We start from the raw sequence: 72,089 nt of genomic DNA on the forward strand, positions 1-72,089 counted from the left end.
TTGGCCTTGTTACAGACACACAAGGTGACACACAGGTTTAAATGGCAATTAAAGGTTAATTTCCCACACCTGTGGCTTTTTAAATTGCAATTAGTGTCTGTGTATAAATAGTCAATGAGTTTGTTAGCTCTCACGTGGATGCACTGAGCAGGCTAGATACTGAGCCATGGGGAGCACAAAAGAACTGTCAAAAGACCTGTGTAACAAGGTAATGGAACTTTATAAAGATGGAAAAGGATATAAAAAGATATCCAAAGCCTTGAAAATGCCAGTCAGTACTGTTCAATTACTTATTAAGAAGTGGAAAATTCGGGGATCTCTTGATACCAAGATTTCAGCCACAACTGCTAGAAGAATTGTTCGGGATCCAAAGAAAAACCCACAGGTAACCTCAGGAGAAATACAGGCTGCTCTGGAAAAAGACGGTGTGGTTGTTTCAAGGAGCACAATAATTGTTGACCCCTCTCCAAACATAGCGCTTATGGTTGTGACTATAAAGCTCTATTTTGGTCTCGTCACTCCAAATTACAGTGTACCTGAAGCTGTGAGGCGTGTCAAGGTGTTGTCGGGCATATTGTAACCGGGCTTTATTGTGGCATTGGCGCAGTAAAAGCTTTTTTCTGGCAACTCGACCATGCAGCTCATTTTTGTTCAAGTATCATCATATTGTGCTCCTTGAAACAACCACACCGTCTTTTTCCAGAGCAGCCTGTATTTCTCCTGAGGTTACCTGTGGGCTTTTCTTTGTATCCTGAACAATTCTTCTGGCAGTTTTGGCTGAAATCTTTCTTGGTCTACCTGACCTTGGCTTGGTATCAAGAGATCCCCGAATTTTCCACTTCTTAATAAGTGACTGAACAGTACTGTCTCTGGAATTTTCAAGGCTTTGGATATCTTTTTATATCCTTTTCCATCTTTATAAAGTTCCATTACCTTATTACGCAGGTCTTTTGACAGTTCTTTTCTGCTCCTCATGGGTCAGTATCTAGCCTGCTCAGTGCATCCACGTGAAAGCTAACAAACTCATTAACTATTTATACACAGACACTAATTGCAATTTAAAAAGCCACAGGTGTGGGAAATTAACCTTTAATTGCCATTTAAACCTGTGTGTGTCACCTTGCGTGTCTGTAACAAGGCCAAACATTCAAGGATATGTAAAATTTTGATCAGGGCCATTTGGATGATTTCTGTTACCATTATGATTTATAAAGGAGCCAAACAACTATGTGATAATAAATGGCTTCATATGATCACTGTCTTTGCATGATCAGTCATATTTTCAAAATCAATGCCAAAATTTCACAATTTCTGCCAGGGTATGCAAACTTTTGACCACAACTGTACATACACAGCAATGCTCTTATAACTACCAAATATCAGTTTATTACAAAAATCAGACATCGCATGAAAACCGCATTTACATGAGACTTGAAATAATCGGATTATTCTCTGCTTTTGACTTCAAAACGTAAAGAGATATGCACACAACACTGTGCACATTAAAAATAAGCCAGTAAGAGCGCCGATAAAGGTGTTTACATGCGATGCAAAATCAGAGAAATATGCAAAAATCTACATGTGCAAATTGGTTTTTGCTTTAACCGTTCATGACCTTACCACATTTAAGATGTTTACTTGACAACACATTGAGCATGTACATAACATGCACATTCTTACACCAATTATGCTTAATAAGCCGACAACGCGTGTGGTCATGTAAACGCATTAAACGGTGTTCCTTCATCGATGTAAGAATAAACCAATTGACGCCGGTAGATTTTTGCCCATTTCGTGTAGCATGTAAACACCTTTACTGCTATTTTCGTTTCTCACGACCCAGTGTTTACACCCGCATTGGCGTATGTTTTTAGCGGATAATGGGATGTTTAGCGTATTAAATTTGGTAAAAAACTGTACTAGAAAACTCTCAAGTGGTAATCATAATCATCATGGTGCCACCCAGTGGTTGGTCAGGAAAACTGTGTGGCTTAAGCATAATCAGTGTAAGATGTAAACACGTTCAGTGAGTACAATTCTGTCATGTCTAACCTTAAACAGTTACAAAAAGACACCACAACCCAAAATGTACAATGATGAACCTAAAACAAAGTCTTTGAAATTAGCACATGGCATGGCAGGGACATTAATACTTCCTTTAAACTGAGGCATTACACACTTGCCACACACAATATTCCTCTGCACCTCATGTAATAAATGGTCCTTTGCCACAATAGTTTAAAGCGTGGACCACTGAGCTATTGTGCCTGGCCACTATTGAGGATATTCATTTGTCTGTGTGCTTGTCAGAGCTGAGGGGTGTCTGTATGGCTGAATGCATCAGACTAGCACCTTGCTTGGCCCCGCACTCACTGTGAACAATACCTCCATCTGGACAGGCAACTCAGGATGTGCCAATGTGAGAGCACTCAATTGATTTGCTCCCATTCAGGGACTAAGGGTCACATTTAACAAGCTTTCAGGGGTTGATTGAGGTAGAAGGTTGTTGGTGTGTACTTGTCCTGCTTGGGGAATGTGTCGTGTTGAGCTTGAGCCCAGGTCTTAATGTGACTTTTCCTTAACCAGTCAGACTTTAGGGTAAAGGTTAGGCTTAGGGCTGGGGTATGCCCTCTGATATCAGGGGGTAGGTGAAGGATGGGGTGGGGTTTGACCTATGATATTTTTAAAAGAACATTGGTCCAGGACCAGCACAAGATGTTGAACCTAGGACATTACTTGGCTAATTCACATTGTGTGAAAACCTGTAATACCAGCCTGAGACCTGGGATTCTGTAGATCAGTCATCTATCCTCATCCTCCTTGGCTCTTAACTAAAGCAGATGATACATTGAGTCCTCCCCCAGAACCCTGCATCTTTTCAATCCATTACAATAGCCTTCAGCTGCAGCTGTTGAAAGCAGCATCTGATCAGGCTTTAGAGATAAGCTCTGCTGGATGAGATCTTTATCTGGGCCAGCTCCCCACAAGGGAGGGAGGACAGTTCAAAGGTGAGATGTCAGTAAATTAACAGACGGTATAAGCTGCCAGTCCTCTCCATGATGAAATCCAGAAGACATCTTGCTTTAGCACACTGGTAACACGATAATGACAGCTTCTCTCAGGAAAGCAAGAGCGCGCAAACACTGTGGATTTTTTTCCACACTTCGCCGCACATCTGGGCCTCCTTTTCACCACATGACGTTTGTCTGAGGCTGAGAAATGCCTCTCTTTGTAAGACCTAATTATTCCATGACTAGTAAGAGCCTAATTACTAAAGGAATTAGCGCGGTGTTCATTGTGAGTGGAAGACGTTGTAGGGCTTCAGAGCTATTGACATGGTGGATGGTTGTGATGTGGAATGAGCATTCAAATTTTGAGCAATCTCTGGTTACACTCTAGCAGACACACCTGTTGAAACAGCTTTCGTTCCAACACGGAGTGTGTGCGTGTCTGTGGCATGTCTGGGACAGATTAATGCATCTGTCTCAGACAATGTGATATGAGTCACTTGTGGTGCACATGTGGACATGCCTGTATGTGTATGTGTTTCAGAGCAACTGGGAATATTCAGTACATAAAGCCCACACACTGTAGAAGCCACTGGCATTAGATGAGTATCTTTCCGTCTAGTCAGTGTCTTCAATTCACAAAATCAAATGGGATACCATATGAAACACCAAATACATCAACTGTTGCTTATATACATCTATTGACAAACAGATGCAATTTTTATTAATTTAAAATAATTGTTATTCGAGCAATATTTTAACCCTCAACCTATCACACGTAATATTCCTCAAAGGCACATTAGCAATCACAGAACATTAACCTGACGTTGGCATATGGTTTCCGTTTGGTTATTTTTTGGGAACTAATTCCTAACGTTCTAGAAACGCTCTGTTTAGGTTTTATTTTTTAGAACCATAAAATAATATTCCCAGAAGAACCTGCACTTAAGGCTAGAAATATTCTTTAAAGCCCCATTAGCTCTTGCATCAGCAAATACAGAGCATTCCCCCAACATTAACATATGGTTCCCGTTTGGTTATTTTTGTGGGAACCAATTTCTAACGTTCTCTTGAGGTTTTATATTTTATAAATAAACTGATGTTCCCAGAATGTTGCAGGGAGGCTTTTATCTGCCAATCTAATGAGAGCTTACACAGAACGTTCTCTAATGGTTATTTTTAGGTTTTATTTTCTACAGTATAACCAAAAACTAACATTCCCAGGCTGTTGTAGGGAGGTTTTTGTGTGCCAACCTAACAAGACCTTATACAGAACATTATCTAATGGTTATTTTTTTTCTATAACCATAAACTTCCCCGAATGTTCCTGATAGGGGGACTCCCAGAACATTGCGGATAGGGCTCCCTCCCTTTGAAATTCTGAAATCGCAGGTGGGTGGGTGGGCGTACATGTGTAATGTGATTTTTTGGGCTTGGTTGATGTTGGTGTAATTTGAGTGTGATATTATTCCTGGCTCTACTGTGATAGCAGGTGTCTTTTTCTGTTTAGCGCATCTGATAGATTATCATCTACCCCCCCCCACCCCCAAAGAGCTGCAGTCTCCCAAATTGTGACAGACACCTGAACTCACAGCACAACAAAATGTTATTCCATGAAAAAAACTTTCAAATCAAGCCTGATTTTGCATCCTTGCAGACAACCCTCAATCTTCCCTGTTTTTTCTGGCCGACTTCCTAACAGAAGTCAGACGGATAAGGACTGATCTATACCTTCTCCTCTACCAGTCACATCAGTAATCATTCTCCGCAGTTTCATTTAGCAGTATAATGAAAGCAATCCCAGAACGCTTCGCTTCGGCAGAACAGAGATAATGAGGACGCACAAACATGAACACACAAACTCTGCTGCTTAATTTAAGACGACGGTCTACCAAGGGCCTGGATATGAAAAGCATGAGCGTTCACATGGATGTTCAACGTTCAGTCTTTGTGAACTTTTCTTGCATGGCATGTGCTGCCAGGATGAACTGCAAATTGCAACCAATAACATGTCATTCTGTCAATCTCTTACACATCTCCTCTGCCTCTTGATAATAGACATTGTAAAGCTTTAGAGTAATATGCATGTCAAGATAAAGCAATTAAAATTGATTAGTCGTGCTTGCTAAGGCAAGCATCATTATTACTGTTGCTCAAACATTGGGTTAGGGATTTGAACTAGGGTATACTTTGCTTTTCCACATGCTGTTCTGTCTCATGCATGGTCCAGCAGTCAGCTTTCAAAGTGTGCTGTTTTGACAGGGAGCCCATACAAATGCATTTGACGCATTTACACTGTGACTGCTTTGTAATACTCTTTTAGCACAGTCAATGATGAAGACCAAAGAAGTGAACTGTCTGCGTGTTTATAAAAACTAGGCTGCATGTGGACAGTCTGCACGTACTGTACTGTGCTAATGACGAAATGTACGTCACCCACACTGTGCATCTCTGGGACTCAGAAAACTCATCCTACACCATTTGTGCTATAGATATAAATGAGCAGAAAGACTTTATTGGTATATTAACCATTCACACCATGCCTGAATTTTAGGTGGGAACGTTCATTGCGAACAAGCTTTTGAATAGGAACAATGGATTCCTATAGCACTATTCAAACCTGGTACGACAAATTGTCCGTTGACAATCCAAATGTTTTTTTTTTTGTTTTTTTTTACAGAAAACAGTCAATTTTTTTATTCTGACTGTGAAAAAACTGACCACCAATGAGATAAGTGCTTTTAGTCGCATGTACCGAGCCGCTGCAGCTGTGTTGGTGGCGCCAGTGCACCAAAAGTTACTCATCAAGCAAACATTGAACACCTAAAGTATAACCAGGAACGGACATTGAAGATGGATGTGTGGCTGCTCTTGTCTTTGGTATCTGAGCATAAAGAATTATTTGATAAATGCTACAGCAGCTACAAAAGGAACTATGACAAAAGGAATTGCAGAAATAATAAATCAGAATCAAAGGTGAGTTTAATAAAATGTATTTTTAGTAATCTTGCGATTATGAAATTGCTAGCAGGCTTTTTACTAACATTTTTATTAACGCTTGTATCTTGTGCAGTGGAGGACATGAAATTAAAATGGAGAAACTTGTACTGTACTGGAATAAAATTGCTTTTCATTAAGCACCACCTTTGTTCGGGAGTTTATTTGCTTTTCATTTAGCGACATTGGTGTAAACAGACCTTTCGTCAGCAGTTCGTCTCTGATTTGTTGTGAACAGGCCTTTAGACACTGAAGGAGGGACTTGCTCCATACCTATGGACCAGAATATCATTGACACTTGGGGGTTGGCTTTTTGTGACTTGAGCCAGTAATCAACCACCCAGGAATCCCTTACCATACCACTCAGGACACCTTAGCAACTGCTAAACTCTTTAGCATTGTGGTTGGGACCTGCGAATGGACAAGCACCAAATCCAGTTATATCGCAAACTGTCAGCAATCGACATCCAAGCTTTTCAAATCCAACTTGAAGAATCAAGGGAGTTACCAATGAAAGCATTGAAGGCAAAGTCTGATTCACTCCTTAGAAAGTTTATTATATAACACATATAAATCAGTTTAAAACACAGCAGCTAAGAAACACATTTACAACATTTTACTGTGTTGGTGTCCTAATATTAATATAAATAACAGGAACATCTCTGCGATATAGATCATGGTTGGTATCCATTACTGTTAAAGACTCCGCAAGCAAACATTACCAACATGCACCAATCTAAGTTGAAGTCTTAAAATGACACAAACAAAATGGATTCCTAGGGACTAATTTGAGTGGACCAGACAGTTTTTTTGTGTCTCAAGGGTCTTACAAGAACCAAAGGACTTCACAACATATAAAGAGTGGAGAGTTATAAACTGTCATGTTGGAATGTCTTTTACAGCAGCTATAAAGAGGAGAGTCCTGTCTGCTCGAAATAAAAGGCTGCTAATTGATCAATAAACATTTGCAACGGTGAATCCAAAGTCCCAATTGAGAATAACTAAGGCCACACAACAGGTCTCTTTGCTGCCAGTCTGACCATAGAAGAGTCAATCAAGTGAGTTTGAAAAGTGTTATCAACAATAATCTGAAATGGCATGTTAACAGATCTAGCAGTAAATTAATCGGACATGACAGAAGTTCAATTCTGAAGGTTGCCGTCTTCAACCAGATGTTCTTCTAATCAGAGGAATTAATCTAATCCAAGACACTCTGCATTCCCAATGGTATATCCCATAGTCAATAAAGTCTTCTGTCGTACGTTTCGCCCATAGCACTGAGACCTGCAGTGCTCCAACCAATCAGAGAGTCTGAACCAACACAGGGAAGAGCAGGGACAAGTGTTCAGCTCCTTTGATGGGGAGTTTGTGTGTGGTGTAATAGTGAATCACTTCTGGGATGGTTTCGAACGGCGGGCTGTTCTGGCCCAAAATGTAGCGACCGTCTTTGGACTTGCAGAACTTCATGTGCATGAAACCCTGGCAGCTCCTGAAAGAGAATACACAAAAAACACGCATTAATATTCAGCCACATAATAATCCACTGCAAGTAGAAATTTATTACATTTAATAAAAGAGCTACTGTGGCTCCAACTTCCATTTTTGTTTCTATTTTGTGGCTATTTCCCCAGAAGTAAAGATATTGTTCTCTTAAGCGCGTGGGTTGGAAACACTGCTTTATTCGCAAATTATTTTATTGTACTGTATTGCAATATTCAGATTTTTCCCATAAATTAAATTGGCAACTTGGATGGAAACATAACTAATAACACCATTTTGGCATTAGTTCTCTCGCGTCTTGTTGTAACCAACTGCACCATGGTGACTTTGAATATGTGGAAGTGCGAATGAAATTTGGAAGACTTGGAATATAGAGCATAAATAGATTGAATTACATTACAATACGTTTATGGCTCTTTTTTTTGTCCTGTATGGAGCTTCACCACCCCCGGTCACTATATACTTTCTTTGTATAAAAAAATCAGCAGCAAGAACATTTAAAAAAAAAAAAAAAAAAAACAAATCTCCATTTAGCAGTTTAGAACAACGTGAGGGTCAATTTAAATTTTGGGGTGAACTATCCCTTTAACATAACACCATTCCAAGGTGGGGTTTTCAATTTCGTATTTGGGTCACCGTTGAACAAAAGATGATCCACATGTGTAAAAGTATATCATACAGTAGTTTCACCATGTCCTAGTGTGAACATTATTCCAGACCTCCCCTTTAAGATAGCTCAGTCCAAATGGCTGGATTTCCAAGTATAGAAACAGGAAGAGATGTGTTCTGTAATTGGCTAGTTTGAAGCTGTTACAACAGTATTGTACAATTAAAAATGTTAAGTGTGAACAAAAACAAGGACTGACCATCTTTCTTTCACGATAAACAATGTCCTTTTCAAAATCAGGCACAAGAGCACTGCACATTTAATGGGATGGACATTCCTTTGTCTTCCACATAAATAAAGTAATATGGGTTTGAAACAATTTAAGGCTGAGTAAATGATGACATCATTTTATTTTTGTCTGAATTTTGAAATTCAGGACTTATAAGGATAGTTCACCCAAAAATTAAAATTCTCTCATTATTTACTCACCCTCTTGGTATCCCAGATATTTATGACTTTCTTTCATCTGCAGAACACAAATGAAGATTTTTAAAAGAATATCTCTTCTCTGTTGGTCCAGACAATGCAAGTGAATGGGTGCCAACATTTTGAAGCTCCAAAATCCACATAAAGGCAGCATAAAAGTAATCCATAAGACTCCAGTGGTTTAATCAATGTCTTCAGAAGTGATATGATAGGTGTGGGTGAGAAACAGATCAATATTTCAGTCATTTTTTATCATAAATTCTCCTCCCTGCCCAGTAGGGGGCGATATGCATGAAGAATTTGAATTATTATTTATAGTAAAAAAGGACTTAACTATTGATCTGTTTCTCACCCACACCTATCGCTTCTGAAGTCATGGATTTAACCACCAGAGTCATCTGGAGTACTTTTATGTTGCCCTTATGTGGACTTTGGAGCTTCAAAATGTTGGCACCCATTCACTTGCATTGTATGGACCTACAGAGCTGAGAAATTCTTCTAAAAATCTTCACTTGTGTTCAGCACAAGAAAGAAAGTCATACACATCTGGGATGGCATGAGGGAGAGTAAACGAAGAGATAATTTACATTTTTGGATGAACTATTCCTTTAGGTATCATATACCTGGTAGGTGACAAACAGTGTTACTATAAGAAAGATCTTGGGGCTTGAAGTAAAGCCCTGTGAATCTCAATGCCGGCTCGATCAAAGCTCTAAATGTTGGTCCGCTGTCACTTTGATTTCACTCAGACTTCTATGGCCGTTGGCGTACCTCCATTATGACATCAGACAGTGCCGTTCAGTCATTCCCACACTTGTCAAGCTGTCATAGCATGTAATAAATCACAGGCTACATCAGCATTTGTGTACGGTCAAATATATGAAAATGTACATATACTGTAGGCCTTGTTAATATGTCACACAAATCTAAATTGGTTTTCAAGTAAGATCTTTAGGATCTTTTGGATTTCAAATCTATGAATGTGCCGAAAACATTGGATTTTCACTGCCTGTTTGAACAAAGCCTTAGTGTGTTTTTGCAACATGATCACACGGGAAGTCAGTATGTTGTCTGCGTGAGTTCCAGTACCCTAGGTTCGGCAACATTATGTCGACTCACAGACAAGCGATAGGACATCTCCTATCAAGACATTTTTGCATCGGCTTATGTGTGTTTATCTACCCTTGTGGGCTTGTGTGTTTTTCTATCCTTGTGGCGCGATCAGAAACGTGTTGCGTCAGCAGCGTTGTAGACCAGAGTTTGGATCCCATGTTGAAACTAGGAAGTTATCACGTTCGCATAATCAGACAAGCGATTCGGAGGTTGCATGTTTCCCTCTAAAATTACATTTTTACTCCACTGATGGTTAAGTTTGGGTTGGGGGGTTCTGTTTCTAAAATATGCATTCCTCTACACTGATTAACAGCCTGTACAACTGAAAACAACTTACTTTTGGTGCCCCTCTGTAGACATTTCACCGGGAAAATGGAGCTCACACGTGCCCATATGCCCAAAAACAGTTACCACTGTGGCCACTAGGAGCAGTGCTTCAAATTTCGGTAAGCACAGACCGTTATTACCTAAAGAAAAGTCAACCTACTGTTTCAGATTTCACTGTGAGATCAGTCTGTTGAAAGTGTTCTGTGCAGTGTATTTGTGTCCGTGAAATTTGCAATACAAGGCTTGTGTGATTACTGAATGTGTGGCTCTCGTTTTTGTGTGTGCGAGTGCATGTGTGCGTGGACTGCTGCAGGTCATTCATATTCATTAACACCGCCAGGAGGAGCTTTGTGAACTGAAGAGCCGTTCACCTGCCTGATTACAGCTCAGGGAGAATAAAAGAGAAGGAGAAAGAGAGAGAAAAACGGGGGGGCGGCAGGATGAGGTCTGGATCAAGACTTAAAGAAGGGCCAATTTGACCAGATAAGCACTATTGCTCTGGCTGATAGCATATCAAAAAGCACATCAGTGTGCAAATGAAGGGTGCGAGACACTAGGGAGAGAAAAAAAGATGAAAAAGGGGAAAAAAACAGCTGAGAATGAAGAACAAAAATAACAAAACTAGACACAAATGAAGCAAAATAAGAGACAGTTAGTTCAAATGGGGTAATGGGGATAAGATTTGCTCACTTCATTTCCTGGTTATGGAGGGAATAGAATTGTGCAATGGTGGATGGACGGATGAAAAGAAAAGAGGTGCAGTGCTGTACCTTGGAGTAGGGATAGGTTAGGATGGTTGACTAGTCGTCCAAAAACTAAATGGTCAATTAGGGCTGGGTCTCGATACAGATATACTGATTTTATTAGATTTCGATGCAATTTGATTCAGTCCTCATTTATTAGGGTGTATTTCAGTTATAGTGTCCATTTTGCTCACACATGAATTAAATTCTCTCTCAGCTGTTGCTATAAATTATACAGGGACACTTAGAGTCACATGGGGTAACCTCCTCGTGGTCGCTATAATGTGGTTCTCGCTCTCAGTGGGGCACGTGGCGAGTTGTGCGTGGATGCTGCAGAGAATAGCGTGAGCCTACACACGCGCTACATTTCTGCGGTAACGCGCTCAACAAGCCACGTGATAAGATGCGCGGATTGACGGTCTCAGACGCGGAGGCAACTGAGGTTCTTCCTCCGCCACCCGGATTGAGGCGAGCCGCTACACCACCACGAGGACCTAGAGCGCATTGGGAATTAGGCATTCCAAACTGGGGAGAAAATCCCCCCCCCCCCATAAAAAACATCTGTGTTTTTACCCAGCCCTTTTGATTTTATGGAGGTCAATTAGTGAATTTATCTAGATTTAAAAAAATATTTTTAGCAGCAGTGCTTTGAAAGGGGATGAATTTAGAAACGCAACTTCTCTGAAAGCTTTAAATAAAAGTATATTTGAAAATATGTAGTTTGCACATCTGCACCTCAGAGAAAGAGAGTAGTCCGAGCGACTGGTCTCACTGTTTCGCACCAGATAGCTGCACTCCTTACACAGGGTTAGCAGTGACTCCGCCTCCGAACGGGACAGAGCACCGTGATACCACCTGAAAGAGAACATGCCAAAACAAATACAATTTATTGAAACCAGATTCAGGTGTAATCTGATTAAATTAATTAAAATATAATTAGATTACAGTAACCAAAAAGTAGTTTTAAACATTACATATTACATATTACATTTTAGTAGTCAGATTACAGTAACTGACTTTCAATTAATTACTTTACTTGGATTACATAAATTTATAAATATTGTTGTACTACAAATATTATGTCGAATATATTTTATTTATAGCATGGATTACGTTAATATGTACATCTGTTTACATTTCTGTGACAGTTTAAATAGAGTTTAATACTCTATGCAAGTACGTGAGGCACTTGCTACGCAAGCTCGATTTCATGTGTTGTTGCGTTGTGAAATGTGTCAGCGCTCAATTCATTACACAACGCAAGTACGCGCTGCATTCTCAGCATTGCCGCAAGGGGCACTAGAACGGATTTTAGAGAATTAGTCATTCTAATTCTTAAAAAGTAATTTACCCAACACCGATTGAATCCAAGCTAAAAAAAAAAGAAAAAAAAAAAAAAAAAGGCTGCTCAGAAATCGACATTATTGAACAACAAAACCGTGAGCACATTAAAGGGGTCATGACATGCCTTTTTTTTTATTATTTTAATATGTTCCTTGAGGTTCACTTATAATATTAGTAAAGTTTTTTTTTTTTAACAAAACAGTCATATATTTTCCAGTCATATAATTTAACATGATAATTTTCCACCCTCATTCTCACCCAAAACACATTTGTTTTGGTGCTTCTCCTTTAAGACTTGACAGTAAACGCCCACTGTTCGGATTGGCTCTCTGCTCTTGACTGACCTGCTCTCGCCATCTCACTGCTCACCACTACTGGGCGGGGCTACGGAAGTGATAAGGTAAATTAGGCGTTGATGTGTTGTTGTGGAGACGATCAGATGCAAACTGATTTATGACATCATAATGTGGAGGAAGTAGAGAAAGCGTCATTCTGACAGCATCGATTCACCAAATGCTCGTTTTGCATCAAGTAGGAAGTTTTGCATTCTGAAACTTACAGAATGTTTTTATAGTCAATGACCTCTTATATATCAACACCTAATAAATTTTCATCAACTTGGTGGGGGCGTTGTTCCTCATTTCACAAGTGAAGGGATTAGCCAATTATAACAGAGGTCATTAACTGTACATACAGAAGTCTTAAATGTACAATAGTGAAAACAGTATGGAAAATTTTATTCTGGAAAAACTAAAATACAACTGTTTTTGGTACAAGAAACCTTGACTAAAATTATAAGTTGACTTGTGAAGTAAAAAATACTACAAAATGGCAAATGACACCTGTATACATCTACTTTTGAGAACAAGTGTGTGTGTGTGTGTGTGTGTGTGTGTGTACGTGACTGTTTGTCTGCTCTGTGGCACCACAGCTGCTATCTGACTGTGGGTGATGTATCCAGGGAATTCTGTATCCTGAACAGCTGACTAATTTGCTGCAGTTTTTTGGACACACTTCACTGCTCTATCTAATGGCCTAATCATGCACACCGCCCCATATATCATATCTAAAAAGTCATAAAAAACTACCACAGTAGGGCGAGTTTCCCAAAGACATGAGACACTATGATTTCAGTCTCTGCAGTGTCAAGCAGTGCCTATGTTATGAAACTATCATGTTAGTATCTTGAAAACATCTTGATCATTTAATTTTAAAATATGGGTTAAAAGAATGATCAAGGTTCAATACAAGTTAAGCTCTAATTACAGTTTTTGTGGCAAGATGCTGATTACCACTGAAAATAATTTAGACTCGTTCCTCAGTTTGTAAAAACAAGTCTAAAACGTGTTTACAGTAATGCACTTACAATACATTACAGAGGATTCCTTTACACTTTGATTTTAATAAATATCCTAATTTGTATTTGGTTGCCAAAAAATGCATATTGGAATAGAATCTTTTCAAACGGAACAAATATTCGTATATGAGGACACATTTGAAAAGATAATTGAAAATGATTTTTTTTCAATCTCTAATGGTTTGTGGTGACATGTTAGACGTACACTTGTTTCTCCAGGGGCAGGTTGGGGTCCACTCTCTCCCCGATCATGGAATGAGGGTCGCTGGGCTTGCGGAGCTTCATGCTGCCTGTGGTTAGTGGAGGCCTGCAAGACCTAAAACGCTCTGTGGGTGAAGAGGAACGGTCCCACTCTGCACCCTCAAACTGTGCTGTATGAAGGAAAGAGAAGAGAGAGAGACAGTTTGAGTGAGAGAGAGATTAAGACTGTGAGATGTGGGGCCTGGGTATCTCCGCGAGTAAAGACGCTGACTACTACCCCTGAAGTCATAAGTTTGAATCCAGGCCATGCTGAGTGACTCCAGCCAGGTCTCCTAAGCAACCAAATTGGCCCAGTTGCTAGGGAGGGTAGAGTCACATGGGGTAACCTCCTCGTGGTTGCTATAATGTGGTTCTCGCTCTGGTGGGGCGCATGGCAAGTTATGCGTAGATGCCACGGAGAACAGCCTGAAGCCTCCACACGCGCTAGGTCTCCACGGTAACGCGCTTAACAAGCCACGTGATAAGATGCACGGATTGACGGTCTCAGACGCGGAGACATCTGGGATTCGTCCTCCGCCACCCAGATTGAGGTGAGTCACTACACCACCATGAGGAGTTAAGAGCATATTGGGAATTCCAAATTGGAGAGAAAAAAAAAGAAAAAAAAAAAACTGTGAGAAGTATCATTCAACCTTTTTAGTCATCTTGGTTCTGGAAGTATTTTTCCCATTCATATTTTCTATTCATAAAAGCATTCTAAGCTCCAAGGTGAATCAAAACACTGCAAACTTTTTTCAAATAGAAAAAAAGACAAACGGTACATGACTGTTTACTTAACGTCTTTCATGAGGGAATGAACTACAATCCCATTAAACATTGGGAATTACTTTATCAAATTAAAAATGAATGATAACTTTTGATTTAAAGTTACTGACCAAGTAAAAAAAAAAATCTATTTAAATGTTCGACAAAATATTGATATATACTGTATATTCATAAATGCAGGGTGACTTACTCCATTGCGTCATTCACAGTGCATCATGCGAGTGGGCGGTCACTGCAGAGCTCTTTTGGTGCGCTTTGTTTGCCAAGATTACCTGATTGGTGGAGCTTTCGCAGCATGAGCATGGGTAATGTAGTTATTCATCACAAATTCCACAATTTAATGAAATCTTTTTAAATGAAGTTGAAAAAACATGGATTGATGGCTTCAACAGAGTCATATACCATCGATTAACAAACTTGGAGCTCACGGTAGGTCTGTCTTTAAAGGTTTATAAGATATTAAGCGTGTTTACATGCACGTTCTAACACCAATTATGCTTAAGCCGGCAACGCACGTGTTCATGTAAATGCATCAAACGCCATTCCTTTATCGGTGTAAGGTCATAAACTGCTTAAGGATAAACAGATCGACATGGGTAGATTTTTGCCCATTACCCCAATTTCGCATTGCATGTAAACACCTTTACTGGCATTTGTTACCAGCTTATCAAATGTGCGCGCATACTGTGCGAGTGCCCCTTCATGGTTTGACATCAAAAGCAGAGAAAAAAGTGATTATTTCAAATGTCATGTAAACACGGATTTCTTCCTTTGTCAGATTTTTTTTAATAAGCTGATTTTTGGGAGTAATCAGCACATTGGTGTGCATGTAAACAGCCTCTTTGTTAAAACTCAATTCTCCTATAGAAAAAATGAATACATTTTTACTTCCGGAACCAGACTGCTCTATAGAGAAGTGATTGTGACAATCGCTGTTTGAAAAACAGATAAGATAAAACACCAATAAATCGTATCTCTTCCATGTTAATCAGAGTTTGACCAATAAAATGCTGTCACCCATCACTTGTTGCGTCCACTGCTGTCCTAACCAAGCCACAAGAATAACAAGTGAGGGTGACAAGAAATTTGATCAGTCGATTGGTTTCCATTTCTGTCGCCTAGCGTCTGGGTAGCCCCACCCATCTCGAAATCTCACTGCATATATTTGTTTATTAAACATCAAATAAGTTCTGACTGGCTGTTACGGTGACTTTTTTGTCACATTTTCACTTCCAGATATGACGGTAAGACACAAGTTGCATCCGAATTCATGTATTGTAAGAGTATATACTGTATTTGAAGGACGTATTTCTTGGCCAATAAAAAAGCACATTCTTTAGTTATGCAGGTGAGTAGTGAGTAGTATGAATACATTCCCAGACCAATTTCATTTGAACATGGGCATTGTCCCATGACTGGAATATATGATGTAGTAAAAACAAATCACAGACATTTTTTTTACTTTTATTTAAACAAGTACAATTTAAGTTTCTTGGAATGTTTAACACATACATTTAAAAAGAGCCATCGGACTCGCAATTCTCCACCCTTTTTTTTAATACAGAGTTTCAAATCTGATGTCTTCACAGCTCCTGTGGCATCATATGGGATAATAAAGTGTCCAGTGGATGCACATTTTTAGAATCTCTCTGGATGCAGTAGGCCATCCAGGTATTTCTCACATACCACTTTGCGAATACTGAGGAATCAAAGATACTACTCGATTGACATACTGCTTTTGGCATACTCTATTGTACAGAAATATGAATATTCAGACACAGGGACAGTGTACCATTATGAAGTCATCACATGCCAGGGCACAGGATAACAAAGGAGAAGGGTTACTGGAAATTAAGGTGCTACTCACGTTATTGACATAAATGCATGCCAATTTGGAGCCCCAAAAGGGAAGAAGTTTGGAACAAGCAAGTGTAAAAACATAATTTGAGGGATTCTAATAGACCTGCCCATATGCGGTCATCACATGCTACTGGGAGTGATCTAAATCAGGGTACAAACTGAAAGGAAACAGGAGGTTTATAGGAAATGTGGAAGTGTATCTAGCATACAGTGACTCAGTAAGCTTGAAAAGGGATAAACTCAAGACACTGGAGGGGCAGCAGTGTGGACGAAGGGTCAAAGTTCACCTTGCTCGCCAAAGACGGGCTCCTCCTCTAGCTGTCCCACCGGAGGAGGCCACGGCAGCTCGGCCAGATCTTTCACATCTGCGTACATGGTTGACAGCACACAGAGGATGGTGGAAATGGAGAGAGAGGATGATGGAATCAGAGAGAGACAGAAAGAGAGAATGGTGAGAACTCGGCTGGAACTGAGAAAAGAGAGGTAACCAAGTAGGTCAGAAAGAGAGGGTGATGACAAGTAAGAGCTGCGTGTTCGCTGCTGTTGTCAGTGGCGGATCCTGCTACACAGCTGCAATGTTTTCTCCTGTATGGGTCTCATCCGCAGTCAGCCCCTTGTTACAATGATTTCACAAAATAAAATGCATACAAATTCACCACTGCTTCTGATATACATCCACTGACATACAGCTACAATGTTATGATATATATATATATAAAAAAACTTTACATGACAGGATTCGAACCTGGGTCTCCTCATGTTCAAAGCAAAAAGCTTTCCTCTGAACCAACATTTTTAAAATGACAATCATTTTTCATGGCCAAATTTTAATTTATATTTTTAATTTATAATCATATTGGTGTTTGTTGCCCATCCCACATATCCAAATGCCTACCCCAGGCCCAGACATCCTTATAACGCCACAGAATGAGGGAGAGAGAGAGGAAGTGGTCATCCCTGGAGACAAAGCACTGGTGTCAGTAGCAATGCAGTGTTTATCACGCAGAAAATGCAACAAAGACTGAAGAGAGACAATACAATGTGAGAGCTGACTCAACATATAATTACCATCCCAATCCCATAATTATCATTACCAACACTCACACAAGGACTCTTGTTAAGGCAAACAAGCTAGGGATGGGCATTTTGTTTTCTGGAATATTTGACGATAAATCATCCAAGAACCTGAGTACTGGGGGTTGGTTTTATAAACAACAATTACAAAACATTTCACATTTTTAAGATGCCTCGTTAAGTTAAAAGTAGTTAAACTTTATATATATATAAAAATAAATAAATAAATAAAATAAAAAAATAAAAAAATCACCTCGATTTTGGTTTTCAATTCATTCGTGCTCTGTCAAACTGGTTTTGAACAGCTGTGCGAATGCCCCCTTTCATGTGCAACACATTTTCAAGTGCATACAAATACTCCCTAAATACTCGTTTGTGAGAAAAACAAATACATATGTCGTATTGTACTAGTTGAGACTTTTCCAACAACATATGACATGATTATCCAATCTATATGCTTTTCTTTACCGATTCCAAAAATATAATTATTGCAATCAGATTTCATAAACTATTAAACGGAACACTTCTAAGGTGTCAGCAGATTGCATATATGCACTGTAATGTTCAGACTCTAAGCTTTTTAAATTGACATCTATTCAGTAATTTTGAATTAAATAGCTAATTTTCAACTCCAGTTAAAAGGGTTAAATAGCGGAAAGTCATATTATAGGTTATCGTTATCATTAAAAGATGATGTGTCATGTAAAAAATGAGTCATGAGACCCCAATGTTCTATTCCATTCAGTTGCACTCCGTCTCGCTGTTTTTGAACGCAACAAATCGTTTGCGAGCAAAACAAATATATATGTTGCATTGTACTAGTTTTGACCATTCTAACAACATATGACTCAATTACGCTGTTTTTTTTTTTTTTGCTTCCAATAATGTTTAAAAATCTATTAAACTGAACACTTTCAAAACTGTCAGCAAATTACGGTGCTTTCACGCTTGGTTCAATTGATGGACCGAACCAGAGTTAATTTCCATCCCCCGCTGGTCTCTGTTCACAACATATTTTTTGGGTCCAAACCGCAGTCCGATTATGTCATCAACATGAGTAAAAGCGACAGCTGTTTACCACTGTAACTAGAAAACAACTCAAGAAGACATCATCTTCGCTGTGTTATTAAAGTATTCATTTCTTTGGATTTACCACCAAAACTTTACATGCACAAAATGACAGTTATGTTTGTCTGCCATGGATGCATTGAATGTGCAATGATGTGAATAATATTAGCGTTTGTCTGCCACAAGCCCGTGGATGTGTTGCAAGAGATATGCAGAATGTGAGCTGCTCTCTGACAGTGATTTATTTGGAAAAATGCAGGTATGAGAAATGCATTAAACCATAATAATTGTGATCGGGAGCCTGCAAAGACGTGAAATATACGTCATCAATGGCGGTTCACTTCCGTGATTTGGTACGATTGTGTTCATATCAGCAGCGAACTGCACTGGAGTTCCCATGAACAGTACCCCAGACCACCTTTTCAAGCGGACTCGGGTGCAGTTTGCGGGTGTGCACCCAAGTTCGGAAAACAGCATTCACATCACCCAAACGAGCCGAACTTTGACGTCATTCTAACTCTTGTGTGCACCAAAAGTGCTAGTGTGAAAGCACCCTTAAAATGCATTTGTTAATAGTTGGTCAAATTGCTTATATATTGTTATGTGCAGACTCTTAAGCTTTTAATTTACATCTGTTTGGCAATTTCATATTAATTAGCTAATTAGCTAGCCACTCCAGTTGAAAGCGGTAAAATGTAAAAATTATCGGTTCAAATTATATAGTGAAATTATCAGTTATTGTTATCACCATAAAATTCACATTGGTGCATCACTATCGTAGTCACCATAAATCTCATTACCAACACAAATACAAATTCACACACTTACATGGGGCCTTTTTTAACGTATACAATCACAATCGCACACTCAAACAGGATTACAAGAGTAAGAATAGGCCAAGGGGGGAGCCCTGTGACATCTTTATCAACAGACCACCACCCGACACCTCCACCCCCCTTTCGCCCCCTCTCCAAAGAAACACGACAGGGTGATGTTTAGAAAAAGAAACAGGCGGGCCCATGTCTCCCTGCTGACTGGTGAATTATTGAAGACAGAATGTCACAGAGTCTTTCGCCCCACTCCCTGTGCATTATTGATTCATGGTGCTTACAACAGTCCCATCTGGAGAACCAGAACAGCCTGGGTCAGATCAGAGCGCGGCCCCTCTAATCCTCCTTCAAACCCGACTAACCCTGTAAATAATCCGGCTAATTCCCCCAATAATTCTAAGGATTTTACAAATAATCCAGTGTAATTCTTAATGAACCAACTAAAATGACAAATCGTCTGGCCAAACTGGACTAGACTTACTAAACTGACCCTAAAATAAATCCTAAGTAAGATAGTAAGTAGATAAATGTAAGCATTTAAAATAAATGTATATAATTAAAATAGTTTTTTTTTTTTGCAATAAATAAATAAAAATACTAATAATGCGATTAAATATAACGTTATTTACTACACCAATAAAAAAAATGTCTTATAACATTAAAAACATTACTTTTATTTAAAAAATATTAAATATAACATTAAATCTAAAAATAATACATTAAAAACAAATGCGAATGGTGCTTGTCCGTTCAAATCACCGGACGCATTTTTGTTTCAGTCTGTGCTGTTTTTCCAATTGTTTTCCTATGTAAACACATGTCAGATGGACGTCTTTGACTATTGCACCACATCTTGCCGTGTTTTCAGCATCTCAGGCAGGATCGCCATGTTTTTTAGATGCCATATTAAATAAAAAATGTTAAAAAACTTTAACTGTTAAAAAACCTTTCTGCGTTCTGCTCAAAAGCGTTGTGTTGCATCTTGCTTTTTTTGTTTGCACAAGAACGCATACCATCGGAACAGCCCCTTTAGGTGTTCTCAGTGGTTGTTGGTGCCTTGCTGTGTGGTTTTTAGGTTGTTCTGTATAGTTGCTGGGATGTTCTGGGTGGTAGTTAGTTGGTTACTTATTGTGCCACAACAAAAGGGATTTTTTTCATCGTTCGACAGGCAAAATTCAAAGTCCGATCACTTGGAAAATTAATAGCAAGCACTACTAACTTGAAATATACTGTATGTATAAAAATATATTTTAATATTGTTACCACAATTTTTGTTAATATTTAGGTATATAAAAAATATTAAATATAAAGGAACAAAATATGTATATTTATTAAACTATTTTAACTTTATTGCAATTCCTAATAATGTTGTTGGACATTAATTGCAAGCCCACAAACTGATATAATTGTGACTTTCATTTATTTCAAACTTTCTATTCATCTGTGGATGTACAGTGGATATAAAAAGTCTACACACCCCTGTTAAAACAGCAGGTGTTTGTGATGTAAAAAAGTAAACAGATAAATCATATCAGAATTTTTGCACCTTTAATGTAAAAAGTACAACCTATGCAATGCCAAGGAAAACCAAAATGACACATTTCAGAGAAAAAAAAAACAAATAAAAAACCTAACTGCCTAAGTGTGCACATCCTTGAACTAATACTTAGTTGAAGCACCTTTTGATATTATTACAGCATTCAGTCTGTTTGGATAAGAGTCTATTAGCTTGGCACATCTTGACTTGGGAATATTTCCCCACTCTTCAGATTCCAGATCTGTCAAATTGTAACGGCATCTCCTGTGTACGGCCCTCTTCAGGTCCCCCCACAGATTTTCTATAGGATTCAGGTCTGGGCTCTGGCTGGGCCATTCCAAAACTTTTTTTGCTGAAGCCATTCTTTTGTTGATTTGGATGTGTGCTTTGGATCAATGTCATGCTGAAAGGTGAAAGATCTCTTTATTTTCAGCTTTCTAGCAGACGCCAGAAGGTTCTGTGCCAAAATTGACTGGTACTTGGAGCTATTCATGATTCCCTCCACCTTCACTAAAGCCCAAGTTCCAGCTGAAGAAAAGCAGCCCCAAAGCATGATGCTGCCACCACCATGCTTCACCGTGGGTATGGTGTTCTTTTGCCGATGTGCTGTGTTGTTTTTGTGCCAAACATACCTTTTACAATTTTGAGCAAAAAGTTCAATTTTTGTCTCATGTGACTTGGATGTTTTTTTTTTTCGTCAGAAAAGGCTTGCTTCTTGCCACCCTGCCCCATAGCCCAGACAGATGAAGAATACGGGAGATAGTTGTCACATGTAGGGAGCAACCAGTACTTGCCAGAAAGAGCTGAAGCTCCTTTAATGTTGCTGTAGGCCTCTTGACAGCCTCCCTGACCAGTTTTCTCTTTGTCTTCTCATCAATTTTGGAGGGACGTCCTGTTCTTGATAATGTCACTGTTGTGTCATACTTTCTCCACTTGTTGATGACTGTCTTCACTGTGTCCATGGTATATCTAATGCCTTGAAAAATTTTTTGCAGCCCTCACCTGAGCAATACCTTTCAACAATGAGATCCCGCTGATGCTTTGTATGCTCTTTGTGGCCCATGGCACTTGTAGTAGCATGCAACCAAGAAGATGTCAGAAAAATGCTACAAGAACAGCTGAGATTTATTGGAGTTAATCAGAGTCACTTCAGTGAAGACAGGTGTGTACTATTTCACATGAACTTGATGATTGGTTGATTCTGAACACAGCCACATACCCAATTATAAAAGGGTGTGCACACTTATGCAGTTATGTTTTTCAAAGTTTTAGAAAAAACATTTCTCTGAAATGTGTCACTTTGGTTTTCAGTGGCATTGCATAGGTTGTAATTTTTACAATGAAGGTGCAAAAAGTCTGATATGATTTATCTTTGTTTAATTTTTTACATCACAAAAACCTGCTGTTTTAACAGAGGTGTGTAGACTTTTTATATCCACTGTATTGATGAATCTATAGAAACCAAGACTTATAGAGGTTGAAGATTGTCATTTTTCTGATAAATTAGTGGTGTCAGTGACTTTTAGAACAATTAGTTATCGGCAGAAAGTAATGCGACACTTCTCTAATAGTTCTCTCCCCCCTAGTTTCAATAAAACTGGATTACTGGAATACTGGCCATTTACGTAAAGTGATTGCTGATGATATACTGTTGATGAATAACTGCTCATATTTGTTTTCTGACAATGTTTACTAAGTGTTTATATTGTAATTAGGGTTGTCAGTCCTTTACAATTTTTAATCAAATTAATTACATGAGATGCCGATTAAATCATCAAATTAATCGAAATTAATTGCATTTATAATTATTTGCTGAGAAAGGCCCACAAATAACAATAATTCAATGTACTGTATAATGATTAAATCGTTATAAACGGTTACATTCAAATAATTATAAATATAATATATATCAGGGGCCTGGGTAGCTCAGCAAGTAAAGACGCCGACTACCACACCTGGACTCGCGTGTTCGAATCCAGGGCGTGCTGAGTGACTCCAGCCAGGTATCCTAAGCAACCAAATTGGCCCGGTTCCTAGGGAGGGTAGAGTCACATGGGGCAACCTCCTCGTGGTTGTTATAATGTGGTTCTCGCTCTGGTGGGGCGCATGGCAAGTTATGCGTAGATGCCACGGATGTGGCATGTGGTTCTCGCTCTTGGTGGGGCGCGTGGTGAGTTGTGCGTGGATGCCATAGAGAATAGCATGAAGCCTCCACACGCCCTATGTCTCCTCGGTAACGCGCTCAACAAGCCACATGATAAGATGCACGGATTGATGGTCTCAGACGCGGAGGCAAATGAGATTCGTCCTCCGCCACCCAGATTGAGGCGAGTCACTACGCCACCACGAGGACTTAGAGCGCATTGGGAATTGGGCATTCCAAATTGAGGAGAAAAGGGAGGGGAAAAAAATGTTCTTAAAAAAACAAAAAAAAAACAAAACCACACATTCACTAAAAAATTTTTTTTTTTAAACTATCGACCGTTTCATTGGTTTTCGGTTTATTCTACCACCTCACTGTAGTTATCGGTATCTGCAAAATCCAATATCAGTTGACCTCTTTTAATCAATCTGCAGATACACAAGTGCTCAACCCTCTAATCTGAACCGTGACCTCCACAGCCCTTCACTGTATGACTCTAATGCTCTGTATTAGCCGCCCCATCATTCCTGCAGTCCCAGCATGCCTGTCAAACCCTGTCAGGCTGACAATGGGCAGTGCATCAGTGCCTGTTAGCCGCAGTCCTGCACAAAACTCACACTAAGGAGAGGGAGCCACTCGCCACAAAGGTCATTGCTGGGCTACAATACATCACACTGGGACTGATAGCCACACCATTCATATATCATTACCACAAAAGCACAGAGATAAAGAGAAATGTGGCTCTTGCTAGAAATGTGCCAAGACAGCAGATCACTCTAAGTGCAAGAACCCATCTGGAATAATCAAAATCTCATTTGAGTATCTAATAAAAAGAGAAACCATATTACATCACTGGAAGACTGTGATTAAATGTCAATTTATACGATAGATGTTATTTCCAAGGGTGCGAACAAAACTTTAAATGCTCTTTATGCATTGCAAGCACTTTACTTGCACTGTAAAATCTCATCCAGAGCAATTTTCTCTTGGTATCAGGATTCAATTAACACATTTTGTGGCATTTTCCTTTCGATTATTGTTCACGTAAGTTACTAAAAGCAATACCAAACAAATCCCTTTTCTCTTCATTCACTGCATTCATCCTTTTCTGCTCCACTGTCTAAGCTTTTTATCTTCTGTAAACCACCTATTCTCCTCTCTCACTTTCATTTCTCCTCCTAAGTGAGATGATATTCCCCCCACCACCCTCATCTCTCTCCTGCCTCTGTGTATTTGTGAGAGACAGAATTACTCAGGACATGTCTTTCATTACTGTCACACAAAGAAATAGAGGAAAATAAATTGATATAGGAGCCATTCTCGTTTCCCTCGGGCTTCCTCACAGTGACTTGACAGTCCAGGACACGAGAAGCACATGTGCTCGCTCACTCACACTCACTCACTCACACACACACCATGTTCCCTTAGCAGCCCGTCTAACCAGATAAAAATGTTCACTTATGGAGGGAAAACTGACTCAACAGTTCACACTTCACTTCAGTTTGGGCCCATGCCCTCCCAGAAAAATGTGACGAGAAGGAGGGTGTGTAGCCCTCACCTGAGCAATATCTTTCAACAATGAGATTCCGCTGATGCTTTGTATGCTCTTTGTGGCCCATGGCACTTGTAGTAGCATGCAACCAAGAAGATGTCAGAAAAATGCTACAAGAACAGCTGAGATTTATTGGAGTTAATCAGAGTCACTTCAGTGAAGACAGGTGTGTACTATTTCACATGAACTTGATGATTGGTTGATTCTGAACACAGCCACATACCCAATTATAAAAGGGTGTGCACACTTATGCAGTTATGTTTTTCAAAGTTTTAGAAAAAACATTTCTCTGAAATGTGTCACTTTGGTTTTCAGTGGCATTGCATAGGTTGTAATTTTTACAATGAAGGTGCAAAAAGGTGCGTTTTACATCACAAAATGTTTTAACAGGGGTGTGTAGACTTTTTATATCCACTGTATTGATGAATCTATAGAAACCAAGACTTATAGAGGTTGAAGATTGTCATTTTTTCTGATAAATTAGTGGTGTCAGTGACTTTTAGAACAATTAGTTATCGGCAGAAAGTAATGCGACACTTCTCTAATAGTTCTCTCCCCCCTGTTTCAATAAAACTGGATTACTGGAATACTGGCCATTTACGTAAAGTGATTTTCTTTCATTACACTCCTCCCCTGGCAGACGGCAGAGAGTTCTCTGAACCCTGGTGGACAGAATGGCTCCTCCCCTTCCTGGCAGATGGCAGCGGTCCCTCCGACTCCCGGCGGCCGGCAGCGACGACCCAGTACCCTGGCGGACGGATGTGGCTCCTCCCCTGGAGGAGGCGGCCATGCCCTCCTTCTCGTCACAAAGACAAATTCTAGACTTTTGCAGCATTTAATTTTTCCCCCCAGAGGTTAACTTATAAATGTTAGTCGAGGTTTTCATGATATGTCATCTTTAAAATGTCAAACACCAACTAAAGAACACAAAAAAAAAAAATCAAGCTCCTCAATTGACAAAATGATAGATACCTACCCACACCAAATACAACCACGCCAGTCCACACATTCTCTACCTGTGTGACTCTGTGATCTACAGTCTGTTGTGTACTGTTGAATGCATCCCTTTGGTTGATAAGCGTGGTAATGAGTGCAGAGGGGCTTGAGGGACATGCCGAGTGACCGTGTGGTTTAAGTGATTGCCATAATTGAGTGGATTGTGACAGCTTTGCAATGGCCTAATTAAGACTCGCTGGACCGGGCCCAGATTTCACCGTCACCACACACTTTTAACAAGTGAACCGAGAATAGAAAACCGAGCTGAGATGCAAATGAAATGAAACCATCTGTTGTGAAGGCATGTCAACACAAGCAAAGGAGTTCAGAACATTGTTTAAATGATATTACAACGAGCGGTAATGGACTTCTCCATTCGCATGCAGCACGGTTTTGCAGAGGGAGTAATTTTGAGGAGCATATTTCACACTTTTGTTGTATCTTGACCCTAAAGTCCACTTATAAATGTGCGTCAAGGTTTCGTGTACCAAAAACAGTCGTGATTTATTTTTACATTACCCTTTTCCACCCTCTCATTTAGACCTGTAGAATTAATCAGGCTTTTATTTGCTACTGTACCTTTAAGACTTCTGTATGTTAATTGACTCTGTTATGATTGGCTAACTTCTTCATAAGTGAAGTAAGTAGCAATGCCCATGTCAAGTTTTTGACTACAGAATTGGCTGTGATTGTGGTGTCGAACAGTATTTTTTCTTCGTTTTTTTAATTTCGTGCTGTAAAGTTGTCACATCGCACCTGGTTTGGACATAATCAGTACGTTTACACAAAATGTAAAAGATTGATTTCCGCAAAAACAAAAATTTGTCCTTTTAAAATTTCACGTAAATGCTTTAGTCCAACTAAAATATTATCAATCTAATTTTTGCAAACTCAGCTGCAACTTCAGACGAAATCTAGTTAGAACGTTTCAGTTAAAAAATCGATTTCAAATATTCGATTACGCATTCTATTACGTCCTTTCTTTCAATACTCGATCACGCATTCAGTATGTTTGCATGCACTTTAAAACTTTGGATTTCAGTCAGCCTAAAATGCGAATTCATTGTTTTAAAATATCACGTAAATGGTTTAGTTCGTATCAGTCCTTTTTTTTTTTTTTTTTTTAAGTCTGACTAATAGACCCAAATAATGTGATTGTAACTCAGCTTCGTGTAGCATGTATACATATTAATCGGACCATAAATTGCTCCGAAAGACAGAGGTGATGTTTTTCAACATTTCTTTAGCCAACATCCTTCCTTCAAATATAACGTATTGTATCTAGTATTCTTGAAAAAAAACTATGAATACTGTAGCTCGACTACGCAAAAACCGGCTGTTGCTCGATTATAACAGCGCATGTGAATGTACAGATAGTTAGTCTACAACGTTAATTAGGTCTATATAGTAAACTAAATTATTTCAAAAGATCAATAACCATCGTATGTCCTTAAAGGCACTTAATTGGCTGAGGCATTTGATATTGCCCAATCACAGCACACACATTTCCAAAATTCAAATTGGAAATGGCTGTGTAAGAGCTAAAGATGCTTTAATGTGTCCTCCTTTCTCCCGGTCCCCCTCAGCTCATCGTCTCTTGTCTCTTTCACTCTCTTTCGTCCCCTGAGTGTGATAATCACCACTGCTGGAGGGGCAGAGGGGGAGAAGGAGGTGAGGGATGGAGGTGAAAAAGTGGAGGGGGCAGGCAGATTGAGATGCCCCCTCAACCCCCACCGTGGTATATCAGTCCGAGTGTGTCAGCACTGCAGGAGGACAAACCTGTCAGAGCTAAAAAGACGACAGAGAGAGAGAGAGAGAGAGGGAGGGAGCCTGAAGGAGAGCAAAGGTGTCAGCATGTGACTGATTGCAGCCCTCCACTCACAAGGCTAACCCTCCTCCTTGTGATTCACAAGCACTGCACACAAATCTCTTCACTCGCATGAGGAAAAACACACACACACACACACACACACACACACACACACACACACACACACACACACACACACACACACACACACACACAAACAAACACATATGTACACACACACACATCACAGTCTAGCTTGTTGGTGATTGGTCAATACATTTCCTCCATCAATCTCGAGGGGTATGCGGTATGACCAAATTGTTATATTACAGTACAGTAAAGAGTGTTTTTATTTTGCAGAAATGATACACATGATATAGTTATTTTTGCAAGATATTCCAGTAAATAAAATACTTTACAAGTTAAAGGCACTTTATTTCATATGATGATTTCCTTTTATTATTTGGAACCTGATGGACACAAACCAAAAGAACACATGAATGATGACTGTCTGTCTGACATCAGTGCAAGAACAACTTCACATTATGTAACACTTGAGATGTAAAAAAGAATCAATTCATTTTGTTATTTAAATCTGAATGTTTTGTTTCAAATGCACTTTCTGATTTGATAAGCCACATCCACTGGCTTTGCAAAATAGCCGATAACTGAATTCTATATTAAAGGGTCATGAAGCACTAAACTACATTTTCTGAGATGTTACCAGATATGTATGTTAGAAGACAAAGTAAGCATCTATTAATTTTCATTTTAAGAGGAAAGTGGTTAATTTACGGATTTTTTGTGCTATTTTAGTCTTCCAGGTTTAAAATCAACATCGAGTCAATGTCACACGATGTGACGTGTCCCTGTATTATAGTGCATCATTACATCATCAGTGTCTCATAATAATTAATGAGACTGTGTGGCCTTATCTCGTCATGATTATCCATTAAACCACTTGACCAGTGCTGTTTTCAAACTCTCAAATGCAAAGTCAGTTGACAGATTTGATAGTACCGACGCAAGTCACACCCTGCTGCTGACAAAGGGACAGGACAGGCTTTCAATCCATGGCAAAACCTTTTAAATGTTCGCGCAGCATGCATTTATTACAGTGAGTGTTTCGAGATATGCGGTGTGGTAGACAGTCTCTGAATGGGGCTCGTTTGAGACAAGGTTTACATTGATTGTCCCAGAGGCACAAACATTGTCGATCCATCCATCCATCCTTAATGTGTGTAAACCGATCTAAGCACTTACATTTGTGAATCAACGTCTTGGAATAAGTCTCAAAAGTTATTACAGTGTAAAAAACATTCACATATTTTCAATATAGAGTACATGGCTTGGCATTTATTTGAGCATTAATTACATGATATAAAATGTCCAGTGTGATTCTGTGTACTGTATTGTGAGCTTACAAAACAGTGCATACTTTATTTGTGCATTTTCATTAATTGTAAGAATCTTTGATGCTGTTAACTGCATTAGTGAAATAATGCTGAGTGACTAATTCAGACAGTTGTCGTGTTCCCTCACCCTTCTCCCCTCACTCCACTGGCTGCATCATTTGAAAATGTGGTGAGAACTCAACTTTGCTGAAACAGGGGGTGTTGTGATCCTTTAAGGAAAAAAACAGATGGCGTTCAACATATTTAGTTGGACTTTGGTCGATTGTGGGTGAAAACGCACATGACCACATTGGGCTCGTACAGTATGTAAATACTCATCCGTATGAATGCGTTCGAACTAGGGCTAGGCGATCATTTTTAATTTAAAAGAAATGTCGCAATATCCAATTACATCGTCAATACACCTCTTTACATGCACCTGTTCCATGAGACACCCTCCCGCTGCATGCCTCCGAACAAACAGCGCGTCAGAGATGTGCATCGACAGCTTTTCTGTCTTCTGTACTTCAAAATATAATAAAGTGTGTTTCTTCAAGCGTGTGTCTTTGTGTACCCGCCATGCGCATGATATAGGCTACCCACATTTGGTAGTTACTCATTTCAAACCCTGTGCTGATAATTAATATGTTTGGTGACTTCCCAGCTCCATGGTTTTGTAATTTTCCGATATTGTCGATCATCGACTGTCAATGATTGTTGCAACTGGCACCGGGATATTTGTCAGATATCGTCGATATCCGATTACCTCATCCTATCGCCCAGCCCTAGTTCGAATAGCAGCTAAGCACTGCCTACTCGCCTGCCAATCAACTGCTGCAATAAAACTTGAGTTTTAAACTTTGAAGGCTCCGTGCGGTTTTGAAAGAAAATAACTGTCCGATCTGAAAATTTTATAACGCATGATATCAACATGCAATCAAACAGATGCGAGTCACGCACATCTGAAGCTCAGATAATACAGACATTCCACTAAAATAACTGAGAATTCTGCTCTAAACGTCACGTTTGTGCTTAGATTAAATTCAAGTATAATTAGGAGAAAGTGTGGCATTTTTCGTGCACTGTTCTTTTACAAATTGTTTTTGCGCTTTATTATCATGCAGTAATACACTACGGTAGTGACGTAGTGACCCTTCCCTCAAGTGCTCAAAAGAGACACATATTCAACCAGATGTAAACAGCAATGTGTTTCAATTGTCTACTTGTGATTGGATTGCCCAAAATACGTCTTAATACTAGAATGTAAATGGGGCCTTTGTGTTTAGAGCCCTACAAAAGTGGGCGTCCGTTGCACGGACACCTTCTGCTCGCTTTTTTCTCTCAGCTAAAATATGTTGGCTGTAAACAAATGCACTTTCCATGGTGTTTAGCGCTGTGCTCATGCATGTTACTGCAATGCTGCTGACTTTTAACTCTGCTGTAACGAAGGTAAGACATGCTGAGAGAAGCTTTAATTATTGGAAGTGTGTGTATAGTATGTGTGTGTTGGAGGATGTGTGTGCTGGTGGGTGCAGGAGAGGCGTTATTTATTCCAGTGTCACCTTGACCCCTAACTCAGAGATACAGCTCAATAAAACAGGATTGGCCCTGTGGCAGCGCTTTCATCTACTGCCTGCATGTTAGGCAAAACACACACAAACACAAGGGCCCAGCTTCAACAGATGCAATACAGTGTTTCCCCTAGGATTTTTTTCAGCAGCGGTGCTGTTGTGCGCGCGTCCACAAGCCCGCAACGCCGGACCCGTATTAACGCGTGTTGGTCAAAGAATAGATTAAAACAGGGGTGTTAAACTCAATTTCAGCCTGGGTCACATCAGGGTTTATTTGTGCCCTCAAATGGGCCCTTTGAAATTGTGGCACCAGCACCTGCTTTGGTAGCACCCATGCAAATAATATGACATGTGCATTGAAATGCACATTTGACAGTACAGCATTGATTTTGAGGTTGGGATGCAAATGAAAATTATGATATTAACAACAGTAACATCTGTGGAAAAAAATTAACACTTAATTTTTATATGGCTAAACTGAAATATTCTGACAGTGTGATTAAGTTGGGTCTTCTTTACAATTTCATTTCATCAGGCTCCTACTAATTAAACTACAGTCATGTTTGGAATTTCTGAAGGCAAAGAAAACAACTTACATTTTCCTACAATCAGAGAGCATTTCAAGAGTACAGATTTTACACAGATGGAAAACTGATAGCTTGGTCCATAAATATGAAAATGCACCGTAGTTCTTCCATAGTATCCATAGTTTTAACAATGATATTTGTAATAGTTCATGGTAACCATAGGTAAAACCATGCATGGCTCCTCACTATGATTTCTATATAAAGAACTATGGCATTTTTGTAATGAAAAAACAGCAGTCTAAATACATACCATAGGTAATACAGTACAGTTAGTGTTAATGCAGTAAATCCCTGGTAAAGTTTTGTAAGCGTTGTGATCTGTGAATTGAAAAGCCTTCTAATTTGTTTTCCTTGTCAGTGCTGTTTAGAATGTGGGGGCTGTTTGTTTTAAACTAGTTTCATCACCGAGACATAAGAGTTTTGCAACAGACTATTCTGTACCACATTCAAATGAGTTTCGCAATCCTCGCCGCACATCTCAGTGGTTCACAAGTGCATTTAAAATAGTCTGTTGTTTGGTTGAGACCAGTCCACAAATTACCGCACCTGCTCTGCCCTCGTGCTACTATGATTAAGCCGTGTTGATAACTGACCCGTGTAGCGCTGTTTCATTCCGCTTTTGAAGCGAGCAAAATGCGCTCCAAAACATACAGATGACAGGGGAAGGGTCATTTATATTCACGAGGAAAGCGCTAACTGATTGTTCAGTCAAATGTAGCGATCCCTTGCCATCCTACATTTCAGAAATTAGCTTGGGCCTCGAAGGCTACTTGAAAAGAAGCAAGTTTGACATGTACTGTTATGCGGTGACTTCACTGTGAGTAAGTGCGTGTATTTGTGTGTGTGCGTGTTGGGGTCCCTTTCGCAGTGTAGAAAGCGCACAGCTGACTGGGGCTGGCAGCATTATGTTGCGCCAAGAATATTAAATTAACCATGTGAAATCCCAACAGCAGCGCTCATAATTCAGCAGTGGTGCAGCACTGATGCAAAATGCATATAGGGGAAACACTGCAATAAGATCAGTACGGAGCAATCCACCTATATCCTCAAATAACCAAAACATTAATGACCATAACCAAAGTAAATTGAATTCAGCTAAAAATAAAACTAATAAAGCCATTATACATCCCAATCTATAAAACTGCTCTCAGATGAGTAGTTGAAAGTCAACGTCAAATGGCACTGACAACCCATTTTACTTACAAAATGTGAAATTTACGGGTGAAACGGCATTTATAAACTAAAAAAAACAACAACCTAGAACAAGACTTAATTATCCATTGGGAACTGATTGATTGAAAATGTATTGAACAGTGTTTATGTTATGGTTGAATAATATTAAGAGTGCTTGGTGGTGTCATCTGAATAGGAAAGCTCTTTCACAGGAGCAGCAATTTTTTGCCAGAAACCGATTTGACTTTTCCAAAATTCTGATTACCTGCGAATGCTTTCGAGATATGTTCCTTCTTCCACTCCCAGGGCTGGTCGTATTCATCAGCTGGCCTCTCGTCATCTTGTGGCAGACTGCTCTCCCTGCCCTCCTCCGGCAGATCCGGCTGCCCCGGGACCCGCTCCTCGTACGGGGTGTCGTAGAGCTGCACCTCACCTCTGCCCCAGCCTCCTCCACCTCCACCAGCTCTTCTCTGTAGCTCTGCAACACCAAACAAACCTGTTACATTCACTAACATCTATTAATAACCACCAATGTACAGATCAGAGACCTGTTCCTTGGACAATAAAACAAGAGTTATAAACTTTGCCGGTTCCGTGCAGTTTTGAAAGAAAATAACCGTCTGATTGAAAAAATTTAAAGCATGTGATATCAACATGCGATAACACAGATTCGAAGCATGCACATCTGAAGCTCAGATAATACAGGCATTCCACTAAAATAACTAAGAATTCTGCCCTAAATGTCACATTTGTGCTTGGATTAAATTCAAATATAATTGAGAGAAAGTGCAGCATTTTTCATGTTAGAGTTTCTCCCATTAGAAATCAACAAAGTTGTCAACACTGGAAGCGTCTGATGCAGCACATCGTGACTTAGCTGGACTTGGACCGTTTGATTCACAAAAGAGTCACGATGACTGCAAAAACATGCAATGATAGTAAATTCCTTACTTTATTTGAGATGCTATTGTGTTTGCTAAAACAAATATTACGAGAGAATGCACTTCATTCATGAAAGCGATTTCATTACTGTTCCGCATAGATGTTAAAAGCATTTACTAGCGAGTCTGGTGCATTTCTTTCATGGACGTGGATTATGATAATTGTAAATGAACGTGAATCGCTGCCCTGTTTACGAATGCTTGGAATTCACTCATATACGCACATTTAACAAACAAATCTGGGGTGTACGCAGCGTTTGTGAATCCAGGTCCATTTTACATGTAACTTACTCCCAGTTTACTCATATATTTATGAAAGTTTCATGAATGAGGCCCATTATACGCGTTAACATAATTAACATGGTTAACCTGTGTTATGTCGTCATGGCTTTGAAGTTGTAATATTGGAAATAACTTAAGCAATAGGGTTAGTAAGCAATTTGATCACACTAACATCACATTAACATGTATAATGTTCACATCTTGCATCTATACAGTTGAAACAGTTTGTATTTTAATGTTTATGGACTGGCCCCATTCACTTCCATTGTAAGTGCCTTACTTTAGCAGCGATTTTCATAGCTTCTATTTCATTTTATTTTTTTTATATTAACAAGGGACAAGTCGAAATTATTGTTTGTGGTAATCAACATTATGCCAGAAATGCTGTTGATTGAGCTTAACTTGTATTCATCCCAGAATATTCTTTTAAGTATCACAAACTATGGTTAGTCGTTTAATATGTTGGTGAGATGGCCTCTTCCTGTCTAAGTGGGAGGTTCTTGGCCCGAATAAACTGAAAAGTGGACCAGATGTTATGAAAATAGTCTGGCATCTGGGCTGGCAAGACTACTCTCATAGTAGCTGAGATAAAAGTTTGGCTTTGGAAAGCTGGTCCGGACAAATTCTACTTACTTTGCAGGCTGTGGCATGTGCTCATTAAAACACTGCGAGACAGACCGCACTGTTAAATCAAGATGCAACAATAAATCTATATGTTCCCTGGGCTCCACAGCTGGGCTCCTTCGCCTGGGCCACATTAATTATGAAAATGCCTGGCGACAAGTGGCAGGGTATGAATTTGAAGGAGAGACAAATTGTGTTTGCACAGCTTGGTGGAGGGCTTTATTCGGGTGGGCTTAACAAAGAGATAGAGAGGGATGAAGAAAGACAGAGATGGAGGAGGTGTGCTTGAATATCAAGTCCAATCTCAAGGACTGGGGTCTCTTGCCTCTCCTGATGGCCATTTTTATTTCCATTATCATCCCTCTCAAACAACAAACACCACACAACAGGATGTTTGAATGACCGTGTACTTTCAGCACAAATAACGGTCGGTTAAAAGCCTACAATGAAACAACCTGCGACTTCTAAAATGTTACACCAATATAGCATGCTTTTAAAGGGAAAATTTAAATCTTAAAAAGCTTTAATTTTGGACTGTTCTTTACATAAATCTATCATATGGCTTCACTTGGAATATAGCGAATGTGTTGTTAACTCTATGCGTTTTTTTTTTTTTTTTTTTTTTGAGCTTGTTGTTGTTGAAGTAACAATTCTTTGAAGATTTCTACTTTTTTGCTCTACAGATAAAAAAAAAAAAAAAAAAAAAGAACAGCATATGGGTTTAGAACAGTATCAGGATGAGTACATAAAAGATAGAATTTCACATTTTTGGATGAAGTACTCCTTTAATTTTATTAGACCGCAAATGATTTAATGATAATGCTTCTATTTCTCGTTCGAGTTCCATCCAAAAATGTTCAGTAAATGGCCTGAATATAAAAAATTATGACAAGCATGAAACCAAACAGACCAGACGTGCATAGGTCAGATTGCCTGGAAAGCAAGATTCAGTTCGGTGAGACCGAAAGACGAAAACAGGAGGGCATACAGTAAAGGGAGAAAGACAAACTTTAACCTTCACGTCTCGCTTCTATTGGGCGCCTTAGCCGTCTCCATAGCGACAGAAAGGAGGCCCTGAGGGACAGACCCTGAGGTGGGGAAAGAGAGCTACGGGAGAGTGTGTGTGTTGATGTTAAGTGTTTTTGACGCGCGAGAGGGAGGGCTATGAGATTCCGCTGTACCTGAGAACTGACGGAGAATGAGAAGAGAGATTAACCTGTAGAGACGGACTGAAAATCAAATGAGGCTGCCTTGAAGGCAAGACAGATCTGAGGAGAAATTAAGGTGGATACTGGGTGACTAGAATGAGAAAATACATTAGAATCCCTTGAAAATATTGATGAAAAGACCTGGAACACCTTGCCGTCTACTGACTACATAGGCAGCTCATTTTAACTTCACATGCCATCTAAAAAAAAACGAAAAAGTGATGCTCCTGTGCTACACTGAAAAAATAAATAAAAATGACGAAAGGCACGGCGCAATGGTTAAAGATGTGCTTGAGGTGCATGTTTACATAGAAAAACAATTCAAAAACAGCACAGGCATACGTTAAAATTCATTAGGTGTTTTTGCATACGCCTAAAGGCCAAAACATACTCAGGTATGCGAACGCAGATGCGAGTGCTTGGCCAATGGCCACCGCACTGCCAATGCGCATTAAGTTTGAACAGTTCAAGAGTTTTTGCGTCATTATGGCGGGGACAAACTGGATGTGCTATTATTCAGGTAAGTTGCTAAAATATAAATTTACTTTAACTTACTTGCTCACCAATTTTCTCTTCAAACTGTTGTTCCGCCATGATAACACACTGTAGAAGCGACAGTTTACACGAATCTAACTATAGCACCCTTTGTGGCAACATTGAGACTCCAACGCATAGTTGTGTTGGGCTACGAGTTGCGTTGTGACACATTTCAGAACGCAACGATGCAAGAACTCAAGCTGCCTTTGTAAGATGCATCTGCATTCACGTACCTGCGTAGAGGACGTTTCAGCACTAAGGCTGCATCCTTACCTACAGTAAATACAGCCTAAAAAGCAATATCGTAATATTGAGCAGTCCAAAATCTGCTGAAAGCCTCGTCAATGAATAATACAATTTAGTGAATTTTGAGAAAATATTGTAGCGTTTCATTACATTTCGGCAATTTTGTGTACACCTCATTTGCTGTATTTGAATTGTATTACAGTATGTATACTGTATATCGGCCATCTAACTGTATAGATATCTGTATCAGCCATTGAAAATCCACTCGACCACTACTAATAAGTGACTGATTTAAAATGCTTTATATAGCTCACTAGATTTTGGAACTTATATCTCTTGGAGCTTGGAGTTTATATCTCAGAGAACATAACATAAAAAATACTAAATCACAATCACAAAGCCAGAACAAAATTTTTGTATATAGGTCAATGTAATTGTATTTTTTGCAAATCAGCAAGTGGGGTGAAATGGTCAACTTGGAAAGATTAAAAAATGGAACAGATTACATAAATACAGCACTGTAAATGGTAAGACTCCAATAGAGAATTTGCAGTGAGTCACACTCTGAAACCACTGAATGTCTGACTTAAATGGCAAACCAAACTCCCCTGGGGCATGAGAATACAAGCCAATAGAAAGGAGCAAATCCCTAAATGAATGTGAAAGTGGGCGTAGAGTGATTGGAGATCTTACATGGTCAAAGTTGAACTGGTCAGGATAAAGCCTGATGATAAAGAAATCAAAAGCATGCTCTATTTTCCAATTAATCTGTATCTGATACAAGTAGGATGACTTTTTGCAACTTTTAGAGACAGGGATAGTAAAGTAGAGAGATGACAGGAACAGATAGGGAGGAAAAGTGGGAACAGGATCGGGACACCCAGAAAATAATGTATATACAGTATATACTCTGGTGGCCAAAAGTTTGGAATAATGTACAGATTTTGCTGTTTCGGAAGGAAATTGGTACTTTAATTCACCAAAGTGGCTTTCACCTGATCACAAAGTATAGTCAGGACATTACTGATGTAAAAAACAGCACCATCACTATTTAAAAAAAGTCATTTTTGATCAAATCTAGACAGGCCCCATTTCCAGCAGCCATCACTCCAACACCTTATCCTTGAGTAATCATGCTAAATTACTAACTTGCCATTATATCAAACACAGTTGAAAGCTGTTTGGTTCATTAAACGAATCTTAACATTGTCTTTGTGTTTGTTTTTGAGTTGCCACAGTACGCAATAGACTGGCATGTCTTAAGGTCAATATTAGGTCAAAAATGGCAAAAAAGAAACAGCTTTCTCTAGAAACTCGTCAGTCAATCATTGTTTTGAGGAATGAAGGCAATACAATGCTTGAAATTGCAAAAACACTGAAGATTTCATACAAAGGTGTACACTACAGTCTTCAAAGCAAAGGACAACTGGCTCTAACAAGGACAGAAAGAGATGTGGAAAGATGTACAACTAAACAAGAGGATAAGTACATCAGAGTCTCTAGTTTGAGAAATAGGTGCCTCACGTGTCCTCAGCTGACAGCTTCATTGAATTCTACCCGCTCAACGCCAGTTTCATGTACAACAGTAAAGAGAAGACTCAGGGGTGCAGGCCTTATGGGAAGAATTGCAAAGAAAAAGCCACTTTTGAAAACGAAAAACAAAAAGAAAAGGTTAGAGTGGGCAAAGAAACACAGACATTGGACAACAGATAATTGGAAAAGGGTGTTACAGATCTTAACCCCACTGAGCTTTTGTGGGATCAGCTAGTCTGTAAGGTGTGTAAGAAGTGCCCGACAAGACAGCCACATCTATGGCAAGTGCTACAGGAAGTGTGGGGTGAAATGTCACCTGAGTATCTGGACAAACTGACAGCTAGAATGTCAAGGATCTGCAAAGCTGTCATTGCTGTGCGTGGAGGATTTTTGATGAGAACTCTTTGAAGTAGTTTAATAAGTTCTCAAAAAAAAAATCAAATTGTAATAGTAATTTTTCACGTTATTAATGTCCTGACTATACTTTGTGATCAGTTGAATTCCACTTTGGTGAATAAAAGTACCAATTTCTTTCCATAAGTGCAAAATCTGTACATTATTCCAAACTTTTGGCCACCAGTGTATATAAAAGTGGTCTTGCTGGAAAAAATGGCAGAGAGAAAGTTGGACTGACCTGTGATCACTTTTTGGGCCTCATAGGGCTCCATGTAGCCATTGTTCTCAGGAGTAACTGGCTCCTGGACGGTTTCAGAATGAGCATCAAATGGGTCGGAGTAGTCTGCATCACCCATGACTGGAGCTGATGGGACCACCTGAAAACAGTGACAAAGTCAATGCTCCTTATCCAGAAGAAAGAATATAAACTGTGCATCAAATTGGAGATTATCTCAGTTTGCTGAAGGATCGAATGAATTGAGGGAAATCATTTCATTTTCAGTCAGACAGTTGCCATTTTAAAGTGATTTTTTGTTGTGATCATCAAGGCTTCTTGCACCAACAGCTGTTTTTGTTTTTCATGTCTATTATCCACCCTCAGCACAGTGTCCTAACCAGGTGTGATGTGATAAAGCATGTCTTCCATGTTTTTGTCCTGACCAGCCATGACCACAAGAAGTGATGAACAATTTTGTCAGTTGCTTAGTTGCTACATTTCTAGCGTTGCGCTGGGTAGCTCAGGCAAAAGGGAATTCTCATTTGGTCCAAAATAACACTCAGTACAGTGATATATTAAACATCACATATCTTCTGTTCACTGTGATTGTGTCACATCGGGAAACATTTCAAGGGAGAACCTGTGTTGTTTCACAGGAAATCCTGCATTGTTTCATCGAAGAACCCGCATGGTTTCACGGGAGAACCTGTGTCGCTTTACGCGGGAACCTGCGTCGCTTCACGGGAAAACCTGCGAAGTTTCACAGGGGAACCTGCGTTATTACTCGCAGGAATCTGCGTTGCTTCACAGGAGTCATTTCACGGAAGACCCTGGGTCGTTTCACGGGAGAACCTGAATTGTTTCACGTGAGAACCTGCGTCGTTTCACGGAAGAACCTGCGTCGTTTCACGGAAGAACCTGCGTCGTTTCACGGAAGAACCTGCACGGTTTCAAGCGAAAACTCGCACGGTTTCAAGCGAAAACTCGCACGGTTTCAAGCGAAAACTCGCACGGTTTCAAGCGAAAACTCGCACGGTTTCCCATAAAAACATGGATTGTTTCACACAAGAACTTAAGCTGTTCCGCAGAGAACTTCTGCTGTTTTACACAAATAACAACGCAATTTCTCAAGTGAATACAAAAACCACTATGAGCAATCTTCTATTATGCATTCATGTACACGCAACGGACAAATCGCATGGACTTTTATGATATTTGCGCATCCTTTTTTAAACTTGAAAGTGAAGCAGTATACACTGCCATTGTATTGAAGACAGATTAGGATATTTATCAAAACTACTCCTTTTGTGTTCCGCAGAAGAAAGAAAGTCATATGGGGTTGTAACCACATGAGGGTGAGTGAATAATGACAGAGGGGGTACTATTCCTTTAAGGTGCTCAAGGTTGTGAAGTCAGCATTTTGCAGCTTAGTTTAATAAATGTTCTGGGTTGGAAGAAGCTTTAATTTTGTGAGCGTTAAGAGTATTTCTTCATAGTAAATTATTTTACTTTTAAAAGAGGAAGAAAAATCTTTTTTTCCATGATATGTCCTCTTTTAAAGCATCACCTCAAACATACCATTCTTTAAAAATGGGTACATTCAGCAACTACACCTTACAGCAAGAGACAGATGCGCAAAAACTTGTCACATTCTCCTGTGAAGGAGGAGGAGGCTGTAGGGAGGTGTTGATGAGTGTGTAAGGAGGTGTATTTGTCTCTCAATCCAGGCACAGGAGGAAACCCTCAGTCAACTGGCAGTGGGACCACTACAAAGCCAGCCATATGGTCTCTCAAATAAGGGCTTTAGCCAATGGCTCTGTGCAGCAACATTCATCCTGCCATCTGAAAACCTCAATAGGCTCAGTTGATGGAACTGGTTCTTGCCCTATTGGACAAAAGTTGCATTGTCACTACATCTACATTTGCAGATCATTTAGATATGTTTCAATGCTTGAAAATCTACACATTTGGTTTTTGTATGAATTCTGCTGATATACAGTAAATATGTCAAATTAAAACTTATCTAGCTGGCTAACATGAATTCTGAGAATGAATTTTAATAGTCTTGGAAGCATCAAACAAATAAAAATTAAACAAAGCAATATTTTGCACAGTATGCCACTGATTTCCAGCAAAAATGTGTAATGAATTCATAGATTACATGGTGTTACATTATAGTTGTTGTGATGTAATACTCCAATAAGCTTAAATATTCATAGAACACACACATATTGGATTAATTTTTTTTTATTATATTCAACTATTTTATCAATACTTTCCAGTATAAATGAAATGTTTATAATCGCAATTTCTAAAAAATTTTTTTAGATAAAATAGTATAGAAAAAATATTCTAGCTATTATTGCAAATAAAAAACAAATAAATTAAGCTTTTGTCAAGAAAAATTATATTAATATTTTTATGCATTTTAAATATGTTACTAAAAATAAAATGTATTATTTTTGTGGTAAGGCCAGTGCACATTTTAAGTTAAAGTACAACTGTGAAATACTGGCCTAATTTGGCCAGTACAAAAACAAATTTATATGCCACAGCATGCAATAATCTCCTCAATCTCAAGGTACTGTGCAAATCACCCATTGTGGATGAACTAGGAATAAGAGAACAATAAATCTTAAATGTTCATTAGAAACGCAATAAAAACATAATTAGGATTACAGTGGAAATTAATGAAGGTTAACAGGGAACGACGCATACCAGTGCTCACAAGCTACAATTAAGACAAACCACTTAGAGGCTTGCACTTAAATTGTGGTTTAAATAGATGCCGCAGCATTGTGCGACAGCAGTGGCTCTTCCTGCAAGCCAAACCAATCAGCACACTCATTACTGGCACTGATTACAACCAATAAGTCTCCACTGAAGCATCCACAGGCTGTTGTCTTTCTGTGCCCGTGTGTGTGTTTGGATACCTACACAGGCTGCCAGTATTGGGTCGTTACTCAATGTCTGATCACAGGAAAAACCTTTCGTTCTCTTGTGGGTATTCTCCATGGGGCCACCCCTCCCCACAAGCCTAACTAAATGCTATGTATTATTCAAGAGCTTTAGTTGTGCTGGATCAAGGGGGTTTGACACCTATGGAGCTCTGAGAATCGAAATCTAATGCTGGGTTAACAGGGGGTTTGCATGAAAGATTGTTTCACATCGCAAATCACTTGTTTGACAGTTTGTTTGATGTACAGTGCACGTGCGCATACGCAGCGTGTCTGTGTGAGTGAGAGCCAAATTTATGTTATTCTGTGAGGATTATTTCAACATCTCTGCACCTTGTTACGTTGTTTTGGGGCTGGTTTTAGTCATCTGCTGTAAGTAACGATGGCATTTCCCATATTGTGTTTGTTTCATGAGGCAATAAACGAATCGCGACAAAAACATGTATGTATGTTACATGCAGGGTTGGGAGGGTTACTTTTGAAATGTATTCCACTACAGATTACAGAATACATGCTGTAAAATGTCATTTGTAACATATTTCGTTAGATTACTCAAGGTCAGTAACGTATTCTAAATACTTTGGATTACTTCTTCAGCACTGGTAGATTTTTTCACTTGTTTTGACTATAAAAACTCTGCCAGTACAGTAAGATAAAATACATGTTAAAAATACATTCTCTGAAAAACCTAAATATCTTATGCAGTGTTGTTTCTAAAACAAGATAAATCAAACTGATCTTGTTTTAAGGATTTTTAGATATTTTTACAGGAAAACAATACAAAAATTATTATCAAGAATATGATTTTTGCCCTAATATCAAAGGTCTTACTAGATAAAAAGAAATTATGATCCAATGTGAATTTTCTTGATATAAAATATGATCGCGCCTGGTAACGCGTGTAAAATGGATAGAAATAGCATTTTAGCTTAGCGTAAATCTGACAATTTACACAAGGTTTATTTCTATTTCTTCTGCTCCAAACTTACTTCAAACTTACTTCTCTGTCTGCTCGTATGAATGTAACATATCATAAGAAAGTGTTTCACCGCTGTTCAAATGCACTTTGGATCGCATCATTTATATGTATAAATGTTTTCCATCTGAAAGGACTAAATATTAAATGAAACAAATGACAATAAAATGCAAAGTAATCTCTTCAGTAATCAAAATACTTTTTGAATGTAACTGTATTCTAAATACCAATGATTTAAATTGTAACTGTAGTGGAATACAGTTACTTATATTTTGTATTTTAAATACGTAATCCCGTTACATGTATTCCATGACTCCCCAACACTGGTTACATGGGGGCTATTGTTTTCACTTATTACTTCACGAAACAAAAACAGAATGTGGGAAATAGCACATCATTACTTACAATGCAGCAATGTAATTAAAACAAGTCCAAGCAGCAAGCACAACCTAAACAGGCACATTTAATAAGTTATACAGTGGAACTGTCTCAGATGAGCGCTGCAGCAAGCATCTGTGAATGAGACACGCATAAGCACAAGCACGCACATTTATAACACATAAACCACTGCTGCACTAGCAGTCCTCCTTGTATACAGAGATTAGGTTTTGTTTTGTGCGTTTTGTTGTTTAATATTCATTACATGCAGTTTATCGCATCATTTTGGTTTAATGCATTATTACAGCTGTTAGAAGTTCATTATTTTCTCTCTGTGAGCGAGTCACCAGGATTGCCGTAGACATCTATTTAAATGGGCACCATTTAAGCAAGCGCATTATTATTTATTTATAATTTAAATCAGCATACATCTATAATATAGGCACATTTATGTTTCATGTTACTTTCGTCAAATCTTTTTTTTTTTATCCCCTTTTCTCCCAATTTGGAATGCCCAATTTCCACTACTTAGTAGGTGGCGCGGTTACTCACCTCAATCCGGGTGGTGGAGGACAAGTCCCAGTTGCTTCCGCTTCCGAGACGTTAATCCGTGCATCTTATTACGTGGCTCGCTGTGCATGACACCAAGGAGACTCACAGCATGTGGAGGCTCATGCTACTCTCCGCGATCCACACACAAATTACCATACGCCACATTGAGAGCGAGAACCACTAATCGTGACCACGAGGATCTTACCCATGTGACTCAAACCTCCCTAGCAACCGGGCCAATTTGGTTGCTTAGGAGACCTGGCTGGAGTCACTCAGCACACCCTGGATGCAAACTCGCGACTCCAGGGCTGGTAGTCAGCGTCAATACTCACTGAGCTAACCAGGCCCCCCACTTTCGTCAAATCTTAAACAGCAGTCCAAATTCCAAGCTTTTAAATGACACCTATTTTAAAATGACACACTTTTCAAATTAGCAAGCAGTTCCAGATTGAAGGATGAAAAATGAAAACCTTTATTTTTTAAATGTCAGTTATCGGTATCGGTCTCAATGAGCTGCGAATTATCGGTCCAGAAATTCCATATCCCTAGTATCCTCAAAGCCCCTTTGGTCAATGACTACTAACCACTTTTAAATGCCGTAAGTGGTGTATATTGGTACAATTAGTGTACATTAATAGTCGACAAATGGGTTTTTATATAGCCAATGCAGGTATCTGATTTTTGATTCATTGTTCATTTTGATTTTATTCACTGATTTGTTCTGTGACCATTTCTGGAGGTTGCATATTTACTCCAGTAGGTGGTGACAAATGAACTTATTTAAAAGGATAGTTTAGTTCACCCAAGAATGAAAATTCTCTCATCATTTATTCACCTTCATGCCATCCCAGATGTGTATGACTTTCTTCTGCAGAACACAAACAAAGATGTTTGGAAGAATATTTCAGCTCTGTAGGTCCATTCAATGCAAGTGAATGTTGCCAGAAGCTCCATAAAGCACATAAAGGCACCACTTCGGTGGTTAATTCCATATCTGCAGAAGTGATATGATAGGTGTGGGTGAGAAACAGATCAATAATTATGTTCTTTTTTTCCTATCAATCTCCACATTCACATTCTTCTTTTGCTTTTGGCAATTTGCCCTCTTCATATATAATCGCTACCAACTGGGCAGGTGGGAGAATGTATTGTAAAAAAGGACTTAATTATTGATCAGTATCTCACCCACACCTATCATATCGCTTCTGAATATGTAGATTTAACCAGTGGAGTTGTATGGATTTTATGCTGACTTTGTGCATTTTAGAGCTTCTAAAAATCTTCGATTGTATTCTGCAGAAGAAATAAAGTCATACACATCTGGGAAGGCAAGAGGGTGAGTAAATGAGAGAATTGTAATTTTTGGGTGAAATATCCCTAAGTTATAAGTGAGTCATTTAATCATTGAATCAACTAAAGGCCAAAGAATATTTCGAGTGTGCGCGTTGCGGATCGCTCCGCGCACAGTATTTGTGACGCAAATTGCGTCATCAGCACAGTCCTCGGCTGTGCACGTCATCTGCGCATGCGCTGGCCATTGACTGTACTAAAAGATTGTCACAAAGCAGTTGTAATGTACATGCGTTAAACACGTTCCTGTTCGTTCGTGAAAGTATACTCAGAAAGGCAATGCAGTCGACCAGGCACGAGGCGATCCTGGTCGACTGCATTGCCTTTCTGAGTATACTTTCACTAACGAACATGAACGTGTTTAACGCATGGTTTTAAATGGGTTTCCCGAACACTCTCCCTATCTACTATTGGTCGGACAAACAGATAGTCCCATCAAAATCTTGGCAATTGGTTGAGCTAATGTTGCTGAGCTGTGTCGTTGCTGTGCTCAAACTGAGTAATGTTTTAATAGCTTCACACAGTGACTCTTAAACTTTTCAGGGAAATCAACCTACAGTACAGCAGCTTACTTATAGTTGACTATGCATATTAAACTAGGATAGGAGAAAGGTGTTTCACTTTCATTTTGACATTGTCTATTACTATCACTGCAATTCTCTGACACACTTCATGTCTTAGATTTACAAACTCACCAGATCCGCTGGTTCCTCGAATGACACAGAGCTCAGGAGAATCTTGCTCCGTCCCAGGTCTTGCGAGTCCACCTTAATGAGGCGATGCTTCGGTGAAACCACCTTGATATCCAGACTGGAGGATTTCAAAGGAGAGCCCAAGCCAGAATGAGGCACTTCGGTCAAGCCATTGTCATTTTTAACCTTGTTGTCAAAGTCTTCATATGGATCCTCAAAGTCCAAGTTTTTCTGTGCTCGATATGCCTTTAGTATCTCACTCTCAGTGTAATCTGGTTTCGGAGGTTGAGGGGGCACCCGTCTGCTACCGAAACTTAAATAGTCTTTTAACCACTTTGCCATTCTAATCCGTTAATGAATGTCCGCTAGTTCCTGTATCAAGGACAAAGACTCTGCCCTCTTAACGTCCAATGGCAACCTACAGTCAAGAAACTAGATTATGGATGAGATGAGGAAAATTTTAATTTAAGCTAAACAGCTGAGCCTTTTGAGAGTCTGAGGATTTGTTGATTTTCATGTTTCAGTTGCTCACCCAAGGTTGATCCCTGGGAACAGCGACCTGGAGTTACAGGTGGTCCATGGCTGTCACTGACCTGGAGACCTGGGACTTTTCAACACCTTCTCCAACAGGTGACAGACTGAAATACAATTTTAGGATTGAAAAAAATCATATGGCTCATTGAAAAATAAGGCTGTCCGATGTGTTAAAAATAAGAAATCTTTAAAAAAAAAAAGAAATCTAGTTTAAAACACTTGTCAAGTTTGTCAAATTTGATTTCATAAATGTTTTTATACAAAACCTTTATAGCATTTTCTACAAAAAAACTTTAAAAATGTCATGTGTAACCAAGTAAAAGATATTAAAATACTTTCCTTGCACCTTGAATACATGAGAGTGTACTCAAATGTATTATAATCATTCATTTAAAAAAAAAAAAAAAAAAAGTCACATTTTTCAAGGTAAAAATATATTTTTAAATATCATGAATGCGAGGTTTTCTCAGGATTACACAACATGACCTGAAAAAATATATATATATATATATTTTCCTAAATTTTTTTTTTACAAACTTCATGCTCAGTCATGAGGGTCTAAAGGGGTCCGCTCTGTTTTATAGTTTTTGTCAACATAAACAACAAAATGGCTACCTACATGTTGGTTACACCACATGACCTTAATTTGGTGGACAAAAGTGTTTTTAAATATGAATCATATTTTAAAACAACTGTTTCATTGCTCTTTTTTAAAAATAACAATAAAAGATTATTCTGCTTTACTCAAGTCAGCATTTCTTTTGTCAAGAATTTCAACTTTTAATGAGAATTTTTATTTTTTTACTATCTCTAGATGGTTACACCACATGACATTTTTTTTTACTTTAAGCCCAAGAAAAAAAATATCAAATTGACTTTAAACTCTGAAATTGAAAATGTGCTTATCAAAGAAGAAATGTATTCAAGTACAATTTATTTATTTATTTATTTTTTATGTATTTTTGTATCATTTTAATAGATCTGGACAAAAGAATTAGTGCCATGTCAATGACTCATATATACAGTACAGTATATATATATATATGTGTACACATATACATACACACACACATCGATCATCCATAACATTAAAACCACCTTACTAATATAATTAATATCAGCAATTACAGAAATACTCAAACCAGCCCATCTGGCACCAACAATCATGCCATGGTCCAAATCACTGAGATCACATTTTCTCCCCATTCTGATGGTTGATGTGAACATTAACTGAAGCTCCTGACCCGTATCTGCATGATTTTATGCACTGCACTGCTGCCACACGATTGACTGATTAGATAATCACATGGCATGATTGTTGGTGCCAGACGGGCTGGTTTGAGTATTTCTGTAACTGCTGATCTTCTGGGATTTTCACACACAACAGTCTCTAAAAGAAAAACATCCAGTGAACAGCAGTTCTGCAGATGGAAATGTCTTGTTGATGAGAGAGGTCAACAGAGAATGGCCAGACTGGTTCAAACTGACAAAGTCTACGGTAACTCAGATAACCAATTGTGGTGAGAAGAATGCTATTCTGAGATGCGGGTTGGCTCTCTTTTGGCGGCACAAGGGGCACCTACACAATACTAGGCAGGTGGTTTTAATGTTGTGGCTGATCGATGTATATATATTTATACACTGGCGGCCAAAAGTTTGGAAAAATGTACAGATTTTGCTCTTATGGAAAGAAATTGATACTTTTATTCACCAAAGTGGAATTCAACTGATCACAGTGTATAGTCAGGACATTAATAACATGAAAAATTACTATTACAATTTTTTTTTTAAAAATTCAGAACTTCTTAAACTACTTCAAAGAGTTCTCATCAAAAAATCCTCCACATGCAGCAATGACAGCTTTGCAGATCTTTGGCATTCTAGCTGTCAGTTTGTCCAGATACTCAGGTGACATTTCACCCCACACTTCCTGTAGCACTTGCCATAGATGTGACTGTCTTGTCGGGCACTTCTCACACACCTTACAGTCTAGCTGATCACACAAAAGCTCAATGGGGTTAAGATCCATAACACTCTTTTCCAATTATCTGTTGTCCAATGTCTGTGTTTCTTTGCCCACTCTAACCTTTTCTTTTTGTTTTTCTGTTTCAAAAGTGTCTTTTTCTTTGCAATTCTTCCCATAAGGCCTGCACCCCTGAGTCTTCTCTTTACTGTAGTACATGAAACTGGTGTTGAGCGGGTAGAATTCAATGAAGCTGTCAGCTGAGGACATGTGAGGCGTCTATTTCTCAAACTAGAGACTCTGATGTACTTATCCTCTTGTTTAGTTGTACATCTGGCCTTCCACATCTCTTTCTGTCCTTGTTAGAGCCAGTTGTCCTTTGTCTTTGAAGACTGTAGTGTACACCTTTGTCTGAAATCTTCAGTGTTTTGGCAATTTCAAGCATTGTATAACCTTCATTCCTCAAAACAATGATTGACTGATGAGTTTCTAGAGAAAGCTGTTTCTTTTTTGACATTTTTGACCTAATATTGACCTTAAGACATGCCAGTCTATTGCATACTGTGGCAACTCAAAAACAAACACAAAGACAATGTTAAGCTTCATTTAACGAACCAAATAGCTTTCAACTGTGTTTGATATAATGGCAAGTGATTTTCTAGTACCAAATGATCAATTTAGCATGATTACTCAAGGATAAGGTGTTGGAGTGATGGCTGCTGTCTAGATTTGATCAAAAATGACTTTTTTCAGATAGTGATGGTGCTGTTTTTTACATCAGTAATGTGCTGACTATACTTTGTGATCAGCTGAATATCACTTTGGTGAATTAATGTACCAATTTCCTTATGAAACAGTAAAATCTGTTCATTATTCCAAACTTTTGGCCGCCAGTGTGTGTGTGTGTGTGTGTGTATATATACATATATATATTAGCTACATGCATGTTAGTTACACCATCTGACTTTGATTTGGTGGGCAAAAGTTTTTCAAATATTAATAATATTTGAAAATCTAAATTTATTTTTAAAGAACAACTTATGCCAACATTTATTTTTTCAAGAATTTCATCCTTTAATAAGACTTTTTCTTCTGTCTTTGTACGGTTACACCACTTTTTGACTGACTTTAACACCAAATGACTTTGAACTCAGATATTGAAAACATGTTCATCACAGTAGAGGTGTATTTAACAGGTTAAGCAATTGTATAGTGTGAATTGCATTTCTAATATATTTAGCCAAAAACTATGACAGTAACGTATTTGATCCATATGCAAATGGGAAGAAAACAAGAAAAGAAATGCAACTGCTTAACTCCATATTATTAATTCTGAAAGGTACCTTTTATTTTTCAATGCACATATTCAGTCCTATGCTCAAAAACGGTGCCACAGACCTGATTACATACGATTTAGAGATCAACCACAAATAGCCTAAGGTTCATTAATATCACTTAGAGATTAACCATAAACTATATGCAATTCATTCGATTTCTACTCTTGCAGATTGAAAATAAAGCTGCTGAACTGATGTCTGCAACAAGCTGTTTAACAAACTAGTGGTTTCACACGTGCTTCTGATGCGCAACTGCATCTGCGGGACACAAAAGACCGTTCTATCATTAGAAGAAACTATTTCACATAATATCTTTCAAAGCAACATTAACATTACAATTAGAATATAAGTACACATTTAAGACGAACAACTCTGTAAGATCACAATCGAGAACTTCTTTCAAACGTAAATGGATGCGCTTTTCCGAGAAAGATCTGACTTTTTCATGTTAGGTCATTGATTTGACATGATGCACACAGCTGAAAATGAAATAGCCTTGAGGAGATCAAGTTGATGTTACTCACATTTGTGATTTCAGCGTGAAATTCTAATGGAACTCCAGTCGCGCGTCCCGCAGTTCGAATGTTGCAAGTGAATGAAAATGACGCGCCAAGAATCTGACAACGATAGAAGACAATATGAGAAGAAGCACAGTAAAGCTCGTCTGAACGCATTTGCTTGTAAGTGAGCGAGTGGACAGGGAAAAGAGAGCTGGAGCGTTTAAAGGGGAGGTCCTCAAATCCAGAGGTGCTGTATTTTCCCTTTGGCCGACAGATATTAGTTCGAAGCTGAATGGCAAAGATACATGTACAAGGTGTCTTGTAGATTAATCCTTTTAAATGTACATTTTACAAGATTGATTGTAATTGTTAACAGCATTTACAAAAATAAATAAATATATATCATCATCAACCAAGTATAGCAGCAGGCTATTTAGTGCTTCAATAAACAGCTATTTTGATTTTAAAGGTGCACTCAGTAACTTTTTGCTCCTGTCATGTTGGACTTACAGTGACACCTAGTGGTGTGGATGCTGCATCATTCAAAATCAAGCTTTCAGTTACAGATACCATTGTAGAAATGCACTATTCACAATCAGCCATGATTCATTTAATCCAAGAGTGAAAGTGTCCAATAACAGGACGGTTACTGAGATTAAGCGAGTAGTATTCTGCTGGTCATGTGATTCTAAAATGGCAGCCCCCATGAGGGCGCCCCTAACCATGTAGAATTAAACAGCTTTTATACGTTTACTGATATGACTAGAGTTCTCATCTCATGTGAGTTGTGATGATTTTAAACATAGCCTATGTTTCAAAATTACAATTAATTTCTTGAGGAGTTAATCTTTTTTAAAATTGAGTGCACGTTTAAGTAAATAAAGCATTTATCACATCAGCAAGAGCAAGCTCATATATCAGCCCTTACGTAATATAAGGAACAACAGCGGCAAGATTGCGATTGTGATATTGTTTTTATATAACAATTCATGAAAAAATTAAATAATATTAAATAACTTCTGTTTCAGGCAAAAAAATTAGCCAGTTTTGTGCATTACTCTCCGCCAGCGCAAAAGTCGCTCTCTGCTCTCAAAACTGTTTTGAACTAGTGGTGTTTCGTTCAGTGAACAACCCTGTGTTTTTTTAAACGAATCAGTTGAGTCAATGAGCGAATGACTCAGTCATTTGTCGCCAGTGTTGGGTTATTTACTCTAAAAAAGTTATCAATCACTAACTACCAATTACATCTTCTAGAGTGTAATTAGATTACTGTACTAATTACTCTGTCTGAAAAGTAATTGCATTACTTATTACTAATTACTTTCTAAAACCCTTATCAACCTTGACCAGATGAAAAATATAAGGATAGACATGAAATTGTTCTTTTAATTCTTTCAAATACATCATATATAATCAAATAAATTATTCATGAAAAGGACAAAGAATTTAAGGGTGCTGCATTAAATTAGAAAACATACATTTTAACATTAGACGTTACATTTCTATGTTAAATTCACTATTGTTTTATATAGAATTGTTCTATGGTCTATACAGTATTTAACACAATTACATCAGAAGTAACTGTAATTAAATAACTGAAAAATTAAGAGTAATCCCTTACTTTACTTTTTCAATGAAAATGTAATTTATTTACAGTAATTAATTACTTAATAATGCATTACACCCAACACTGTTTGTCGCCACCTACCGGAGTAAATACGCAATCTCCAGAAATGGTCACAGCACGAATCTACATACAACTAGTGAAGCGTCCCAGCACTGTTGGAGCGTTGTTTGTCCAATCAGATATGAGGTCTGGAACAAACCGGTCGATAATTTGTTGCATTAATCGAATAATCATATAAAGAAGCCAAATTTCCAGCACTTATTGAAAGGGTCACCTTCAAAACATGTGTAAATAAAAAGCTGTATAGACAGACAGACAAACAGACAGACAGATAGATAAATAGATAGACTGGCATCCCTGCAATAAATGTAAAAGCACTGAAAATAATAAAACAGCAAATATAAGACATCTGGTGAATGAGATTGAAATAAATTAAAGGGGAAAACACCTACTCATTGCATCTTTCACACCTGTGGGCCAGTTTGACAACCTCACATGAATTTGACAGGTTTACCAATGTGTTAATGATGTGAAGGTGTGAGTAAGTGCTTTTGCACAGCAAAATCTCTCAGTGAATTACACTGAGAAGAATGAACGCAGAGGTAGACAGACATAAAACTAAGGTCCACAGGCTAATCATATATGACACTAAAATAAAGCACATCTGTGCTGTCTGCGAGGGGTTGTTGTCCTCTTTTACAGTCATCATGCTATTCAGATGCAAATTGAATTCAAAGAGGAAGCAGGTGACACTGTCAGAGACTGTATGTATATTTGCACTGATAGATAGACAGACAGACAGACAGACAGGCAGAGAGAGAGACAGACAGACAGACAGACAGACAGATAGATAGATAGATAGATAGATAGATAGAGAATATATAGGAATAGATAGGAAAATCATGGTTTTAATGACCATGTGTCATGATCTCACTCTCTCTTTCTCTCCGCAGGAATGGAGGGATGAGGTCACAGCAGACACCATTCACCACCCCCAGCCAGCCAGTGTCGACACACATTTTCCCCTCACTTTTCTAAATTGCTCCTTTCAAACAGGGACATGTTATAGAGAGGAAGTGCCTCCTGGGACAAAGAAAAGACCAGGAGAAGCAAGACTGGTGATGGAAATGGGTCTTTGCTAAGGAGAGAGAAGGAAATAGGGAAAAGGGTTAATATATGGTTTAAATATCATATGTGCTAGATGGAATTTTGTTAGGACAAATTTTTTGTCCTCAGGTATGCCATGCCAGTATATGCTCCCAAACTGTATATGTGTGCATATATTTATATATACGTGTACAGGCATGCTTGAAATTAAAAAATGCTTTTAAAATTCTTTGACAATGTCAACACTTTATTAAAGGAATAGTTCACCTTAAAATGAAAATTCTCTCATCATTTACACACCCTCATGCCATCCCTGATGTGTATGACTTTCTTTCTTCTGCAGAACATAAACAAAGATTTTTAGAAAAATATCTCAGTTCTGTAGGTCCATTCAACGCAAGTGAATGGTGGCCAGAATTTTGAAGCTCTAAAAAGCACATAAAGGCAGCATAAAAGTAAGCCATACGACTCCAGTGGTTAAATGTATGTCTTCCAAAGCAATGCAATGCTGTAGATGTGAGTAGAAAACATATAAATGTTTAAGTCTTTCACTTCAATTATTCGCATTATTCATGCATAACGCCACCTACTGGTTTGGGCTTGTCAAAGGTGGAGATTTACAGTAAAAAAGGACTTAAATATGAATCTGTTTCTCACCCACACCTATTATATCACTTCAGAAAACATGGATTTAACCACTGGAGTCTTATGTATTACTTTTATGCTGCCTTTATGTGCTTTTTTGAGCTTCAAAGTTCTGGCCACCATTCGCTTGCATTGATCGGACCTACAGAGTTGAGATATTCCTCTAAAAATCTTTGTGTTCTGCAGAAGAAAGAAAGTTATAAACATCTGGGATGGCATGAGGGTGAGTAAATGATGATAGATTTTTTTTTGTTTGGGTGAACTATCCATTTAACATTGCAATGAAGCTTCTTGGATCTGAATTTAATCTTGAATTATGATTCTGTATGAGGCTGCTTATGACTGTAGATCACAGGAACTTAAAATAATGTCTTATAGTACTCACTGATAAATGTAAGCCTGGTACTGGTGCAAAAGATCATTCGTACATCTTCAATATGTGCTTTGAATGGACATTGTATTTGCGCGGGAAAACCAGATGTGAAGAGTCATGTGCTTGGTGTGTGTCGCCACCATGCGGTGAACCAGATGTATTACCACAAAAGGCACAATCAAATAGGCATACTTGAACAAATAATGTTAGACTCGACAATGTAAGTGTAAACTGTAATACAAATCTTATCCATTCAAAATGGTCTCATACGTCAGTATGTCCAGTGAATGAAACGCCATTTATGGGACATATCCAGTGAAAATTTTATCCCGCCTTTCACTTGAACACTCAGTGGGGTTTTAAAACTTATGACGTAAGAAAATTTGGGCTCTTTAGAATAATATTTAAGGATGGTCGAAGCCTTTTTTGATTAAGTGATACAGAGACATACATACCTGTGTGGGAAACATGCGCTGTTCGGATCTTGCTAATCCTCGCAGCTGATTGGTCAGATTTTGTGCCCAGTCAGCCAAGTCCAACCTGAGGCCAGCAGGCATTTGTAGTCTCCAAATGACGTCATTATCGGACAGGGCACCCCACTGCTGGGCATCATACACTCAACAGCCCACAGGGAAGCAAAGAATAACACATCAATCATCAGTCATTTCATGTAAGTCGTTTTTTCTTGTTTTCTTTGCAAGTTGTGGTATAAATGGCTTTACATTTGTATATACATTTAGTGTTGAGTCTGCTTCAAACGTTTGGTTTCTATCAGAACAGTAGTCAGTTACTGACATTGATACAATATGAACTATGATGTTGAGTGGTCATTGATTAAATGTCATCTAATTCAATTTAAGAATTGGATTTCTCTTGACTGCAAAAATATTATAACTACTATTAAGCAGATAATTAATATTAATTATGGATAGGAAATTTCATTTCCTAACGAAGATATGTTTAATTCATTTCAGTTAATGCACATGCTTTAGGAGAAGATGAAAACATTAAAGGCAAAGTTTAAGAAGACAGAGGTAAGAATGATTCACTTACATAGTGTTAAATGTCTTCTAACGTCAGTACGTTTGATGATGAATCTGAACCATAATGTTCACTCAGACATTTTTATATAAGCGTTTCTCATCGCTTGATACTATGATCTGTAAGTTATCTTAAGTTTTTTAATACTTGTTGAATTCTGTATGACATGGATGCAAATGTGTTTTACCAGTGAGGAACAGGCCAGCATGCAGACGGCACCTGTAACCAGAGATCTCAACTAGTGTTCAATTATTGAAACACACTCATTCACTCACTCACACACACACACACACACACACACACACACACACACACACATGTTGGTGCAGCTATCATTATGAGGACTCTCCATAAACATAATGATTTTTATACTTTACAAACTATAGATTCTATCCCCTAACCCTAAACCTACCCCTCACAAAAAACTTTCTGCATTTTTATATTAAAAAAAACATTGTTTAGTATGTTTTATAAGCTATTTGAAATATGGGGACACTAGAAATGTCCTCATAAACCACATTTATAGCATAAAACCCTTGTAATTACCAGTTTGTAACCTAAAAAAAAGTCCTCGTAAACCACCCAATCCCACCCACACACAGACACACACACACACACACACACACAGACACACACACACACACACACATGCACACACTCACATGCACACACTCACATGCACACACACACTCACACACACACACACACTTACACACAACACACTCACTCTCACACACACACACACACTCACACAGCACACACACTCACACACACACACAACACGCACACACTCACCCACACACACACACACACACACACATGTTGGTTTTGCTATACTTGTGAGGGCCCTCCATAGACATAATGATTTTTATACTGTACAAACTATAGATTCTATCCCCTAACCCTACCCCTAAACCTAACCCTCACAAAAAACCTTTTAGCATTTTTACATTAAAAAAAAAAAAAATAATAATTTAATATGCCATTTCCCTTGTGAGGACCACCCAAAAGGTCCTCACAACTAGAAATGTCCTAACAGAACAGGTTGATTCTTAATACTTGGTCCTCACAAGTATAGAAAAACCTGTACACACACACACACACACACACACACACACACACTCACACACATTCACACACACACACACAAAGACTCCTAATATACTGTATGATGTAGATGTTGATATAATGTAACTGTATTGTCAGCATAACATTTTGTGTGAAAAATGCTGAACAGAAAAAAAAAACTGCATGAATTTCAGGAAAGGAATACAATCTTTTATCCAGGTTTACATACAGTTCTCTGAACTCTACAATTCTATAATAGTCTTAAAAATTTTAACTGACTTTGCCCTCAGCTGTTGTGTATCAGATTTGAGGTTATATTGGGAGGACGAGATAGATGACCCACTGTAGGTAGAGAATGTGATCTGATTGTTTTCATACCATCTTTCATTCAAGCCTTCTGTCTGGGTCAGGTGTCCACAATGATACTCTGTCTGTTACTGGTGGGGGTCACAAAATCAATGATGGATCTATGAGATGATGTTAGAAAAGTTTTACCTACAGTACTGTGCAAGAGTCTTAGGCACATTAGATGTTTCACAAAAACATTTGTCTTGAGATGGTTATTTATATTTTCTGCTTTAGTATGTCAATAGGAAATATCAGTTATTGATGTCCAAATAGAATAGAATAGATCTAGAACAAGGAGTCCTGCAAAAGATGGTATGGCCTCCACAGAGCCCGGATCTCAACATCATTGAGTCAGTCTGGGATTTCATATAGATACAGTACATAGAGCTCTGGCAAGTTCTCCAAGATTCTGGAAGTTATTAAATCAGATTGAGTGTGCACTAGATTACTAGACCGCAAACACTGGAAAGGGTTGCAGAACCCAAACTGTGTTTATTATGATACTTCCATTTAATCTGAATGCTGACTGTGCATTTGCCCCCTCTGATGCTAATACAGTAGCTTTGGGTCCAGAGACCATCTAGCCGAGTCGAGACACACAGGGAACAGAGAGAATAAATGTAAAAGTAAAATAAATGGAAGTGAAACTGAGAGAAGAGAGACATAACTGGGATGGAGTGTAAGAAAGCAGGACGCCGGGACAGGGAGGTTTGTGTGTGTGTATGTGCCTGGCAGCGACTGCAGTGTGTGGCGTGTATCTCTGCAGACAGCAAAACAGGACCAAATAGAAAGACCTGCAAGAGAAACCTGCTTTAACACGATTTCTGCATTCGGATTTATATTCACAGTGATTTACAGTTGTCTTATCTGAATTTATTGGCATTTAGGCCTTCAGAAAATTAACATCGTCTTGCCTTAATGCTATTTGCAGAGTCATAACCTTGATTTACGATAGCTTTTGTGTGATAGCTTTGGTAGATGAGTGGTCTAATACAGGTAGGAAGAAGCTTTTGAACTTCTATGTGAAAGTATTTAGTGGAAGAACAGTATACTATTTATCTGATCTCTATGGATCCTCATGTCATCTTGAGTCCAATGAAACACTTCTGCGTGTGTTACGGCACGATTACGGTACGTACAGTACAGCCCCTCCTTAGGGGGCGTACACACTGACAAAAATGATCTTCTTAATTAGTATATCGTATTGTATTCCAGTATATGGTGCATTGATCCTGCCACAGGACAAAAATAAATAAGGTATATTAGACATTATATCTCAAAATTGAAATTTTATTTCTCTTAATTACGAGTTAATATCTCGCAATTGCAACTTTATTTCTTGTAATTGTGAGTTTATATCTCAAGAGAAATAGTCACAATTGTGAGATACAAACTCCCTATTCCAAGATATAAAGCTCAAAATTGCAGGAAATAAAGTCGCAATTGTGAGAAATTGTCACAATTACAAGATATAAAGTCGCAATTCAGAGATATACTGTAAAGTCGCAATTGGGAGGAATAAAGTTGCAATTGCAAGATAGAAAGTTGCAATTCTGAGATATAGTCGCAATTTCGAGATATAAATTCGCAATTGCGAGAAATGAAGTTGCAATTTCAAGATATAAAGTCACAATTGTGAGATATAAATGCATGATTCCGAGATATAATAAGGATGCAGTTGCAAGACATAAAGTTGCAATTGCGAGTTATAAACTTGCAATTACAAGAAAAAAGTTGCAATTGCAAGACGTAAAGTCGCAATTCTGAGATATAAAGTCGCAATTGTGAGAAATAAAGTTGCACTTGCAAGATATAAAGTCACAATTCTGAGAAATAGTCGCAATAAAGAGTTATAAAGCAGCACTTGTAATAAATATATAGTCGCAATTCTGAGAAATATAGTCACAATTTTGATAAATAAAGTTGCAATTGCAAGATATAAAGTTGCAATTCTGAGATATAAAGTCGCAATTGCGAGTTCTAAAGTCAGAATTGTAAGATATAAATGCGAAATTCAGAAATATAAAGTCGCAATTGTGATAAAGTTGCAATTGCAAGAAGTAAAGTCGCAACTGCAAGATGTAAAGTCAAAATTGTTAGTTATAAAGTCACAACTGTGAGATATAAACATGCAATTCCGAGATATAAAGTAGCACTTGTAATATATAGTCGCAATTGCCAGTTATAAAGTCGCAATTGTGAGATATAGACGCTACATTTCAAGATATAAAGTCAGGAACTGCAAAAAATAGTTGCGATTGCAAGATATAAAGTTGCAATTGTGAGTTATAAAGTCATAATTGCAAGAAATAACGTTGCAGTTGCAAGATACTGTATAAAGTAACAATTGTGAGTTATAAAGTCGCAGTTGTGAGATATAGAAGCTAAATTTCAAGATATATAGTTGCAATTCCAAGATATAAAGTCAGAAACTGCAAGAAATAAAGTTGCAGTTGCAAGATATAAAGTTGCAACTGTGAGATATAGATGCTAAATTTACAGATATATAGTTGCAATTCCAAGATATGAAGTCAGAAACTGCAAGATATAAAGTTGCGATTGCAAGATATAAAGTTGTGGTTGCGAGAAATAACGTTGCAGTTGCAAGATTCTGTATAAATTAACAATTGCGAGTTAGAAAGCTCCAGTTGTGAGGTATAAAGTAACAATTGTGAGTTATAAAGTCGCAGTTGTGAGATATAAACTTGCAGTTACAAAAAATTAAGTCACAATTCTGAGATAAAAAGTCAGAATTACCTTTTTTAATTTTTTTATTCCAAATCAGGATCTTGCAATCTTTTTTGTTTCATTTTAGTTTCATGATTTCGTTGTCCAACATTTAGTTCTCTTGACCTGCTTTCTTTTGCAAATTGTGGATGGAATCATCTTTTATAAGGTGAGTTTAATTCGTGTGTTTGTTTCTGTGTATTTTTAGGGTCAGGACTGGAGTAAGACAGATGACAGACTGCTGCAAGCGGTGGAACAGAATGATCCGGAAAAGGTAGTATCACTGCTGGTGAAGAAAGGTCTGTGCCCATCCAAACTGGACGCGGAGGGCAAATCAGCGTGAGTTACTGTAAACTTTGGTCTCAATATGGATGTTACAGGAATAGTTTATGATAAAGTAATACATGAAGCATGTAACATTGCATGCACAGGTTTCATCTTTGTGCGTCTCGAGGTCGGTTGGACTGTCTCGAAGTCATTCTCTCCCATGGTGTGGACATCAATGTAACAGATGGCACAGGTAAGCTTCAAGCAGTAGTTTACTTACAGCAGTTCCTAAACTATATAGAAATCCTATATACCAATGCCGAAGGTTATAATCAATCTGTGCAAGTCAAATCTGCAATTTTCCTCACATGTGAAAGGGTTGATGGTCCAGTCTTTACTCTCTGTAGGGTTTAATGCTCTGCATCTTTCCGCCAAGAATGGACAGTCAGACTGCCTGAAGAGACTTCTTCAGGTAACATTCATACATCTCAATCATAATGTCTCATTAAAATACATCCAAGTGTTTTAGGACATTTTGAAAGCCTAAAATAAAGCTAGCGGTTTAAAACAGGAGAGGATTGTGTTGTGTTATCTGTTTCAACTATATATGCACATGCAGTCATATATACCTCTATATTGCTCCTTCCTTCAATGTTTACACTTATTCTGCATGGAGAAGTTTATCGTTACTCTTATTTTTTTGAGAAATAAATAGAATTAACTTATTATTTAATGTACATTTTTACTCTTCACCATTTAGGAGAGGATGCCTGTGGATTCCACAGACAGTTTTGGGAGGACTTCCCTGCACCATGCTGGTAACATGTTCTACAAGCCACTAGCCATAAATTCTAACTAATAAACATTAAATGGTACAGTTTATGTGTATACAATGGAGATTTTGTATTTCTCTTCGAGCAGCTGTAAGTGGCTGCTTGTCTTGCACTGAAACTCTGTGGGACTTTAAGGCCAACCTTGATGCTCAAGATGGAGTAAGTTCATTTTATCAGGGTAGAAATCTGTTTTTGTTAATATGAATGAATGATTATGGCCACATTTGTGGTTCTTTTGCATTTTAAAATGATATATATGCTTTAGATTGCGGTATTAAGAAGAATCTATCAGGTGTTGAGTAGAGGAATTTAGTTCTTAAGGTTCTGATTTCCTGCTTTCTCTTAGGAAGGATCAACTCCATTGATCTTAGGGACCCAGATGAGCAGAGTGGAGCTGTGTGCTTTCCTTTTAGAACGTGGAGCCAATCCTAATATACAGGACAACCAGGGCAGGTTAGATATGCTCTCAAAGGGATAGTTCACTTGCATACATTTTTTCACCCCCATGTTTTTACAAAACTGTAAGATTTTCTTTCTTCGGTAGGGTTGGGAACTAACAACTTGGTTGTATTTCTTTCGGTTCTGTTAACGGTTCTTGAATGTGCGTCCTTCTGCCGATGCAGACAGAACAGTGTACTAAAATACTCTGACAGTGTTTCCTGCACTACCATTCAGCAGCACTACAACACTGCTAATTTATAGCACGAAGCATACAGCGCGACCTGTCCCCGTTCACTTTCGTTGCATGGAAAAGACCAGTAAATGATGACAGAATTCTCTTTTCTGAGTGAACTATCCCTTTAATAGGTGATGTGCAAAATGTTTGTACATGTATCCGTGAATTATCAAGGTTGTATTCTCCTATATTTGTTCTGTCTGATACTATCATGTCTTGTGAGGTAGATCAGCTCTGATGTTGGCCTGCGAAAGTGACAGCATGGAGACAGTAGAGGTGTTACTTAAAGGTGGAGCCAACCCACATCTAACCGACGCCTTGGGACACAACTCCGCCCACTACAGCATTACTGCCGGCAACCACAATATAACCCAGCTTCTGCAAAATGGAGGCAGTGGGGCCACAGGTAATCATACAAACACTCCCATATACTCATATAGCAACCAGTCCTCACCTTTAATTCCTTTGAGAGAGGGGCCATCTGGTGTCTTCTGAAGTTTGGCCTCCACATCCATCTGGGTACGCTCGTGATCTGAGAAGAGGGACTAAAAAGCAGATGTTACATTGAGTTGAAGGATGAAAACACAGAGAAGTTTGCTAACTCGAGTTACAAAGCTACTTCAGACTGATTGGAAGCATATGTTGGATTGTGCTGGAAACGGATCCCAGTGTCAATAAAGGACCCCTGTGGCCAGCCCCCCTGACAGAGTGATAAATGTGCTGGCTGTCCACTTTCATGTTGCCTTTTTTTTTCTACAATAGTGTGCATGTGGTAGAACGGGAAGATTATATATAGTTATGTGTTTGAACTTGGCTTGCAGAGTGCTTTCGGACTGAAATGTGTAGGTTTTTTGTGTTGAGTTTCACCGCATTGTTGTCCATTTCTTGTTTCTGTCCCATGCATTCCCAGCTGCTGAGGGTTCGAGTGAAGAGGTAATTGTAACTAATGGGATTTAAAAGAATCATCATCTCCCAACACTTTATCATATTCATACAAGTGACCCCCCCCCCAAAACAAATCCTTAAAGGAATAGTTCACTCAAAAATGACAATTCACTCATTGTTTACTCACCCTAATGTTGTCTCAAACGCTTATGACTTCATTTCTTTCGCGGAACATAAACAAAGATATTTTGATGGAGTTATGATGTCTGTGAAGCTCCAAAAAGCATATAAAGGCAGTATAAAAGTAATCCACACGGCTCCAGTGGTTTAATGAATGTCTTCTGAAGCAATCCATTCGGTTTTGAGTGAGAACAGACCAAAATCGAACTCTTTTTTCACTATAAATCTTAACATCAGCAGTCTCCTTGGCGATCATGATTTCAAGCTCGATTACACGTATAGCGCCATCTAGCGCTCTGCACATGTGTCAAACACTAGGAAGTGTAATCGAGCTTGAAATCATGATCGTGCCTAGAGACTGCAATGGCAAGATCTACAGCGAAATTAGGAGTTACATTTTGTCTGTTTAAATACAATTTAAAAATTCAATTTCAGTCAGAATAAAACAATAATTTGTAGTATTTTTAAAATGTAATGTAAACGATTTAGTCCGGCTGAAATTGTACCAGTATGATTTTTGCAATGTCTGACTGACATCAAAGATATCCAGACTAACAATGCTGCTGCGTGCTTTGCTCTCTAACCACAACACTAACCTGCTAACTGCGCCTACAACAGCAGACTCCTCCCCCTGCCTCTGCTAGCGGAACCACACCTCGCAAGAGGAGAGCACCGCCTCCACCTAAATCTCCTGCTCAGGTACAACATGGCATTCATGCGTCCCATAAAACACTGCTAGTGTATAATGACAGTTTTTGTAACAGATGAATTGTGTGTTATAATTGCATATGGAAGTATTTGTGTTTAAATATGCTTTTGGAAGAGTAATTGGCTGTTGCTTATCATTTCTGTAGGGAACGTCCCCTTCCACTGACACCTTAAGCACACCACCTCCTCCTTCCCCTACCCAGTCACCTGAGCCGCACAGCCCAGCCCCGCCCTCTCCCGCCCCCCGGACTCAGCTTCTCCCATCTGAGAACTATGTGAGCGACAGAACCTGAATGGCCAATGGGAATTTTTCACATTATACTGTTTAAAAGTGCACTCAGTCAGTTTTTTTTATTTTTTTTTTATTTATTTATTTTTTTTTTTTGCTAATTAATAAACTTTTAGACACAAAGAAATATGTTTAAAACTATGTTTAAAATTATGTACGGTCACATGAGATAGTCTAGTCATATCAGTCTCATGAGTGCCGCATTGTTGAGATCACTTGACTAGCTGAATATTACTCCCTTTATCCCGATATTCCCTTGTAATTGGATGCTTTCACTGGCTGACTGTGAATAGTGCATTTTTACCTTGACATCAGTAACTGAGAAATTCAGTTTTTCCGCTATGCTGCATCTATGCCACTAGGTATCAGTGCAACAAACATTTCTTTGTGACTGTTTATATAGTAAGTAACCTTGAGTATTATGAATGTGTGTGTGTTAGATGGAGGATGAGGAGGTGTTTGAAGAGATCCGTAAGCTTAGGCTGGAGAGAGGTCGTCTGCTGCAGAAAATCAAGATTCTGGAGCAGCATCAGAATAGCGCCACTTCTGCCCTGGAGGAGGTACTGCACTCCGTTTAGTTAAACTGTAAATCATAAACTTAGCTTATTGGAGTTTATTTTACTAAGATTACTTATTGTCTAGCATTCAGCTGGATGTGATTTGTAGATTTTTGATGGTGTCAAATACACCGGTGCTATACACAAACAACCAGGTTTATTACGGTAAGATGGTATTACTTGATTTTCCAGCTGAACTCTCTGAGAGAGCGACTGAGTGAAACTGAGGCAGAGCGTGACCAACTTCTGGCAGAGCTGAAGGAGCTGAAAGCAGCACGGGTGAGCGGGGTGATAACCTGCGACTCTGAAGACGCAGAGGACTCTGATGACATGATGGACTTCCCAGGTGAACTGCACACTTCCTGTCTCTTTAAGATAAATAAACAACATCAGTCAAGTTGTGTGGATCGGATGGAAAGACTCTTGAATGTACACTCATTCAAGTTTTTCTCAAGGGGTCAGGGTTTTGCTAGTTAGCATTCAAAATTAGCCCCTGCTTTGTTTCTTTCTCCACTGATGGCCATTCAAAAGTAGACATATTTCTTACTGAAACAGGAAGTTTGGACAAGACATATCAAAGAGCTTGTCCCCCTTTTTTTTAAACAGCCAACTGGCTTGAAGTCATATCCATGAACCTTGATTTGCTACTTGCGACTGTTACAGTAGCAGGTGGTGTGGAGCACAATAGTGACCGCCCACTTTTTTAGCCATCTTGCATCTTGCTCCCAGAAGTATTTTTCCCATTAATGTTTTCTGAAGGGATTTCATGAAATCCTTCAATAAAAAGAGTTCTAAGCCATGAACCAAACCAACCACCTCAGCTTTAATGAGGGAGTTATCTACAGTCCCATGAAGCACTGTGAATAACGTACTTTAAAATGATTGAAATTATTATAAGTATAGAATCAATATATTTAAATTATATTGCAAAATTTTCAGGTATAATTCGCAGCATGTCTTTGAAGCGGCCGGTCGCTACAGAGCTCTTTTGCCGAGGTTTTTTTTTACGCAACTCTCTGATTGGTTGATCTTTTTCTTCAGGATTCAAGGGGCTCATAGTTCTTCACCAGAAATTCTAATATTAAATAATATTTTTTTTAAAGAAGTTGAAATAACAAAAACAAATCAGAGCTCATGGTAGGTCTGTCTTTAAAGTTTTGCAAGTTATCATTAATAATCAATTCCCCTATAGTAAAAATTAATGAGGTTTTTACTTCCGCAACTAGACTTTTGTGCTCTAATAGGGGGAGAGACATTCTCATTCTAGGGAGCATTTGATTGGACAAATGTCTGTACAGAACAGAATGAGTCATGAATAACTTTGGTCCATTTTCCCAGAAGAGAATGACTGTAAATATAAAAAGCAGAAATCTGCTAGATGTGAATTTTGTCAATGTTTATGAGTAGACTACTAAAACTAGAATATTGATGATTTGATTTCATGGGGTCTTTGCTATATATATATTTTTTGTATGTAATATCAGGGGCAGAAAAGTTGCTGTCTAGGCAGTCACGAGGCCTAAATGGCAATTCATCGGCTGATGGGGAGGAGGGTGACTCTCAGGGGAATCCTGCCTCACTGGAACAGCTTCGCAGAAAAGTGGAGGAACTGACTTCACAGAACGCCGACCTGGTTCTTAAAGTGCAGGTGCAGCCTCTTTTTCTTCAAACACACATACACACACATGAAAGGGCACACAGACAGGACACAGAATGCCAACAAAGCACTAAATCACATGCATTCCCACTGAAAGCTGCCATGATTTTCTGTGTTTAGATGTGTGATTTCAGCAGCCCCTTAAAGGTTGCTGAGATAGGCAAGATAAAGTAAATGCAGACACACATAAGCACTAACCACATACTGGACTTTTTCTTAAAGAGCCACAGCTGCTTTAGAAGTTTGAATGAGTGAAAACACACACAAAAATTGCTGGTTCAGCCTGATATTCTTATTTAAATATCATGCATATTTACTTTAAGACAATATGTTTTAGATGTCATTAATTAAAACACACTATTTGTCACACTTTATATTAGAACGGTTGCATTTAGCTTTTATTACATGCAATTCCTATTTATAATGGGACATTTGATCATCTGATGAATGACACAGGACTCTTCTTTATGGTTCTTTATGAAAATTATAATAGCACTTATCATATCAGTGTGATACTGTATCTTTGTAAAAATTGCATGGCATTTATGCTGAGCTCTAATATGGCAAAAGCATTCCCCTTACAAAAGTGTTTGCCAACCTTCTGGCAAATGCACTTAGAGGCAAAATTTCAAATTTGTCACACATTAACTGCAAGTTTGTTGTATTGGGTCATATTTTCCTGAAGTCCACGGCTAAACAAACAGGTCAAAGAACTCTTGAGTGATTTAGGACAATGACTGAGGTAACAAATGGTAACTAAATGCATTGTGTTTAAAAGAAGTAAAAAAGTAAATGGCTAACTTATTGTAATATTCTACAAATATCCCTTTTGCATTTTGGTCTACAGATGCTGGAGATGTTTGAGAAGGACGACACAGATATGCAGAGTTCGGGTCCAGACTTTGTTCCCACAGCCCAGTATGAGTCTTTGAGAAGAGAGTTAGAGGAGTTGCAAGAGAAATACTCCAGATCCCAGGCTGTAGCTGAGGCCTCAAGCATTGCAGAGGATCCTGGGTAATGTAGTAAAAGTGCCCTTTTGGAGTTCAGACTGATATTTTGTCAACTTTTTTCTTTATATGAATCAGATTATTTTAGATTCAGCAAACTGATTCAATGATAGCATGAACATGTCACCAATACATCAATATAATGCTTTTTTTAAATTGTGATACTTTAATATATCAATGTTTTCCCCCTACCAATATGTACGAGTGCATACTGGGTTAAAATATGGCTTATTTTGACGTGGTGTTGTATATCATACACTAATATCCATCACTCATGAACATGTGAATCCTGTTGTGTCACTGAAACAAGTTTTCCCTAATCAGATCTGAGGAGAAGCCAAAGGAGGAGAAAGAGGAGGTGTCATGTGAGGAGCTTAAAAAACAGAAGAAACTAGAGGAACAGCTGGCTCAAGCCCAGGCTGAGCTAGAGGAACTCAGAGAACAGATGCGACTTGGCGTCTTCTCAGTAGAGGACGCAGGAGCGAAGCCTGATGCGGGCTCTGAGGCCCCAGAGGAAAGGGCAAACTCGGAGCCCCAACAGCTGAGAGTTAGGGTGCAGGAGTTGGAGGTGGAGCTAGCCTGCAAACAGACAAAAGGGGAGGGGCTTAATGAAGATAACAATGACATAATCCAACAGCTGAAGCAGAAGGTGGAAGATCTTGAGGCAGCTCTGCAGGACAAGGAGAAAGGGCAAGACGGAGACGAAAACAAGACAGTTGTGAGCCTTAAAAAGCAGATAAAAAAACTGGAAGAAGCCCTGAAGCAAAGCAAGGTTGCAGGGCATGGGGACAGTGAGGGAGTGCCTTTGAAGGAGTTGCGGGCACGGGTGGAGGAACTTGAGAAGGACTTGAAGGAGAGCGTCCCTCGAGGTCAGTTCGAGGAGGTCCAGGTCACCCTTGGTCTTCAACTTAACCAGCTCGCTCGAGAACGGGCTGAAGTGGCCACGCGACTCAACCAGGCCTTGCTGGAGCTGGAGAGGCTCCGTGCCCCCTCCCACATCGAAGGAGATGAAGATGAGGAGGACGATGAGGACCCGTCCGAGAGCTCTGAGGTTTCCGTCGCATCTGGTGAGTGGAGTGGCTGTCTCTTCGAGACAGTATACTGTATTCACACACAGATATTGACTCACTAAAATAACCCCTTTATTCCAGCCTTTCAAAATAACTCATAAAATTTTTGTTATATCAGATCACTCTCTCCACCTGTCGTCAGGTGGACGGACTTTGGCGGCAATAAAGGAGGAGCTGGAGGTGGCGAGGCAAGAGGCAGCACAAGCTCTGGACAGCCTATGCGCAGAGCGAGAGAGCCGGGCTCAGGATGCCCTACACTTGAGAGATACAGTACCACTGTCAAAACACCAGGAGGCGCTGTCTGCTGTAGCCCAACAGCTAGCTCAAACTGAGAAAGAGCTGCAAGCAGAGAGGGCCCTGCGAGAACATGCTCATACTGAGCTGGCCAGACTAGAATCTGAACTGAAGGTGGTGCAAAAGGACTCGATAAGCAAAGAAGAGCAAGACAGAGTCAAGGTGAGTGAAATGATTGCCAGAATACACATAAAGGTTATTTTTTTAAAAGTTTATAATTAAAAAATGCTTGATTCATTCTTAAATAAAATTGTAAACTTATATGGACACAAAGAGCTCATTATATAATCATTTTCCAATAAAAGAAAGAAAAGATAATGAAATGCTGCAATTCATGAAAAAACCTAAAGCTGTCCCACAGATGATTCTCAAGTAACCTGTCAAGAAAAAGTCCTGGTCATATTTAATCCCAAATCAATACAGAAAAAGATCATATTTTGCAAAAAGAAAATGAAGCCTACATTTAGGGTCATTAAGATTATTTGCAGTGGAACAGTTAAGCACATTTTATCCCCCAAATCTCATTACTGTAATGAGTCTGAATGTTTTATGTTTACTATTCCTATTGTTTTCAATGATGTTTTCATTACCGTTAAATATTTGTTGTATATTTTTCACTTTGCAGTAATGAAAATATCCTAATGACCATCTTTTTTCGCATTGTGGTAATGGGAATTGAGGGTAAAATGTGCGTAACTGTCATGAAAATGATGTCACAATGCAATCAATGGCCTCTAAAATAAGGTCTGTTTCAAGGCAAGTCAGTCCACCTGACGGCCTTCTTGATATGCTTTCGCCCTTACAAAAAAATCGAAACTAGCCGCAAACATTCTGCAAATTTGCCGCTTGTTATTTTCACATGCAAATGAGCTTGTGATTCGCCGCAAATATTTGCCAGAAGTTTGCTGCCCTTCACTGGTAGTGGTGAACCTCCAGCAAACCTTTGGCAACAATGTACAATTTGCCGCAAGTTTGCCGCAAAGCTCATTAGCATGTAAAAATTATCTGTGGCGAATTTGCGGCAAGTTTGCGGCAAATTTGCAGTGAACTCTAAATTTTTTTAAGGGCAGGTAGAGATTTTCTAACAATACAAGCGGCATAAAATACAGCCCCTGTCTACTTGAATGGTGAAAGACTGAAATCTCAAAAAACGATTGGTCAAGATTATGATCAAACAACATTTTTTAATCAGCAGAAAAATCTGCAATTAACGGTTTCGTAAATTGTGCACCTTTAGCTCAGATGCAGGTGGTTAAAAAGCAGTTTTCAGGCTGATCCAGCTAATGCGCATGCGTGTTCTTGAGTTAACTGACTGGCGATGTCCTTATCTAAAAGGTGACTGGATCTTTTACCTGTAAGGCATCCCACGGTGTTCCTTTTCTGTCATATTGGGTTTTCCTATTTCTCCCATTCATTTTAACACAAGTGCTCCGTCTTGGGCTAAATAGTCTCTGTCCTAAGATTAGGCTTAATTTTCTATTTGCAAAATATAATTTCTTATTTGTTTCTTTTGAATTTGGAGTAAAATATGACCAGAACATTTCTTGACAGGTTTCGAGAGAATCACCCCACTAGGACCCCAAAGGGATTTTATTGGCTGAAATAAAACATTTCTCATTTTTGTGTTTGTAGTTAGCATGCTAACTGATTAGCCTGATAATTTAATATTCCTTCATAGATTCACTGTGGTTCAATTATTCTAAAAGCAATCATATTCAGCACAAGTACTTCACATATTTCATGTACTTCACAATATTTCACATAACATTTTAAGCTAGCATATTTAGTGCAAGTACTTCATGCTTTTGTGTGTAAAGCCAAATGGTCAAATTTTCTCTTTGTTTTCAGTTAGCATGCCAAGTTAACCGATTAGCCTAGAGCTAACATTATCTCATGCATCCTCTGCAGTTCAATTATCCTACTAAGCTAACAAATTTAGCGCAGGTACTTCATGTAATTATATCAAAACATTTGTGCTGCTACATGGATGTGTTAATACTGAATTTAAGTGATCAGCTACAACAGAAATTAGTAACAGACACTTCTATTCAGGCATTACAAACAACTACCCAAAAGAACAGGATTTCATGGGGGGACTCAATTGTTCATGACATACTACATAGATAACTATAGTATGTTTTTATGCTGCTATTCTGAACACACCAAAGTCTCTCAATAACACGATTTCTCCCCCCTTTCAGGCAGAACTGGAGCACGCTCTAGAGGAGAGTCGGCAGAATTTAACAGCAGTGCAGGAGTCTCTGAGTGAGAAAGAGACAGAGCTGAAAGAGTTGCGATCTCAGAAGGCTTTAGAACAGGGACTGGTGTCCAAAGAAGACCATGAGGCCCAGAGACTCTCTCTACAAGCTGAGATCAACACGCTGACGGCCCAGCTAGCTGATCTAGCACGCAAACACGAGAAGACCTGCACTGAGGTCCGCCAGTGTGTGTGTGTGTGTGTACTTATAGCTTTACTTTTGGGACAAATTTTTGGAAAACCAATTAATAAAATATAAATAATGTTTTAGACAGGGGCTACTGAGCACCAAAAATAACAAAAATTAGCATAAAAGTAGTCCACTTGTGAGCTATATTTCAAGTCTTCAAAATCATTCTAGGTTTTACATCAACATGAGGGTAAATAAATGATGTAAATTTCATTTTTGTGACAACTGTTTCCACTTCACCCTTTTGCAAATATCTTCAACAAAAACGGACTTCAGCTTTCTTTTTTCAGAATCCTTTTTTTTTTTTTTTGTCTCTTTACGCAGGTATTCCAGGTGCAGCGTGACGCTCTGTTTAATAAGAGCGAACGTCAGGTTGCTGAAGCTCAGTTGGAGACAGTAAAAAAGCAGCTGGCTGATCTGCAGGCTGAATCCACCCACATCCAACAGCTGCACCAGGACATCCAGCACTCACAAGGTCTCATCAAAGAGAAAGACCGCAAGGTGAGAAGGAAAGAAAGTCTGGGCCAGAACCTCTAAACTCGACTAAAATTGGAAAAACTTAGATGTTTGAGCCTAGCAGATTTGGAATTATTTGTATATTTAAAGAGTTGTTCACCCAAAAATGAAAATTCTCTCATCATTTACTCATCCAATTACTGACTTTCTTTCTTCAGCAGAATACATTTTAAGAAAAATAGAAAAATATCGCAGCTCAGTAGGTCCTTAAAATGCAAGTGGATGGTGATCAGACTTTTGAAGCTCCAAAAAGAACAAATAGTCAGCATAAACATCATCCATATGGTTAAATTAATGTCTTCTAAAGTGACACGGTTGCTTTTAGTGCAGAAAAGATCAATATTTAATTACTTTTTAACTATAATCCATTGCTTCCAGTCAGCAGCAGTATGCGCATGTGACGTAATCACGTTGTCATGTTCACGTGAGAACTGACACACCTGGAAGAGCAGTGATGTTTACAACTAAGTAGGAGAAACGCTGTACCGAAACTTAATTGGTTTTGGTTTAGATCTGTATATGTGATCTGTAATGGTGCATTTGTGTGCTTATCCTGAATGTCTCAACCGAGAGAAGAATGCGAGATTATGTCCGTAACATGCCAATGCGAATACATCACGCGAGAGACCGTGTGAGCTCAGCACTCTTGTGAATGTGCATACTGCTGCTGACTGGAAGCGATAGTTTATAGTTAAGAAGTACTATTAAATATTGATTTTTTTGGAACCAAAAGCAATTGTGTCGCTTTAGAGGACATTAATTTAACCGCTGGAGTGGTATGGATGATGTTTATGCTGACTGTCTGTTCTTTTTGGAGCTTCAAAAGTCTGATCACCATCCACTTGCATTTTAAGGACCTACTGAGCTGAGATATTTTTCCATTTTTCTTTAAATATGTTCTGGTGAAGAAAGAAAGTCTTACACATCTGGGATATCATGAGGGTGAGTAAATGATGAGAGAATTGTCACTTTTTGAATTAACTTTTTCTTTCTGTCAGATTACAGAATTGTCTAAGGAGGTGTTTCGTCTGAAGGAGGCTCTGGGAGCTCTGACCCCCCCACTGAGTCGTACCGCATCCCCACCATCCTCAGGAACACCTGGACAGCAGCTGGCACTACAGAACCGTGTGACTGTACTAACACAGCAACTCCAGGTGAGCACAATATTGAAATCTACAGGACAGTCATTGCAAAATAGGCCAAATGTGGACACATACCGGCACTTATACTGCCCTTTTTGCTGACTTAAATCAATTTATGCAATTGTTAGAATTACACTTGATGTATTCAAAGAAATTATTAAATCTTCATGCAAAAATGGCATTTGCTGGATTAACTTGAAAGAAATGTATCAAGTTTTGTTGTCAGCATCCATGGTTTGCTGTTGACTTAAAGTCCGGCAATGATAAATTCAACTCAGTTTAAAAAAAAACAAAACAAGTAAGAATCATGATTACATTATTGTACTTGCAATGGAAGTCTATGGGGCAAGGCATTCCAGAGGGTTTAAAAGCAGAAGAGCTTGGTAAGCTCTTATTTTTGTTAAAGTACTAATATGAATTATTCTGTACAAAAATGTCATCTGAGCTGTAAAGTTGACTTAATGGTCCCGTAAACCTGTGGGACTTGGGTTATGCATCACTGACGTAAATCCTATGGGTAGAGTTTTCTTCTGGAAATTTCAGCCTCACTTTCAGTTGTTTTTACAATCACTAGTTTGATTTGTCTACTTACAATGTCCAACAGTTTATGTAAATGCACCAAAGGAGATTTATGTCATTGATGTCCATCTCAAAGTCTGCATTGTGTTTAACTGTGTTCCGTAGTGAAATTTAAAAAAATAAAATGACTCCTTTCTCTTGCTAAGCCTAATTGCATAGCTAACATTTTATGTATCCTAAATACACACAATTAAATTATATTTTCACACTTTTTGCATAATTTGTCAAAATTACAGCTTGATTGGAAATGATGTCCACTAAAAATATTCTGCTCATAAGTGATATTTACCTTGATTTTCTTTGTTTTCTTCAGACATCACTTGTCATTTTTCATTTCAAATATGTTCTTCACCAATTCTTTTGTCGACTTGATACACTAACCTTTAAGAAAAAAAAAATAATTGGGGGCAAAATTGTTTGGTGTGGTAAAAATGACGCCAATTCTGTGGGACAGTCTTAATTTTTTGAAAAGTTCATAGAATATTAAGAATAAAAGTAATATCATCTTCCCACAATAAATATTGAAATGGTTTATGTTTATTTCACTCTTTGTTTAGATTGTAATAGTTATAAACATGTCATAATTTGTATTTTTATAATGGATTTTCATAGTTTAATATTGAAAGTCTAGGTATGAGACAAGACCAAAAAATCAAATAAAAAAATCAAATAAAAAAATACTGTACATAAAAGGCATTTGATAAGTACCAAAATTAAATG

The 72,089-nt window shown here is 38.6% G+C and overlaps 2 protein-coding genes across 3 annotated transcripts in view; one reads left to right on the plus strand and one right to left on the minus strand.

The window, feature by feature from the left end:
- Nucleotides 1-6,551: 6,551 nt before the first annotated feature.
- Nucleotides 6,552-49,491, minus strand: LOC127439303 (SH2 domain-containing adapter protein F-like). 2 transcript variants are annotated; one of them, XM_051695557.1, is made up of 8 exons: nucleotides 49,351-49,491; nucleotides 45,525-45,630; nucleotides 44,996-45,410; nucleotides 38,109-38,247; nucleotides 32,369-32,581; nucleotides 13,688-13,853; nucleotides 11,517-11,636; nucleotides 6,552-7,494 (listed from the first exon to the last, which is right to left on the minus strand). In XM_051695557.1, the coding sequence occupies exons 3-8, from the start codon at nucleotides 45,332-45,334 to the stop codon at nucleotides 7,308-7,310; spliced, it is 1,164 nt and encodes a 387-aa protein (XP_051551517.1). In that variant the 5' UTR covers nucleotides 45,335-45,410; nucleotides 45,525-45,630; nucleotides 49,351-49,491; the 3' UTR covers nucleotides 6,552-7,307. The 2 variants fall into 2 exon arrangements, with proteins under 2 accessions (XP_051551517.1, XP_051551516.1); XM_051695556.1 differs by having other exon boundaries at nucleotides 44,996-45,630.
- A 7,112-nt stretch (nucleotides 49,492-56,603) lies between these two features.
- ankrd24 (ankyrin repeat domain 24) overlaps nucleotides 56,604-72,089 on the plus strand; it is a 16,668-nt gene continuing 1,182 nt past the window's right edge. Inside the window, 20 exon segments of the mRNA XM_051695497.1 lie at nucleotides 56,604-56,666; nucleotides 58,471-58,601; nucleotides 58,694-58,782; nucleotides 58,937-59,001; nucleotides 59,290-59,347; nucleotides 59,451-59,521; nucleotides 59,709-59,815; nucleotides 60,266-60,444; nucleotides 60,949-60,971; nucleotides 61,722-61,802; nucleotides 61,958-62,086; nucleotides 62,541-62,660; nucleotides 62,850-63,003; nucleotides 64,142-64,305; nucleotides 65,162-65,344; nucleotides 65,692-66,388; nucleotides 66,510-66,847; nucleotides 68,887-69,120; nucleotides 69,457-69,633; nucleotides 70,647-70,802. Coding sequence (XP_051551457.1) covers nucleotides 56,604-56,666; nucleotides 58,471-58,601; nucleotides 58,694-58,782; nucleotides 58,937-59,001; nucleotides 59,290-59,347; nucleotides 59,451-59,521; nucleotides 59,709-59,815; nucleotides 60,266-60,444; nucleotides 60,949-60,971; nucleotides 61,722-61,802; nucleotides 61,958-62,086; nucleotides 62,541-62,660; nucleotides 62,850-63,003; nucleotides 64,142-64,305; nucleotides 65,162-65,344; nucleotides 65,692-66,388; nucleotides 66,510-66,847; nucleotides 68,887-69,120; nucleotides 69,457-69,633; nucleotides 70,647-70,802 — 3,219 coding nt within the window.

This window comes from Myxocyprinus asiaticus, chromosome 50 (genome assembly GCF_019703515.2).
Source record: "Myxocyprinus asiaticus isolate MX2 ecotype Aquarium Trade chromosome 50, UBuf_Myxa_2, whole genome shotgun sequence".
NCBI classification, from domain to species: Eukaryota; Metazoa; Chordata; class Actinopteri; order Cypriniformes; family Catostomidae; genus Myxocyprinus; species Myxocyprinus asiaticus.

Coding starts and splice junctions, on each gene's coding strand:
- LOC127439303 (XM_051695557.1), bottom strand. CDS start 45,334: ATGGCAAAGTGGTTAAAAGACTATTTAAGTTTCGGTAGCAGACGGGTG. Junction 13,854..32,368: donor TATCTCGAAAGCATTCGCAG/GTAATCAGAATT, acceptor TCCTTCATACAG/CACAGTTTGAGGGTGCAGAG. Junction 7,495..11,516: donor GACTACTCTCTTTCTCTGAG/GTGCAGATGTGC, acceptor ATTCTCTTTCAG/GAGCTGCCAGGGTTTCATGC.